The 72089-nt window shown below is 37.3% G+C and overlaps 4 protein-coding genes, 2 long non-coding RNA genes and 1 pseudogene across 10 annotated transcripts in view; 2 read left to right on the top strand and 5 right to left on the bottom strand.

Moving 5' to 3' along the window:
- Nucleotides 1-26238: 26238 nt before the first annotated feature.
- Nucleotides 26239-27130, bottom strand: LOC126627990 (BON1-associated protein 2-like). The gene has a single exon (XM_050297573.1). The coding sequence runs from the start codon at nt 27053-27055 to the stop codon at nt 26516-26518; it is 540 nt and encodes a 179-aa protein (XP_050153530.1). The 5' UTR covers nt 27056-27130; the 3' UTR covers nt 26239-26515.
- A 7886-nt stretch (nt 27131-35016) lies between these two features.
- LOC126629874 (uncharacterized) lies at nt 35017-36650 on the bottom strand. Of its 3 annotated transcripts, XR_007625880.1 has the most exons (4): nt 35965-36650; nt 35798-35860; nt 35231-35639; nt 35017-35145 (listed from the first exon to the last, which is right to left on the bottom strand). It is a non-coding gene; the product is annotated as an uncharacterized LOC126629874 (long non-coding RNA). The 3 variants fall into 3 exon arrangements; XR_007625878.1 differs by having other exon boundaries at nt 35017-35639; XR_007625879.1 differs by having other exon boundaries at nt 35017-35639; nt 35798-35964; nt 36089-36650.
- A 4939-nt stretch (nt 36651-41589) lies between these two features.
- LOC126628096 (cell division protein FtsY homolog, chloroplastic-like) lies at nt 41590-47832 on the top strand (annotated as a pseudogene).
- A 145-nt stretch (nt 47833-47977) lies between these two features.
- Nucleotides 47978-51487, bottom strand: LOC126628094 (uncharacterized). Its single transcript, XM_050297676.1, has 4 exons — nt 51472-51487; nt 49815-50137; nt 49166-49312; nt 47978-48331 (listed from the first exon to the last, which is right to left on the bottom strand). The coding sequence occupies exons 2-4, from the start codon at nt 50061-50063 to the stop codon at nt 48188-48190; spliced, it is 540 nt and encodes a 179-aa protein (XP_050153633.1). The 5' UTR covers nt 50064-50137; nt 51472-51487; the 3' UTR covers nt 47978-48187.
- A 10524-nt stretch (nt 51488-62011) lies between these two features.
- LOC126628097 (uncharacterized) lies at nt 62012-62460 on the top strand. The gene is made up of 2 exons (XR_007625255.1): nt 62012-62119; nt 62232-62460. It is a non-coding gene; the product is annotated as an uncharacterized LOC126628097 (long non-coding RNA).
- Nucleotides 62461-62545: 85 nt separating this feature from the next.
- Nucleotides 62546-66553, bottom strand: LOC126628095 (uncharacterized). Of its 2 annotated transcripts, XM_050297678.1 has the most exons (6): nt 66438-66553; nt 65085-65344; nt 63749-63850; nt 63383-63497; nt 62853-63020; nt 62546-62713 (listed from the first exon to the last, which is right to left on the bottom strand). In XM_050297678.1, exons 2-5 carry the CDS (start codon nt 65154-65156, stop codon nt 62884-62886), a joined length of 426 nt encoding a protein of 141 aa, XP_050153635.1. In that variant the 5' UTR covers nt 65157-65344; nt 66438-66553; the 3' UTR covers nt 62546-62713; nt 62853-62883. The 2 variants fall into 2 exon arrangements, with proteins under 2 accessions (XP_050153635.1, XP_050153634.1); XM_050297677.1 differs by having other exon boundaries at nt 62546-63020.
- Nucleotides 66554-70212: 3659 nt separating this feature from the next.
- Nucleotides 70213-72089, bottom strand: part of LOC126628090 (digalactosyldiacylglycerol synthase 2, chloroplastic-like) — a 5352-nt gene continuing 3475 nt past the window's right edge. For both annotated transcript variants that reach the window (XM_050297672.1, XM_050297673.1), the window contains exons 3-5: nt 71949-72089; nt 71324-71673; nt 70213-71008 (exon numbers count right to left, since the gene is read on the bottom strand). The exon at nt 71949-72089 is cut by the window's right edge and continues 126 nt beyond it. In XM_050297672.1, the coding sequence (XP_050153629.1) occupies nt 70498-71008; nt 71324-71673; nt 71949-72089 (1002 nt within the window). In that variant the 3' untranslated portion in view covers nt 70213-70497. The remainder of the gene's footprint in view (nt 71009-71323; nt 71674-71948) is intronic.

Genomic DNA, 72089 nt, shown 5'->3' with positions numbered 1-72089 from the left:
AAGCATACTCTCTCCAAGCACCTCTTTCACTGTATGTTTCTATCTGCCAAATTAGGATGAATTGATGAGTTAGTGCAGAAGAGTTTCCTCTTCTCGATTTAGTGTTAAAGTCATGTCATTCACTAGAAGGCCTTTCACTGCCAAATTAGGTTAATCGAACATGACTGGGCATAGTTGTTTTGGTATGCTTTAGCTCATATCGAAACATTTGCGTTTCCTTAGCTTAACTTTTCTGGATGATGAGGTCAATTATTCTGTTTGCATATTCTAATGTCACTGAGCATGGATAACTTGATTATGCATTTCTCTTTTCTCTTAAGTTTTTGTTTTCATTTTTTTAATTCTTGTTTCATTTTGTTTCTTTATAACTTTCTTGGTCCTGGGATATATGTTGATTGAGTACAACGAATGTCCAACGTTAGTTAGCTGTCCAGGTATTTGGCATATAGGTTGTGTTGTTCAAGAAATTTAACATTTAGCTATTGGCAGGTAAGATGGAACTTTTGGGTCTTACTATCCTCTGTGTCTGTGTGTGTTTGTGTACTGTGTGTGTGTGTGTGTTTGTGTGTACTCATTAATGTGGGGGGGGGGGTGTATGTGTGTGTGTGTGTTTGTGTACTGTGTGTGTGTGTGTTTAATTTCTATGTGTGCGTGTGTGTGTTTGTGTGTACTCATTAACGTGGAGGGGGGGTGTGTGTGTGTGTGTGTGTGTGTAATTTCTGTATGTGTGTTTGTGTGTACTCATTAACGTGGGGGTGTGTGTGTGTGTGTGTGTGTTTGTGTACTGTGTGTGTAATTTCTCTGTGTGTGTGTGTGTGTGTGTTTGTGTACTGTGTGTGTAATTTCTCTGTGTGTGTGTGTGTGTGTTTGTGTACTGTGTGTGTGTGTGTACTCTATGTGTGTGTGTGTGTGTGTGTAATTTCTGTGTGTGTGTGTGTTTGTGTACTGTGTGTGTAATTTCTGTGTGTGTGTGTGTGTGTTTGTGTACTGTGTGTGTGTGTGTGTGTACTCTATGTGTGTGTGTGTGTGTGTGTGTGTGTGTGTGTTTGTGTGTACTCATTAACGTGGGGGGGGGTGTGTATGTGTGTGTGTGTGTGTGTGTGTGTGTGTGTGTGTTTGTGTACTATGTGTGTGTGTGTAATTTCTGTGTGTGTGTGTGTGTGTTTGTGTGTACTCATTAACGTGGGGGGGGGGCGGGGGGTGTGTGTGTGTGTGTGTGTGTGTTTGTGTACTCTGTGTGTGTGTGTTTGTGTACTCTATGTGTGTGTGTAATTTCTGTGTGTGTGTGTGTGTGTGTGTTTGTGTGTACTCATTAACGTGGGGGGGGGGGGGGGGTGTGTGTGTGTGTGTGTAATTTCTCTGTGTGTGTGTGTGTAATTTCTGTGCGTGTGTGTGTGTGTGTTTGTGTGTACTCATTAACGTGGGGGTGTGTGTGTGTGTACTCATTACTCTGTGTGTGTGTGTTTGTGTACTTTGTGTGTGTGTGTAATTTCTGTGTGTGTGTGTGTGTGTGTGTTTGTGTACTGTGTGTGTGTGTAATTTCTGTGTGTGTGTGTGTGTGTTTGTGTGTACTCTTTACCGTGGGGGTGTGTGTGTGTGTGTGTGTGTGGTTGTGAACTGTCTGTGTGTGTGTGTAATTTCTGTGTGTGTGTGTGTGTGTACTGTGTGTGTGTATGTAATTTCTGTGTGTGTGTGTGTGTGTGTGTTTGTGTGTACTCATTAACGTGGGGTGTGTGTGTGTGTGTGTGTGTACTCATTACTGTGTGTGTGTGTGTGTGTTTGTGTACTGTGTGTGTGTGTGTGTGTATTTGTGTACTGTGTGTGTGTGTGTTTGTGTACTGTGTGTGTGTGTGTAATTTCTGTGTGTACATGTGTGTGTTTGTGTGTACTCATTAACGTGGAGGGGAGGAGCGAGAGAGGGTGAGGCAGGGAAGGGGGTAGGGTTGGTCTAGAATTTTTGTTCCAACTGGAAGTCCTCCCTGCAACAATCTCTCTGCTTTTCTCCTCATGTTGCGATTGAGTTTCATTCAAAAGATTAGTGTCCGGTTTGAACTATTTTTGTCCTTACTTAATTGCTCATCTTTTGATCTTGAACTAGAATGGATGTTTTTTTTGTGGTCTGTGAGTTTAGTTGGTGTGTTTCTGTGTGTGTGTGTGTATCTTTAGTTGGTCTGTATGTGTGTGTGTGTGTGTGTGTGTGTGTGTGTGTGTGTATCTTTAGGTGGTCTGTGAGTGTGAGTGTATGTGTGTGTGTGTGTGTGTGTGTGTGTGTGTGTGTGTGTGTGTGTGTGTGTGTGTGTATTCTGCACTGTAAGTGTGTGTGTGTGTGTGCTCTGTAAGTGTGTGTGTCTGCGTGTGTGTGTATTTAGTTTATAACCATGATATTACAATATGAATGTTTTGTATGCTGAACTGCAATATTCTGTGGTTGTTGGTTGCAGAGAAGAGAAGCATAAACGGAAGGATAAGGCTAAGGCTACTGCATTACAGGTGTCCTTTAATTTCCCTCTTGACATGCAATGCCTAGCAATTGTGACTTGACTGGTTTTTTGTTTTTGTTGATCCAACATTAATTGTGACTTGGCTGGTTATTTTTTGGGCTGTTAATGCAGTTATTTGTTTCAGAATTCTTTGTATACCGTTTATTTTGATCTAGTTCATTTCATATCATAATCACTTCATTTCCATCACCCTTAATAACAGTAAATATTACATATATAATGTCCTTATTTAATTTTCCTTTTTTTTTTGTTTGGATAGATATGGATCGAAGGAAGCTTTTATTGATCTTATTGTTAGAGATGTCTCATTTAGAGACAATTTGCATTTGTACGATTCTTGTGTTGATGATGGTAAGGGCCAAACAGAGACATGTTGAACGACCCACTTTGACTAACCGTTCACTTTTTAGACGAGAGATTAGTTTGTGTTATCTGAATGGTATAATAGGGAATACTGATATTGAATGTGTCAACGAATTGAGAATGGATAGAAGGACTTTTGCCATATTATGTGACTTACTTCGTCAAGATGGGAGGGTAAAAACTAATGGTTTGGTGTCTGTAGAGGAGCAGGTGTGTATGACTTTACAAATACTAGCACATCATACTAAGAATCGTAGTGTTGGCGGTAGATTTTATAGGTTGGGAGAGACTATAAGTAGGTATTTCAATAGCGTATTGCAAGGAATTTTGCGATTACAAGGTATCCTACTAAAAGTCCCTCAGCCTGTGCCTATTGATTCTACAGATCCTAGGTGGCGATGTTTTAAGGTATGATAATTTTTTTTCATTTTCCCTAAGCTTTAACTCTTCATTCCCTTTGTATAAATTAACAAAAGGTTTTTTTTTTTTTTTTTTTTTTTTTTTAGAATTGCTTGGGAGCAATAGATGGAACACACATTGATGTACATGTACATGAAATTGACAAACCAAGATACCGAACAAGAAAGGGTCGAGTCGCAACTAATGTGTTAGGTGTGTGTTCAGGAGATATGCAATTCATATATGTGTTTCCGAGGTGGGAGGGTTCCGCATCAGACTCTAGAGTGCTATATGATGCAATTACTAGGCCTAATGGTTTTAAGGTACCAATGGGTAAGAGTATTAATTAGTCTCAACTGTGTAAGTTAGGTCTAGTTTTGTTTGTCAACTACAAAACACTAATAATGTTTTTTTTATTAGGTTATTATTACCTTGTAGATGGTGGTTATACAAATGGTGAAGGATTCCTTGCACCATATAGTGGAATACCTTATCATTTATCTGAATGGGAGGGACGAACGCCTTCTAATAAGGAAGAGTATTTTAACATGAAGCATTCTAAGGCAAGGAATGTAATTGAACATTGTTTTGGCTTGCTAAAAGGAAGGTGATCGATACTAAGAAGTTCATCTTTCTATTCGATAAGGACACAAGGTCGAATAATTACCGCTTGTTGCCTACTACACAATCTTATTAGGCAAGAGATGTCTGTAGATCCACTGGAAAATTTGCCAATAATACAAGATGGACAAAATACAGAAGAAGGTGAATATGTTGGTAGTGTTGAAACATCTGACCAGTGGACTGCAAAGAGGAATGCCATGGCTCAAGAAATGTATGATGAGTGGAGAGCAATTAGGAACCAGCAACCGAACTAGCTATATGTGTTAATGATAACATTTTATTTTAGTATTCCTTTTTATCATGCATTTGTTGGATATTAGCATAATTATTAGATTGCTCATCAGTGAATGTTAAAACTTTTTTATTGATTGGATGGTATGCAAATTATTTGGATATTATGCAAATTGATTGGATATTATGCAAATTGATTATTTGTATTGTATTTTAGTACATTCAAATATTTTTTGTTTAGGTATGGATAAAGACAATATTTTGAATGCTACTCAAGAGCCAAAAGGAAGAAGGCGTAAATGGGAAGCATTTGAGGAAGAAGTATTATTATCCGTTCTTGAGGATTTTGTTGCTCGGAAGCAACGGTGTGACACCGGTGCTTTCAAACAAGGTACTTTGATTGAAATAGCGAAAGCTGTCAATGTTTTATGTCCTCATTCCAATATAAAAGCAACTCCACATATTGAGTCAAAGTTGAAGAAATGGAAAAAAACATATAGTATGGTCGTTGACATGATAAACACAAGTGGATTTGCATGGAATGATGTCAAAAAGTGCGTTGAAGTTGACAGTGATGACGCATGGCAAACTTATGTGCAAGTTCATATCCTATTTTATTTATACATTAGTTTTGTTCTTGCTGCTATATTTGTTACGCATGCTCAATTTTAGTTTTGCTATGTTGATATAATCTTAGAAAAATAAAGAAGCCGATGGATGGAGAAGCAAACCTTTTCCACTGTATGATAGATTTGCATATATATTTGGAAAAGATCGGGCTACGGGTAATGTAGCCGAAACCCCTACTAAAATGGTGGAGGAACAAAGTCATGATTAGGTTGGTGCAAGTGATATTGGAGGTGAAAATGTTGTTTCTTCAATGAACGAACAAAGCCAACAAAGCATCCCATCTGAAAATAGCCAACGAAAGAGGAAAAGAGGTGTGGGAAGTTCAAGTGATGGAACCGAGGCAATTATCAGTGGACTGAAAGAATTTTATGTTGAAAGTGGGAAGAGGATGCAAATGGTAACTGAAGCTTTAGTTCAAGGTACTGCAGATCATAGTGACATAGCTAACGAACTTGAAGAAATGGGTCTTTCTCCTATGGATCAAATTGATGCATTGTCTCTTATTTTGGATAAACCAAAAAATGTGGGAGTGTTCAGGGCAATCAAACCGGAACTCAAGAAAGTGTTTGTCCAAAGGCTTTTAAGCGACAAAGCAAGCGGATGAGTATATTATGTGGTGCCTTTTGATATGGATGTATTTTATTAATCGTACAATCTTAGGTTATGACTTATAACTTAGCTTTCCACTATAAAGTATTTTGGCTAATGTTAACTAAGAGTTTGTAAATTATGGAGATCTACTTTTGAATGGTATACTATAGTTCACTGGTATTTTGTAAAATATCCTGGATGAAAGTTTAGTGAATGATGTTTTAAGAGTCAATCAATGGCAAAGATTGACTTGTCACAAGTATCTTCTTATGTACTTGCTCTTGCTTGTTAAGCTAGTCAGCTATGAATTATGCCACATGGAAAAAGAGGTGGCCCTTATAGCCTGTTTAATTACCATGCTTTTCTATCTTCTTTTCTTTTGAGCAAGGTTTGTTGGGTACACTTGGAGGATTCTTGAAACCAAAGTATTAGTACTCACGTTTCCCCTTCCTTCAAAACCCTACCACATTGGATCCTAGTCATCTTCACCCAACAGAGAACCAGAACACCATATATCATGCACGTGAAGAACTTAAGTGACATTTTCCATGGCAATTTTACTTGCTTCAGACAAATATCTAATATGAGTTCCGTTTTCTTAAACTCTATAATCCAAGAAAACTATCATTAGTTAATGTTCGATTTTATTGCATAAAGTTTAGGATTACTCTATTACACAAGTATCTTCTCATGACATTTGTAGCATTACTTTATTACACAATGGAAAAAATTTGTAGTCCTAGTGTAAGCAAACACAAATCTGATGAACAGTACTGTTTTTATAATCCTGCTTCTTAGTCTGACACTGCACCAAACGCTTCACTAAGTTAGTCCAGCTTAGTCTAGTCTAAGCCAGTCCAGCTTAGTCCCTGCAACTAGTCTAGTCCGAGACAGTCCGGCGCAACAAACGCCCCCTTAGAGTCCAAGTTTGACCCTGTAGTTCATTACACTTCCACCACTCCTGTAAATGCCCATCACTCGAGCTCTTCCATCCCAAATTGTGAACGACACCTGTCCCAGTAGGTCGTCGACCTAACCAGCGCCCTCGCCACCAGATGACTTTGGTGAATCAGCTCCTTGAGTAGAACAACTTCTCGGAGAATTACATGATTCTTATGGATCAAATAGATTTTCACACTTGAATAGCCGCAGTGGATCAAACTCAAAAAGTTGGATTATGGAGAGAAGGAAGCAGGTTCTTTATTTATGTTCTCGTATCTGATTTTGCGAGGTGCTTACTGATCAACTTCTTCACTCATACGAATTCATTTAGTCATGATTGGATTACATCTAAGAATCGTTCAATTTTTTTTCAAGAAACGTAGATGGGGGTTTACTGCAGTGTAGGAAAACAATCATGTCTATACTTCTTGGTACGGGTTTGATTCCCACCAATTCATCTTACCCTTAGCAACTAACAATTTAAATTACTAACATTATTATTGTCAAAAAAAAAAAAAAAAAAAAGCAAGAACCAAAGTAAATAAAAGTGATAACTACATTCTACACCTCAAGGTTTGAGGTGATTTTTAAAAGGGATATGCTATTCACACACCCTATTTTACTTCTCACACACTCCTTGATAATTTATGTCCGTTAATCTTCTTCAATTCATCCGATCCGACGGTTGAAATTTAAAAAGGTGTGTGAGAAGTAAAATGGGGTGTGTGGATATCACACCCCTTTTTAAAATGGGCCATGAGATATCAATTTTCTCACATTGGCCCCTAAAGTTTTACAATTGTATCAATTTACTCCTTTTGTATATTCGGGTGTCTAATTATTATTTAATCAATGAGTTTTTTAGTCAATGTGGTGTAAATGTGGCTTACATATCAACTCATTTACAGGTTACATGCTCACCATGTCATTAATTTAACGACAATTCAAATAATTCACTAGACAAAAGGTCTAAATTGCTAAACCTTAGAGAGCAATGTGGGAAAATTGAAAATTCGTGACCCATTTTGAAGATCACCCTAAATATGGAGGGTGTCAAATGTAGTTAGCCCTAGATAAAACGAAGACCTTGGATGGTCTTGAAAAACCCTTTGAAAGCTCAACACTCGAGTGACATCATTCAGCTTATAGAGATTTTGACAATAAAATGGATACGCGTTAGCCGGAGAAAGGTAGCTAGAATATATTCATCACCTGAAATCATTAAATACACTAGTATGCTACTCATAAAGATTGTTAAGCCTAATTCGAAGATTAATACTTCTCGCCTTTCTGCTACCTCAGAAGAGGAAATTCCATGTTCAAAATCAAGATGAAGCAGTCCAAACCTCCCGTGTATACTTTTTTTCGCTTCTAGCTCATTCCAAAGCGCAGCAAAGGCTTCTCTTCTGTAACTGTGGAAAAGGCTGTGCCTAAATTCTTTTTTGTAATTGTAATTAAAGCGACTTTCCTTTTTCTGCCTTCTGTTGCCTTAAGACTCATAGCTGTGATCCAAGAAGAAAAGGGGAACGAAGCCCCTGGAGTTGATAGTTTGATCCACCTACCTACGTTACTCGGCTCGCACGCAACCCCTCTTTTTCAATTATATGTTCTGCAGAGTGAGCAAAGCCCTCAAGCGGTAATCGAAATTAACTGTTTTTATTGAAACAGAAGAGTTAATTCATGAAAATTTCTTTCAGCGTCTAGTAATTAAGATAAGATAAGGATGGATCATTTACAAACGTGTCCAAAGGAACAAAAACAGATAAAAGCGTATCAAAACTTAATGCCGCACACAGATTTATGCCTACTATTTTTTCGAAAACGATATTCTAGATCTTTCCTCTTCAATATAAAAGGGACCTAAGGCTAGTTTGTTTTGTACATGATTACAAACACGAATACCATGCTCTATAATTGCTTTAGATTTTGATTTATGTAGAGAAAATGATGAAATTTTTTGAGGCATATGATGACCAAGATGAAGTGGATTATGGTGATAGCTTTGAAAGGCTTGAATCATTTGCAGTTCTAAATAATTGTATCCATGATTTATTGGACGTATACTAATTTTTATCGCTCTTCTATTCACTTTTCGTTTTAATATATTTAATTTTGATTTTTACAGTTACGGTTTATTTATTAACTTTAATAACTCTTCTATTCACTTTTCATTTGTATCTATTTGCTTTTGCTTTCAAGTTTTATCTATCCATAAAACTGGCACACTTGTTGACATATTCACTAATATAAGTGAGTCTTATACACAAACCAATTTTTGGGAAAGCATTTGTAATTTCGAATCAGGTCTATCTTAGGCCCTAAAGGCACCAAAATAATAATTAATTGATGAGTTTGCTTCAGAAAATGCAAGAAGACAATTTCTTAAAGGTTAAATTTTTAAGGAGTTATGCTTGGAATGGTTGTATAGGATTATACTTTTACATCAGGGTTTAGGTACTATGTCCCTTCTTTGTATTTTTTTTTCCTTCAAGTAATATAATATGGGTGTGAAGGCTTAGCGTCCCCCAGCTTTGATTGGGTTCTAGCCCTCTTTAAATATATATATATATATATTCGTGTATTGAAAAAAAAAGGCACATTTTGATTGTTCGCCAGGGCCCCAAAAACGATAGGCAAGCCCTAGTTGTGCAACAAGAGCAAGGGAGAAGACGAAGTGGCCCAAGTTCTTGAGCAGACGCCGATACCGTCCCCTGCTGAACTGCATTGCATTGGTCATGAATGGAGCGAGGAAGGAAATGTAGGACAACGGGGGGAAGATGAGGATGCTCAAGTGCTCAAGCAACAGCCTCCCACGCCCCTGTTAAAGTACATGACATTGGCCTTTCATGGTGAGAGGAAGGGACACGAGGACAGGAAGTTGGAAACGAGAAGAGTGTTAGAAAGAAATCAGAATCCTTTGCAATCAAGGTACAGAATAGGCAATGGCATGTATAATGTATATTTCGATTGTTTGATTGATTTTCTTTCCCTTTATTGTATAGCTGTAGTGAACTTAGTTCCTAGTTTATAGTTTCTTTGCTGTATATAACTATTCTATCATTAACAGAGTAATTATTCTTGGTAAATACTTTCTTTGCCGATCCTAAATTTACATGGTATCAGAGCAGGGTTAATATTTACTCTGCTCTACCTATTTCTTCCGCTGTCGGATTCCCTCGCGCATATACAGCGAACATGCTCTTCTATTCCATTTTGTGTCATTGGTTCCATCAATAGATAATGAACAAACCTCGGATGGAGGCAAGTCAAAAGCCTCTAGTCCTTTTTTTAATCCATACTGAGAATTTCAATTGGGACTCGAACACTTCCTGGAAATTCCTAGGTTTCATAATATATTACTTTGTGGTTGTCTTATTTCTTGGAAGGTACGTTTATTGTCTCTATGGTTTGGTCTATCCTTCATTATAATGTAAGAAGTTGCTTTGTGACTTCGTGTTTTATGGCAAGAAATGTCTGGCTGTCATAACAAATCTGAATCTCTTGCGTTCATGTGAATTCTGATACGCATGAACGATGTGGTTTGATTTTTTTCTTTATTCAGTGGAGGGTTGTGTTTGGTTTCGATTCTAATCGGTTTTAATTAATTTTTCTAAGTTTAAAAGTGGATGTTTGTTTGCTTTTCCTTTTTAATTCTGTCACTCAATCCTTACGTACGACGGATTAAAAGAGATCTACAATATGCATGGGATGAAGTTAAAACTTACTTCTTTCAAAAAATAAACAGGGCTGACATCGATTCGTAGCCTTATGACTTGATAATATGGATTCAGTTAAAGAAAAGGATAACACAATGGCATAAAATAAAATAATATACGTGATATATGGGAGATTCTACTTCTGATATCACGAAGGTTTTTGTAATAAAACTCAACACCTAGTAATAAGTAGTTTAGTTAGGACAATATTGATGATGTTGGTGGAAGACCATCAAATTTCACTTCAATCTTTACGGATTGAAAATAGGGAACTTTAACGAAAAGCACCCGATACTGTTCACTTTAACGAAAAACCACATTTTTACACTAAAAAGTCAATCCTGGTACTATTCACTTTACCCTTTATTTTGTCCTTATCATTAAAACTCAAAGTTTTCAAGCCCTTTTCATTAGTTTTCCTTTGAAAATAAGGAAAACTAATGAAAAGGGCTTGAAAACTTTGAGTTTTAACGATAAGGACAAAATAAAGGGTAAAGTGAATAGTACCAGGATTGACTTTTTAGTGTAAAAATGTGGTTTTTCGTTAAAGTGAACAGTACCGGAAGTTTTTCGTTAAAGTTCCCAAAATAAGGTTTGAGGAGAAACACCATTATTGCAAGTTGAAGGAACTTCTTTCCCACTTTGGAGGGCATCTTCAAAGCTTGGAACATTCTTTCTCCAGGTTAAAACTGTAACAAGTCCTCGGTCAATTAAATGATCCTTACAGATCAAATAGATTTTCACACTTGAACAGCTGCAGCGGGCAGGACTCAAAACGTTAGATTATGGAGAGAAGTAGGTTCTTTATTCATGTTCTTGTGTCTGATTTTGCAAGGTGCTTACTGATCAACTTTTTCGCTCACACAAATACATTTAGTCATGATTGAATTGCATCTAAGAATCGTTCGAAAGATTTTCTAGAAACACAGATGGCGCTTTAATGTAGTGGTAAAAAACAATCATGTTTATACACCCTAGTGCGAGTTTGATCCCACCGATCCCTCTTCCCCTAACAACTAACAACTTAACCCATTAACACTATTGTTTGTCAAAAAAAATTTCTAGAAACAAAGTAAATACAAGGGCTACTACACTTTGCACTCTCAAAGTTTAGAGGTGATTTTTAAAATGGGCCATCAGATATCAATTTTCTCACATCACCCCCTAAGGTTTTAAATTGTATCAATATACTCATTTACGGGTTTTATGCTCACCATGTAATGAATTTAATGAAAATTCAAATGATTCACTAGACAAAAGGTCTAAATTGCTAAAATTTTAAAACCTTAGGAAGCAATGTGAGAAAATTGAAAACTTGTGGCAAGTTTTGAAAATCACCCTAAACATAGAGGGTGTGAAATGTAGTTAACCCTCGATAAGACGAAGACCTAAAAAAAATTAGGAATTTTTTACAAAGATATTACATTACATTTATGTACAGTACGTTACTTTTAAATTATGTCACATTTCATTTTTTTTATTTGTCCTATTTTTTCGTGTACTGAATCTTTTCGCGGAAAATGCATGTAAGATATATTCGTGAAGATTTCTTTCACCATCTAGTAATTAATATAAGATAAGGATGGATCATTTCCAAACGTGTCTAATGGAACAAAACCAGATAAATAAAGCGTAAGAAAACCTAATGTTGAAATATCACATTGACCTCATCTGTGAGACAAGAAGAGTTTAAATGTCTTAACCCACTCTAACTAATACCGGGGTCTTTTGTGATAACACCCCACACCTGTAGTACTGTTCAAGTGGTAATTAACAAGTTGGGGACAAGATATGTGTTGTTGGAAGTGGGTTTTTGGCTCATCTCTTTGATAATTTCACACTTAATACTGCACACAGATTTATGTTGACAGTTTTTTTTTTCTTTCAAAAATGAGATTCTAGATCTTTCCTCTTAACTATAAAGGAGACATAATGCTAGTTTGTTATTACAAACAAGACATATCATGATATAAACTTGCGTTAGATTTTGATTTATGTAGAGAATGATGCAAAGTTCTGAGACATTTGGTGACCAAGATAAAATGGAGTATGGTGATAGCTTTGAAGAGCTTGAGTCATATACAGTTCTAAAGCTTCATATCCATAATCTACCAGAGGTATATACTAACTTTTATCTCTCTTCTATTCACTTTTCATTTTAATCTATTTAATTTTGATTTGCACGGTTATCAATTAACTTTCATAAGTCTTTTATTCACTTTTCATTTGTATCTATTTACTTTTCTTTTTCAAGTTTTATTTGTGGACATATTCATCAATATAAGAGTCTTACATATGCACAACTGTATTTTTCTGATGTTTTGGCTCTTGTGTGTGTGTTGCGAAAATAGGGTCAGAAAATATGTATTTATAGGCTAGGGTTTCGGCACAAAAGTTGTGAAGGAGAAGGATTACACAATCCTAAGGAAAAAGGACTAGGAAATTCGGCACAAACCTTCTAGAAAGGGTGTTCTGGTAGATTTCTAGAAGAAAAGAAATAAAAGATGCGCACCACTTAGTATCAGGAATAGGGCTTCTAGAAAGGGGTATTTAGGTGATTTAATGTGCAATTGATCCCCCCCTTGCAGCTGGAATTAAGTGATAGGAGCATATTTATGCGATTTAGTTAGTTTGTTTTCTTGCATTTTCATGTTTTCTTGCATTTTCATAGCTAATTTCTACTTATTAGAGTGTTTTACGCTATTTTCGTGTGTTTTCAGGTTTAAAATGACAAAGTTGGCAAGAAGGTGCAATTTGGAGCATTTTGGAGCAGTTTTGGGCCAAGAATGGATAACACATGTATGGAGCAAGGTGGATGGACGTTTTTGGAGTTCAAGAGGCTAGGAATATGCTAAGGAGATGAAGAAAATAAAGTCAAGACAAAGAAGATAAGGAATCAGCTAAAAGGAAGGAACATTATCCAAAACATTATCCAACCTTATCTTATTTAAACTAACCTAATATTATCTTATCATAACCTAATCTTTTCCTACGTTAATTCCAACTGCAAGGGGGGATCAATTGCACATTAAATCACCTAAATAGCCCTTTCTAGATGCCCTATTCCTGATCCTAAGTGGTGCTGCACCTTTTATCCCTTTTCTTCTAGAAATCTGCCAAAACACCCTTTCTAGAAGGTTTATGCCGAATTTCCTAGTCCTTTTTTCTTAGGATTATGTAATCCTTCTCCTTCACAACTTTTGTGCCGAAACCCTAGCCTATAAATACATATTTTCTGACCCTATTTTCGCAACACACACACAAGAGCCAAAACATCAGAAAAATACAATTGTGCCACAGCTTTGCAAGGAAGGAAAGAGAGAAGACTCTTGGTGTCGTGCCTGCCATTCAAGGCTTTGGATTGCTGGAACGTTCCTAGGTGTATTCTATCCGTAATTTTAGTTCAATGATTAAATTAGATTGTCTTTGTTTAATTGCAACCACGAGGAACTAATTTCGTTTTAGTTAGAGGTGAATTCAAAGCCATGAACATGTATGTGATATGAATTGATTACACCTAGTTATGATTTCGTAAATCGTGAATGCAATTTACTTATCTGTTTGATTGATAACTTATTCTTGTGTGTTGATTGAGGATGCATACTTAGTTTGCATGTAGGGATTTGATGCTAAAATATAAGGGAATTTCACCTAATAGTTATGAACTTATATTTACAAGTAGTGGAGGTTGCTAGTCACGATCGTGTTAAGTAAATTCCTGGCAGGAGTATCATGCAGTTCATAGTTATGAATGTTTTGTCAATGCTTATGATTTTCATAGAACTTAATGATCTTTGATATGTATCTCTATTATGCAATTAATGTAGGGAACTTGATAAGAATAATTTTGCGTCGCTGAGTCCAATTCAATGAGTTTAGGAAAATTTGAAAGTCAATTTGTGCTTATCACGATTAATTTGGGGCATTGTCATTCATGGTTTATAGGAAGAATAACTGGAAATCGATTTGTATCTATATGTGTCATGTGTAGAGAAGGACCCTCTAGCTAGCTATTCACCCATTAAATCACCAATTTCATTCAAAGTTATTTAGAGTCTTAAATCTGTTTAGTTTTGGTCTTAAATTCATCAAAAACAACCCCCCCTTTATATTTCGTGTTCTTAGGTTAAAATCTATCCAGATTGGTTGTTTTTCATTGTTTTGAGTCTTTTGAGTTCAATTTTCGTCCAAATTACATTCTAGTTCTTGTTTTGAGTCAATTCAATTTAGTTTTGTGTTATTTGAGTAAATTTAGCTTGTTTTGATTTGTTTGAGTCTAGTTTTAGTTTTTAAGTTTAATTTGTGTTGATTAGCATCCCTAACTAATCCCCAGCCTAGAACGATCCCTACTTACGCGTACTACAACTATCTTAATAGGGTTTAATTTGTGTGCTAGTTTATATCACATCATTAAGGTAGGAAAAGATTAGGTTACGATAAGATAATATAAGGTTAGTTTGGATAATATTCCTTCCTTTTAGCTGATTCCTTATCTTCTTTGTCTTGACTTTATTTTCTTCATTTCCTTAGCATATTCCTAGCCTCTTCAACTCCAAAAAGGTCCATCCACCTTGCTCCATACATGTGCTATCCATTCTTGGCCCAAAACTGCTCCAAATTGCACTTTCTTGCAAACTTTATCATTTGAACCCGAAAACACACGAAAATAGCTTAAAACACTCTAATAAGTAGAAACTAGCTATGAAAATGCAAGAAAACAAGCTAACTAAGTCGCATAAATATGCTCCTATCAATGTCATATTTTAATATATGAATTCGTTGCAATGTCAAATATCTATTAATTAATACGTCAATTTGACCATGAAGTGATGACATGGCAAATGCAAAGCCCATATTTGCTGATGTGTCAGTCAACTTGTGCAAATGGTCAAACAACTAATAAAATATTTAATTATTAAAATTATTTTAATTCATTTAAAATAAATTTTTTTAAACAAAATTCAAAAAAATAAAAATAAAAAACCAACCTCACCCATCCGTAGTTTCCTTCGTCCCCTTCACTTTTCTTTCTCGTCGTGCCCAGAACCACCATCCCTCCCCTCTCTCTCCCCTTTCTCCCTTTCACGCTACAACAGCAGCCTCGTCGGCTACGCCATCGTCCGCAAGCTCCAAGCCCTAGGCTTCACAAACCTCATCCTCCACACCCACGCCAAGCTCGACTTCACCTGCAAAGCCAACGTTGAGAAACCCAAAAATGTTCCTGCACCACCGAACCTCACTAGACCCTAAACCAAACCCCAAAAACTCGATCGAACCCGCTCTCCCTTTGACCCCAAAACCCTAGCGTAGCCGTCTCCTATCCTTTGAGCCAAAACCCACAAACCTAGTTGAGCAAAGCCCAAAGCTTTCTTTGATCCCAAATCACCACCACATGTTTGAAACAGAAGAGAAAGAAAAAGATGGATGCACGAGGATTTTCCGTGGCGATGGCAAATGTGTCAAAGTGGTAGCAATAGAGCACACCTAGTTTGCGAAATTCCAATTGGGATTTGATTTGTTTGAGTAAATTAAAAATTAAGGATTGAAATGGGGATGAAGGATGAGGGTGATGAGTTTGGGGGAGACATGTAGGGAAGAAGGGTGAGGGTGATGAGTTTGGGGGTGGGTCTTACATTTTTTTAATAAAAATATTTAAATAATTTTATTTTAATTGTTTAATATTTAATTAATTTTTTAATCCAATTGGGCTAGGGAGTGGGCCCCGTCTCAAGCCACGTCAGCATTTAACAGAGAAATTAACTAAAAATTTGACAGAGGTTTGACATTGCAACAAATTCGTAAGATGAGGTTTGATATTGTAACTTTTAAATATTAGGTATGAGATTGTGGTTCACCCCATAGTTGATGTAGTTTTGTGTAATTTACCCTATTTTTTTTATCACATTAGCATCTTAATTTGAAATTTCTCCCACGGAATGTGACTACAAGTGTTACATGTAGTATACGTATGTTGGCTTAGTGTTTTAAACCAAAGGCTGTGTCTGTGGTCATGGTCAAGGGTGGAGTCACTAAGTGAGTTCTCAGTTTTTCGTTCTAGACCAACCCACATTTTCCTTTTCATCCTTCTTATTGCGGTGCAGTCTTCACTTCCCTTCTGCTCCTTATTCTATCAACTTTTCTTTAGTTTTAATTATATTTTAGAAAATTTCTTGCTTAGTCTTTACCTCATATTTGAGTTTCTAGATTTATACAATGTTTTTAGTTCTCTATATTGAATTTAGGGTCTTATGTAAATTGCTCTAATCTCTCATGCCTTGAGTTCAAATTACTTATGTACGTGAAAGGCTCCTTTATACATGAAATCGTGGCTGTGATTGTGTTTGTTGACTTTTGTTGTAGGGTAGACGTTAGGTATACAACTCTTTGACTATGCCATTGCATAAACTTACTTTCCATGAGCTTTGCCTGTAACTTACAAATTCCCAACTACTTTTGCCATTTGTGTACCGTCATCTTTCATTGTGTAATCACGTTTACGATTCAAGCATTAACCAAATAAAAAATACTCTCTCTCTCATACAACAAAAGCACCCTCACGCTTGTCAACTTAATAACGGTTTGGTTGAGGGTTTTTAGGTCTCATCACATACAAGAATGCATTTTAATCTTATTAAAACAATTTGGTCCTATTACAACTATTGGTCCATGTGATTGATTCAGTAGTATATGACACTCCCACTATGCTTGTAAAATGGTTTTTAAAGCAAGAGTATATGGTACTACTAGCATAAGCTTTGCATTCATTGATGGACTATATAGTTGTCTTAGGGCCTTAGGATGACTATGAACCTTTGATTCAATCCAACACGAGCCTAGTGTTGGATCTCAGTCTAGGGATGGTGATTGATTTTAGTTACACGTTTAATCACATTAAGGCATGTTTTTTTATTGGGCTTTGGACCCTACTACTCCAATTTCATGCATATCAAAGAAAACAAGAAAGGAGTACTTCAAAGTAAAGAAGAGTTTATGCTCTATTACAACATTTGACCAAATCAAATTACTTTAAAGTAAAGAAGAGCTTATGCTCTTTTACAACATTTGATCATATCAAATTACAACCAAAATCTAATCTACGCATTCCCATGGTTCAAACAAATTGGAGAGACGGTCTTTCACATAGCTCAATTATCGTAGGCTTAAGTTCATAATCACCCTTTCTTTAATTAATTAATGCTTTAACTAATTAAACTTGAATGCAACATTGTCATTTGGTTTTTATATCCATAGAATTGATTTAGATGGAGCTAAATGAAATGAAAATCTAGTTCTCATTTAAAGATACAAAACTATTTTGTTCTCAACTAATTTGGGTCAAAATGCAACAACCTTAACTTTTTGGGCTATATTGCAAAACACAAACTTTTAAGGTCACTTCGTGAAAACACAAAAGTCTACTATTCCATGTAATTACAATTAGAACCCAAAAATTTCAACAAATGCAAAAACTTCATTAAAAGAGCAAAACAATTTGTCTTTTAGTGATTTTGGGTCTTTATGTAAAAACGTAAACTTTTAAGTCAAAGTACAAATACACAAAAGTATCAAAACATTATATAATTGTATAAAAACTCCAAAAGTAGCCCCATTATAGGGGTGGCCGGTCATGGTGAGTAGTGATGGTGTGTGTGAGTTGATTTGTGTGTTTGAAAGGTGATTGAAAGTTGTACCATCCATCACTAACAAAAACAAATAAATAACCAAACATCTTTTTGAATCAAAACAACAAATTTTTTTTGTTCTTGGTATGAACAACAAGAACAAAGCAAAAACATTGAAGAACATCCATAAAAACCCATAAAAGCTTCATGAATGTTTTCACTCAATAAAACTCAAATTTTCTCTACTCAATAGAGGGTTAACATCCTAGGGTACTTAGGGGTTCCAAAAGTCACTTTAAAACACTTTTAACAAGACAAACATGAACCCAAAAATCCACCCTTTGGATTTGGCCGAATTTCTCCATAAACATGGCACCAAATTTTAGCTCCAAAATTCATGCTCATATGAACTACATCTACAACATTTGAGATGGTAAATTTTCAAGCAAAATTTATATTCAAAGAAGAAAGAATAAAGCTTGTAACAATTACAACATTCAAATCAAAGACTATGAACTACAAAACCTAAAAGGATTCACCAACTACTAGACCTAGGCTCTGATACCACTTGAAGGAAATATTTGTGAAAACTAGTTCATTTGAGCAACATCTATGCATGCAATTAACAATTAAAAGGCGGAATCATGCTTGTATGCACTCAAAAACAAAACTTTACCCATGAAATTCAAGGCCTAGTAATTGTGGTGAACCAAGACTCAACTCAAGAACAAAGTGAGTTGAGAAATATTATACCTTTGTTGAATCCTCTTTGTATAAGCAAAGGCTAATCACCCATGAGAGAGGGCCTTCATTCCTTACTTCTTAGCTCCATGGATTTCTTGGAAGAGGACGGATGAACGGATTCTCCAAGTTCCCAAAATAAGGAACCTCTAAGTTTCCACACCAATGAGAGCATTGAGGAAGAGATGAGTGACCTAGAGAAAGAAAGATTGCTAGCTATTTTCCGCTAGGGTAGCCGGCCTCCTAAGAGAAAAGAGAGCTTTGTGTTCTCATATTTTCTCTCTAGAAAACCCTAAAGAACTTTTTGGCTATATAGTCACTTCACTTAAGTGACAAAAACAACCAAGACCCATTCATTTACAATATGGCCGACCTTCTAAAGGCTTTGGGTTGTTTGGGCCATTTTGAGTCTTTACTCATTAAGTTTTCGTACAACTTAAGTTAATGGGCTTGACGGCTCTAAGCCCAATGGGCCTTGAGGTCGAATAATTACTCAAAAGCTAAAACGAACTTATTCGTTTGATTAATTAACATATTAATTATTCATAGCCATAAATAATTAAACCATTTAATTATCCTTACTCATCTCCATTGTTTCTTCAATCTCAACCTTACACGGTGTACGATCCATTAGGTTCCTTTTAGCGAGGCAGTGGGCGATTAGAACTCTTCAAATCGATTGTGAATTGAAACATACTTTCAATTTTCCCTTCACCTTTAGGGCTTTCATAAACCATGAGTGACACCTAGCAGTATATCATGGCTACCCAAGCTAATCAGAAGAGGTGGAGAACCTATTCAGTTTAGGATTACAATGCAATACGATCTTTCTCTAATACAATACTCTTGATCACATTGTTTGGTTTGATAGTTTATCCATGTCTACTATCCAATGTGATTCTTTTACTTATATGATTACCTTGAATGTGATTTGGAATGACTTCCTAAATCTCATTCATACTCTGGCCAGAGATTCTTAATCATATCATAAAGTACTCTCCCTCAAAAGGTTTGAAGGTTAAAGATCCATTGTTGTGCATTCACTTGTCTCCATGGCTAAGTGGCTTAACCCTAACTATGTTGTGGGCATCCTTTGATGGAGTGACTTTGACATAGTCAAAGATCAAGGACCTAACCACAAGACAACTATGATGCCTCAAGTCAAAGAACTACTTTGCATTATCTCAACCATGAGTATGAGAACTCCTTGTTGATCGCGTTCAGTTGACTCATTCTCTATTGAGCAACTACATGCTTGTCTTGGTGTTGGTGTCGGTCACACCAATGACTCGAGACCAATCACTCTCCCTAAGAGAAGACATATTATGTACTGATATAACAGACTGTCAATGCCCAATTGGCAATCCTATGATCAGGAACGTTTAGGATATGTATACGAAAGAGAATGGTCTCATGAATCTAACTTCTTTAGATCACATTCTCCCAATTACATATTTCTTGGACTTATCGTTTAAGCATATAACAATTATATGAAACGGCTTTCAACAATATTCTTTGCCCTTTATATTAAACTAGATTAGTTTAACATGTGAAATGTTCGTAAAGTATCATCATATGATAGGCTTTAGGGCACATTTCCAACAGTAAAAACTTGGTTTTGAAAATCAAAAAATTGCATAGAAGAGGTAAAGAGAGTAATTTTTCATGGCATTCATTCATCAAAACCCTAGCATATAGATGGCTCAAAGAGATCTTATTATTCAAGGATCAATCTCAACCATCTAGAGCTTTAGGAGCTAGAATCTTCCACTTGGGAAAGGATCCAGCAACACAGTAGAATCAAAGGATAAGAACAAATACAGTTGTTGAACTTTCTCAAAATAGGAACTAAGTTAGCCCTTGGACATTCAAATATAATGGGTACTCGAGGTCGGAGTTCAGAGCCACCCTCGAATAAGTTCCAGATCATCCTTTTGATTATTCCCTTGAATGGCGTAAAGTATGGGTTGAATGTCATAACCCGCAACCTTGCTAGTTGTATAAACTTTCTGGAGGCCAGATGGTGCATTGGACTTCGGAGTCAAGGCACCATGTGCCCATGCCCATAGCCCACCAATCATTACCACACTTATTACGGTTCAAGTCTCTTAAGCTGCTAACCGTTCCAGACGGATTGGGCTAAAATAGGCTCCTCTGATAGGGTAACTTTGAACTTTTTTAGACTTGTAGTTGTCCAAAGTTTTCAAAGTTTAAGACCTATTTTTGAACGAGTAGGGTACTCCTACATCACCAAAAAAATAAAAGAAAGAATACATAGTTAAGATAAATAGATGCACTTTATTCATGATCAAAGTAAAGGTGATTGACAAGGGGGTGTGATTGAATCCGAAAATGATTGCCTACATATCTCCGAAATGGAGAATCAAATCACTGGTGTAGTTCTAAGGAAAAGATTATATGATACAAAAATTACAGCAGGGATAACTTTTAACTATAAACATATGGTGGGGCGTTGGGAATTGAGTTTTCCATGGACTTGTCTTTGCACAGACGGCGTTGCGATTGAATCTAGAATAGACTACCTACATATCCTAAGGAGGGAATCAAATCGCATGTAGTTTGTGTTACCTTTTCTGTTTACTTGATATGGACGCGACGACGTAGTGTTCATCTTAGGGTAATTGGCACTAGGTTTCTTACTTCATTTGCTACTGCACGCCGTTTGGTTCTCCCCGTCCTACGCGGATGGAATTTATGTTAAGGGTTGGTATCTTTGCTAGTCGTCGATCTTCATCATAGCTATGCTTGTACGATCAATCTATATCTTTGGGTTAAACTAAATTTTCCTTCCTTGCCTTATCCCTGACAAACTCTTAGCAGTGCCTTTGGTCTAATAGTTCTTTAATGTGATCCCTTAGCGCTCAACAACCTCTGGTGGTGTGGCCAGTGCCTTTGTGGAAATAACAATATTCACTTGAATTTTTCTTGGCCAGATGCTCCGGGAGAGGCTTTGGGTGTCGAAGCAATGGTTTGTCTTTTATACTATGGAGAATGTTATTGATGGTAGTGTTTAGAATGGTGTACTTCTTAGGCTTTGGTGGGACTTATTTGTCTCGACGTCCTTTTCTCGCGGCCTGTTGCAAAGAGGGAGGGGAAGTGTCTCTGTCTGTCATTCTTCTATCAGTTTTCCTGGTGTAATCTAATTTGATAGCTGTTTTCCTGCTCTTGTCATCCTAGTCAGTCAGATTGTCTACAATATCGAAGTATTCTGCTAAGGTAACATAGTCATACTTCTCCTTGTTTAGCTTTTCAGAGATAGGTAAGTAATCATAGAGACCCCGCTTGAACACCAAGGTCGCCAGTCTGTCATCTGGTATTCCACCTCTGCTAGCTTCGCTCGGAAGCATTTCAAATAGTCTCTGAGACTTTCATCTCTAGTTTGAATGAGCATTTTGAACATAGCTTTGTGACACTTGCGAACATCGTTGTACACTCATTAAATGTTCGCAAATAAGTAGACCAAAGTTTCGAAACAATCGATGGATCTAACTGGTAGTTCTGAATACCACCTCATGGCGGGTTCGTCTAGAGTGGATGGAAAGAATTTGGACATCCAAACATCGTTGTGGCTGTACAATTCCATGACATTCCTATACTGCATAATGTGGTAGTTAGGGCCGATTGTCGTGAAATGACTTGAACATTGGTTGAGAAAACTTTTCAAACGGGGTACTCCTTCGATTGTTGCTTAAAATGGTGTCCTAATTTGGACTGTCAACCTACTCGACGTATATGGTTAGCTATCCCTAATGAGGCATATGTGGTTAATTGGTTATCTTATTCGTGAAGTACCGTTATTCTCAGTCTTCAGGGGCTTCAGGTTCATTGAACCTCAAACGAGGAAGTTCCGCCCTTAGCACCCCAGTGGTGCCTTGAGGGGGATTATGTGGATTATGCAATCCTTTTCCATGACTGTATTCCTTGTCCATTGCTTATGGAGTTCCTCATAGGGTTTGCAACATTTGCTGACGCGGGGGCGACTGGATATACTATAGGGTCCTCTTATGGAGTTATGGTGCTTATGTTTCCAAATCTGAAGACAGGGATATGGTTATAAGGTGTTGTCCTATTCAAGATCTCCACGTTCTTCATCTGTTTTTCCATGTTTACGAAGTTGGAATAGTTTCTGCTTGAGTGGCAGTTTGGCTACTGATCTTGGTTAGGGTTTCCCAGATCTAGTCCATAGAAAGGGGAAGCCTACCGACTAAATCTCCACTTTCTCTAAGGGCAACCATCGCTCCTTGTGGGGCATTTCTTGCCACAGGTGTTGCCATGCTCTGAGGCAACATATTACTTGCCCCAAGGATAACTGATGCATCAGAAGGTATGTCTCATCCACCGGTGAGGTTAACGTTGGAATTAATTGAGCTTTTTTAAGCTGACATATTTGTTGGTAGGGTGATCTAACCGAGATGAATATGGGTTCGCTCTCAATGAAAGCACCAATTGTTGGAACCAAATTTGTGCACCTCCGTGAGCGGTGGTTGAGCACAAACTCGAGTAACATGCAAAATAGTAAACAATTGTGAGCTCACCTAAGACCCATAGGGGATGATGGGTGCTAGCCCAAGGCTCTCCAATGGTCAAGTTAGTGAATGATTTTACACTCAAGCAGTGGGCAAGAGAATTGAAGTGTATAGATTGAGTTGCCCTAGATGAACCATAGATGGGTGGGTTTATACTGTGGGGGAAAAAGACCTTTTTAGGATAGAGTCCTCGTTCTAGGCCGAGAGAATCCTAGAGGATATCTAGTAATTAGATATTGCATTCTCTTAGAAGTTGTGAGTACTTGCGGAGCAGGTCTATCCCTATATTATAGGGATTCCAAGACTTTTTGGATCTGATTGTGTCCATATCTGGTTCAAATTGCGTGTCTTGTGAAACAAGCATGGTCATCTAGCGGAGTCTCGAAGACTCCGCCTAATGCTCCAGAGTAAAGTGATGGTGGCACCCTTCTTAATCTGATACAACTTGGCCTAGAGCTAGTGAGTCCATGATTGGACTTTTAAGGTAGCAGTATTCGAATCGGCCTTACATCGATCCTAAAAAATCATGGTCCCACACTAAACAAAAGATATAGTCCCACTATTTTTTTCAAAAAAGATATTCTAGATCTTTCCTCTTTACTATAAAGAAAGACCAAAGGCTAGTTTGTTTGCTGATTACAAACAAAACATATCATGATCTATAATTACTTTAGATTTTTAATTATGTAGAGAAAATGATGCAAAGTTTTGAGGCATTTGATGACCAAGATGAACTGGAGTATGATGATAGCTTTGAAGAGCTTGAGTCATATGCAATCTAAAGAATCATATCCATGATTTACTAGAGGTATATACTAACTTTTACCGCTCTTCTATTCACTTTTCATCTTAATCTATTTAATTTTGATTTTCATGGTTTATATATTAACTTTCATAACTCTTTTATTCACTTTTCATTTGTAATTGTTTACTTTTGTTTTTCAAGTTTTATCTATCTAAAAATTCACACTTGTTGACATATTCACTAATATAAGTGAGTCTCACATGCAATAGCACGGCCAACCTATATTAGATCATGTTAGCAAATATGTCTGTTTCATGTACCTATTTACCTATATTAGAGGGTGTGTCAACAAATATGTCAATTTCAAAAGGAAAAGCAATAACTAAACCTTCTTCCTTAAACTAAAAACCAATTTTATAGATACATGAGTAAAAAGTTGATTTGGGAGGTCAAAGACCCTATACAGATTTACATAGTAAAAAAAGGTTGATTATGTTGTGGATCTGATATTTTATTTTATTTTGACATTGACGTTTGATTGTTTCTGAAATTTTAAAGTGCGTTTGTTGTACCGGACTATCTCTGTGGAGCCAAAAATAATCAAGAGGCGACACGTGGATTTTTCGGTTAAAAGGCCAAACTACCCTCGAGGCACACTGAAATTCCTACGCGCAAGCAGTGGACAATCATCCCTCAATCAAGTCAAAAAGGACCAAATAGGTATTTATTTATAACTTATTTCATACATCCCTCATCATATCTTCTCCACAAGGTGACCTCTAAATCATTCCTTTTGTATTATATTAATTATTCAATTAATTGATTAATTATTCAATTAATTAGCTAATTAAACATAAATCATGAACCTAAACCACAAATTCATCCATATGGCCAATTCTTCCTCTCCCAAGGTGACCGGCCACACCCCTATATAAACCCTCTCATTCTCTCCAAAACTAAATTTCAATTCTCTTGCTAAATTCTCTAAATTTTCCCAACACTTTTCCCTCAAAATTCTAACTTTGGCATTGGAGGTTCTTCGGCCAAAGGCCCCCCCTATTCATCGTGGGGGCATGAGGCTCTTGGCCTTGACCTAAGGTGTTATTTGTTTTGTAGGTGTAATTTTGTCCAAGAACAAGGAGGAAGAAATTTGCATCCACAATCTCAAACTGGACTAGCTTCAAGAACTAAGCTAGACTGCTTAGTCTAGACTAAGTTGGACTGACTTAGTGAAGCGTTTGATGCAATGTCGAACTAAGAATCAGAATAATTAATAAATTATAATATTATATTATATAATTTGTAGCAATTAATATTTTATGTATTTTATTATTAATTTATCCTTTTCTTTTTGGATTATCTTCCTCTTTCTGGAAACGTCCACCATTTTTCTACTTCCCACCCCTTTCCCTTGTTTTCTCCCATTTTTTCTCCGAAACAACGTCTCCCTCTCCTCTCTCTTTTTTCTCCTTTTTTCTCCCTGTTTTGAGGAAGCTGTGCATTTTGCACCTAATTTGGATCAAAAGACCAATAGGTCTTTCTTCTTGTTCCTTGAAGCAAAGATAGCTCTTTTTTCACAAAAAATCCCAAATCAAAGTAATAGATTTCTGGGTTTCTGGAGAAGAGCACTACAGATTTATGGAGGTCTTTCATTTTTTTTGGGATTTCTAGAGAAGAGCATAGCAACCCAACGTAATAGATTTTTGGATTTATTGCAGATTTTGATATTTTTGATATTTGGGATTTATAAGTTTTAATCTTCAAATTGAAGTGTTGTTTATGGTGTGGATTAAGCTTATTGGAAGCTTAACTGAATGAATTCATCGCTAAAGCAAGAGGAGGTTGGGTTCGCGGGACAGAGATTGGCGAGAGCCATTTCAAATTTGGAAACTGGAGAAGGGGGTGGAAGGCATGATTTGGTGACTAGGTTCGCGGGAAGAAGGAGATTGGGAACGCATGCTTGCAGATGACGCGGGCAATAGAAACAGGATTAGCAATCCGCTAGTTTTTGGGGGGACTCGCCAAGAACAACTAGTGAAACTTTTAGTCGGAGCGAGTTTGACTTAGTCTTTGTTTGCACCAAACACGGGTTAAGACTCCTATCCAAGGCAGTCCAGTTTAATGAGACTTAAAGAGGCCAAACAAACATGCCCTTAAAGAAATGTAATGAGAATCTTCTAAAACTAAAAGATTTTGAAGCAATTTTTTTGAAATTAAAGGATTGCGTAGGGAACTTGCTATCTCTTTTGGGAAAAATAATTACGTAGCTTGTGTGGTTACTGTATTTAATTTATCTTCTCTTGATAAAGTTTAGTTTGTTTTCTTTACAAAGTGGCTTTATTTATTTGTTTTTTAATTAAATACTTTTTTTTTGGGCAGGCCTACTATGATCCATTCAAAAACCCTGGACCAAAAAGCATGAAGCCATTGATATTTGGAGCCGAATGGATATCATCTTCATCACTTTAATACCAAGTTGAAAATCAGAGTACACCACGAACAAATAAAATAAAAAACTTTATTAATTGAAACAAAGAATTGCCAAGAAGAATTTGCTTGTACGTGGAATCTTGTATCATTATAGTCTTTCTCCAAAGCAATTGCACGCAAGATTTGATAATATAGAATTACAATGACGATAAAATTAACGAAAGACAAATATATTTTGAAATAACCTTACCAACTGAGGCAACCCACTTTTGCCAAATATAAATTTTCTTTACTCATCGTCATGCAAAAATAAAGTTTTGTGACAATCAATTTTTCCTCTCTCAAGAACACAAAAGACGTTGAGTTTGCATTCTCCGTAACCAAAAGTTTAAATCCTCTAATATTTACGCACAAAAAATTGTGATTAGGATCTTCAATAATTTTTCTGATAGCCACCATACCAAACCGGAACTCCGATCGCAATGTTGCCGCCAAAACTATTGTTTCCAGCCGCCGGAAACCCCATCATCGAGGGAGACGACGTCGTTGAACTTGCACAAGAGCTGTACATCTCCGGAACCTTCATCCTCACAGAAATATTAATAATCCCATTCTTCTCCCCCTTGTAATCTCTCAGCCTGTAACTCAAAAAATGCAGGTAACCCTCCGGCACGTACCCGCCAACAAAATCCGATGCCGGAATAGTCGCCGTCGCGAACGTCCTGACGCCGTACGAAGTCTGGCATTGGACCTCCACCGTGATGGACTTGGAGTGCGTTGGCAAGTCGAGCACAAGCTTCTCGTTCCACTGTGGGTAGGCGCCGCCTTCAGTGTCCATGTCCGTGGTGCGAAACTGGCTGTTGGTGTCGGTCCGGACGGTCACGGAGGTGTTTTTGCTGATGGGTTTTCGATTTAATTGCAGGTTCCCAGCGGAGATCACCGTGATTTCCAGCGTCTGGAAATTGGCTGCCATGGTGGATGAAGGGTGCGCGTAAGGTGTTGTGTTAGATTAGGGGAATTGTGAGAGCCGATGGGAGGAAATAGGTGTGAGTGGGGAGGGGTTATATAGGAGTGTTGAGGGAAGGATGTGGGAAAAGAGAGAGAAACAGCCACCAGGTTTCTGTGGATTTCAAATTGGACTAATAAACTAAATATACGCGCCCAAGTAGACTTTGGTTTTCCAAGTTGACTGTGGCCCTTCAAATGGGGTTTTGAGTTATTCAGGGTAGAAACTTTCATGTAATTAACGGATTCACACCTCTTATTGCGGGGCTAATGTTTTGGAAAAAGTTTGTTTTTATTAGCATGCAACATTAAATTACTTACCTACCCTAATTGCAATGACAATTTATATTTTATAAGGTTTTTAAAAAATAAAATAACATTTTAAATAAAACCCAAATCACTTTAACGCGTATATCCCAAAATTATTTGTCTTCCCCAACTCTCTAAATCAATCTCACCCAAGGCTGGCCCTAAGACCATCTCCAACCCTTGGGCTAAAAGCCAAATTTTTTAGCCCCGGAAAATTTAGCTTTTAGCCCAGAAACATCTTTTCTGCTCCAACCCTTCTACCCTAAAATTTTAGCCCGGAATTATTAAAGAATGAAATTAGCCTAAATTTTTTTCTTAAATCAATTTTTTTTTAAAATAAATATGTAGATTATTGTAAATTAATTTTATGAACATTTTGATCTAAAAAAATTTAAATTCCGATAAACATTTCGCATTTAGCCCGGGGGAAAAGCTGGGGGGTATTTGGCCCAGAAATAGCATTTGGCATTTAGCCTAAAATTTTAGCATGGGTTGGAGAGTGTTTGGGGGGGGGGTAATTTGGCTTTTAGCCCAGGGTTGGAGATGGTCTAAGGGTAGTCCATGACCATGTAGGCGCCCTGCCCCTTAGAGCCCCCACTTCAAAGAATGAGGATCCCAATGATCTTTTAATCATGTATGTTTATCGTATATTGTGCTGGTCAGAAATTATTTAAATTTTTTTATTTAAAATTGAACACAAACAGTACCTAACGAAAACTGGTTGCACGATGTACAATAAACGGACACGATCCCGTAAATAAATATAAATACATAAAAGTAAGATATATTATACTTTATTTGTTGGTGCAGTGGAAATGTTTGATTTCTTTTTTCTTTGAGGTGTTGAGTTCGAAACATAGAGGTGCATTTTAAGTCACTAGTTTTTTCTTATTTTTCAAATTTACTCCCAATCCATCTCTCCAAGTGCATATAAAGTTATAACACTCAAGTTCCTTTGCAATTTTGTTTTCTTTCAACTTCTCAATCTCTCAATTTCTATTGAATGTTTAAATCAACTATCACATGTTTTGAAGATTGCATTTAAGGTAATCAAAACTTTGAATTTATATTTTGTTTTTCAATAATTTATTATTCAATGGATTATTTTAATGTTTGATTTGTTAGTGTGATGTTGATTTTAGAAAGAAAAAAAAACACAAGAGAAACAATTGGCGTTGTTGAATTTATTATCCTCGTCAATCAAGTTTTATTATATTTTACTCTCTTGATTATCAAGTTTTATTGTTCTTCACTCACAATCTTAGTTTCTTGACTTCAAGCATTTAGTACATTTGCGTCTAAAAGCATGAGTCGTGTAATATTTAAATAATGTTTGTATATCTACCTTTTTATATATTTAGCAAATTCTTTTGTACATATCACTATACAAAGAATCGAGAGTTAGAGAACTTTAGGGGCCCCTAGTTCTCAGGGCCAGCCTTGCTCACCCTTAATTGTAGAGCAAAATTTTAACCAATACAACTACAAACATGTTAATTTGCCAAAAAAAATTGATGAATGAAATTTGAAATTGACGTTTCAGAAGCTCCACCTTGTTCAAAATGTACCATCACAAGTGGAGGAAGGTTAAACTTGATTGGTGTTAGATTACAATCCTTGTTTTCTTTCAAAGCCATGTATTAACAAATAATAATCTGATGATCATATAATACTAAATTGCATTTGTGCCTTGACAATTTTTGCAAATATAGCCATGCCCTCCAACAGTTCATGTAAACTTAAATGAATTTTTAATACCTTGGTCAATAAAGCGATACCGCTACTGTAATTCTACATGAAAAATGCCATCACAGAAATTTTTTATTTTTTTTATTAGACCAATATATTTTACACCAAGGAGAGGGGGAGCTTGGTTAAATCACACAATAGATAACCTAATTTGGTATCGAATTTGTCATCCACGAGATTCGAACTAAGACCTTTCAATTACAAGTGAAGATGAACACCACCAGATTGTAGTACTAAGTGACATCACAACGTGATGTTTGAGTATGATATGCGATGCATAAAAAAAAAATCATTCCGTGTGCATCCTTGCCAAGGGCAATACTTCATACTGTCGAATTTAATTATTTAACTACCAAAATAATATACCAATCTAAATGATCAAATTGACATATGGAGACTAAGGTCCTCACATCATCATCTTATACTTTCTAAATTGTCATTTTTGAGATACACCCCCTCACTCATTAATGTTCATTTGTTAGAAAAAAGTTGAGCAAATCTTTGAATGACATGAATGATTTTGTATCGAACGGTGCATATCAAAGACAAGGGAAAAAAAAAAAGAAAAAAAGTATTGTGAAGAGTGTGAGGTGTAAGTAAAAAATGTGGGGCATGTGTAAAAAACGTAAGGTGTATATTGGGAGTGTGAAATATAAAGGTATTATAGGAAAGTATGTGGAGTGTAAAGATAAATCGTAAGTGAAAAAACAATTATGAAGTGTATTAAGAATGTAATGTATATTCAACAATATGTAAAACGTTAATGAATGCAGTATATGGCAGATCTCTGACAAGCGACCAAGTTTCATGGTAGGAATACATATCGTACTGTCAAAGACAAATTCACGCATCTCTTGTTTCTTGATTTATTACGCGGTGAATAAAAGTTCGAAACTTGCAATTAATTGTGGAGGAAATTCATTGTGACATGTCGCGTGGTTACAGAATTTTCTCAAGTCATGCATGGAATTGAATTTTCATGATTTGTTTTGTAAAATATTTGAGAAGTAACTCCCTTCTTATGTATGTAAACGTTGACTGGAAATTGGCGGGGAATGACATTGAAGTTTCTATGAGTAAGGTATTATGTTGGGTAATCTAATCTAGCATTCTTGCAACCAAGTATTTGAAAGTGAAATTATCGTCATCTTTTTCACGCTTCTAAGATTATATCTAATGCATGCAAACTACTCTAGGTGAATGTGATATTTAGCACCAAAAGACAAAATTCAATTTTTAAAGAGACATGTCTAGTCTAGGTTAAAATAGTCCACGACTCTTCACGAGCGAGTTTATCTTTGACTATTAAATGGTCAACTTTTAAAAAAAATTACAAAACTTAGCCTCTTGCACTATTAGAATAACAAAACTTTGAGTGGCTAGATTTCATAAATAATGACATTTTGGAAGGCCAAATAAAGCCTCTAGCCCGTAATCCTTGCCTTTTCCATTAGACTTGCTCTAATGCTACACCATATATTTTATTATTTTGCACTCAACCATTATCCAAGACTATAGTATATTTAACTAAATTAGACTATAATCTAAGCTTATGACTTGGGAGAAATTTTTTTACCGATGACCAAAACCATATATATATAGTTAATTTTCGCATCATTTCCTTAGTTCAAATTTTCTTTGAGTTCACCTTATATATATTGTAAACACCTTAATTTTCAAATGTCAATGATGTCTGCATGCATCAATGTCCTTTTCATTAGTTACTTTCTTATTTGTTGACTCAATTATCAGTAAATCAATTGTAAGTCCCAATATATGTTTTGCAATAAAACTTATTTTCAAATTATATCTGCATCATTATTTTGAATTCATTATTTTCATTATGAATATTTTCATAACAAGTGATTTCAATTGGCATAGAATTCTTACTCTTAGTCAATTCATCGAATATCTCAAGTTCAAGGTAAACACATATCAGTCTTTCATATCTTTCTTTTTATTCATTTATCACAATTGGTTTCATGCTTTATTTAATCCCACATATGAGCCTCATTTGCTCCCAGTTCCACCCCATTTGGTATCATAGCCAAGTAATTGGTGATTGAATCAATAATCTTAATAGTTTATTCATTTGCTCACGTATTAGTTTTTGTTAATTCCAGTAGATCCTATCTATTAGCTTTCTAAGTATGATTGTTTGCTCTCAAACCAAACAGTAAGACATGTTCCAAACAATAAGTCCATAGGATTGGCATGAGCGGAGAGAGAGTTTAGCAAATACGCGAAGAAAGTAAAACCAGTAAGATTTCTGTAATTACAAGACTTGATTTTTGAACAACGAGTAGATTATTTAGATCTAATTCAACTACTAGCATTAGCTCCAAATCCACTTTGAGTAGGATTCCAGACATAGTATATGAGGATCAAAAATTAAAATTTCAAACAGATGAAAGCGTTGATTTTGGAGATTGGAACATCCTCAAAATATCCAATAAAAATATTTACAAAAAGAAATGGTCAGTAACTTCTTTCAGAAGTGAACATCATGTTAAAACAGTTGAGAAAACTTATGCTCTCAGTAAAGAACATGATAATTGTCAATTATTCACACCATAACAAATCAAAGCCTATAGAAAAGATGGTCACAATTACATTCACATAGATCTAGTTCATATTGCAATCAAGCTTTTAACAAGAAGATGCCTCAATACCTCTATTTTGTTATATCTCCGAGATGCAAGAGTCACTTACTTCAATGATAGCATTCTTGGAATGATCGAGTCAAACATTTACAATGGGCCAATTCATTCTGATTGCTTATCAGATCTCACAATAAGCCTTTTAGATCCTCATATGTTGAAAGCACTCACATTAAACATCAAAACTTTAGAGTATCAAGTCCTTGAATGATTCCAACCATTAGCCTTAATCTTTAGAGAACCAATCAAGAGAATGCCAACATCAAAATACCCAGAACCATCAAATGGTCAGATATCAGTCTACCTTCAGATTGGTGCTTGATCAATGAAAGTAAACCAATAAGCATACAAAATAGCTTAGTCAACCTAGACAACATAGAACAATAGTTTGACAGAACAGTTAAAATCAACTTCAATCCTTTAGCCAGAAAATTAAGCATCCACCTACATGAGTTAGCCCATTCACGCAAGTTTAGAGAACCAACTAGTAATTCTTTTTCTGGATCCATATCAGCCAATATGGTGGGTCAAGATCAAGATCTAATCAATTCCCTGGTTAATAAGAAATTAAAATCAGTAGAAACTAGCTTAGTAGTCACCCAGCAAGAATTGATTAATGATTTAATCAACATGAAGTTAAAATCAGTAGAAACAACCCCTCAAGTTACACATCCACGATACCAAACTAACACCCAGAACCAAGAAGAACAAACCTCCCCAACAGAATCTGATTTCGAAGCAAATCAAGTCAATCACCAATTGCTAGTCCTGAATAAACAATTCAAAATTCGATGGAAAAAACTCAATGCTAACATCGAAGCAACGGAAAACATTCCCAAACGAAACACCTTTAGGGAAAAATATACAAAAGAACAAAAATTGAGCATTTACAATAAATGGACCAATTTCATAAAAAAACACAGATTTGAAGTATTTTTTTTTTCGATTTTGTTGAAAAAATATTACGATCTGAAAAAAAGTTAGAAGTCATCACCAAAGAAAATTGGCTTAAAGAAGATAAAACCATAGTCTCTTCTAGTCACCCTCCACAAGAAACAATTTTAATTACGACTGCAAACACACATATACTAGCCACTTCTTTCAAACTTCTCAAAGAAGATGCAAGAGTTAAGCCAGTCATTGAACTAAACAATTTCACAAACCAAAGTCTACACACCATCGGAAAATAGCTAGATAAAATAGAAGCCAACATAGATAGACTTTCACATCCCAAACCAACAATTAAAGAAAATGGAGTTTTAACAAAACACTCCCGGTACTGTTCACTTTTAATGAAAAACCACATTTTTACCTTTAATTGGCACTATTCACTAAACCTTTAAAAATGGATTTTCGTTAAAAGAGAAGTTTTTTTGGACTTTTCATTAGTTTTCCTTAAAGAAAAACCCTTAGTCAACTTCCCAGAAGCCTCGTCTAGCACAACAGCTTTAAAGATGATCTCCGCTAGTCAGAAAATAGATCAAATGTTACAAGAGTTGAAACAAGAAAAAATAATCAATGTCTTACAACACCCAGATGAATCTCAACTAGAAACAACTTCTGTAAAATGAAATTCAAATGACGAGAGTGAACAAGTTCAATTAGAAAAGTAGAAGAAGCTTTTCAGAACCTTGAACTAAAACGAATCACAAACAAAAAAAGTAAATCCAACAACTCTTACCCAGAATTAGTATCTAAGGTCAACACCTCCGGATATTCAATTTGAAGAAAGAAACATCCATAACCAATTTTCAGTCTCAGCTGATCAACTCTATGAATGGAACATATATGGGTTATCAAAACAAGAACTTTTAAACAAATTACAACACATCTCCATGGTTACTAATAGTTATGTTACCAACCATAATCTCAATCATGCCCAAGTTGTCGACCTTTTGGTCACTGGATTTACAAGAATGCTCCATTATTGATGGGAGAAACATCTCACTGAACAATCCAAGAATTAAATTAGAAATGCAGTAAAACAAGACGAAGAAGGAACACCTATTTTCGATGAATGAATTGGAATAGGAGTCACAGACGCAGTCAACACGTTACTTTTCATAATCATAGAACATTTCATAGGAACACTTAATAATGTCACCTCAAGAATTTATGACCAACTTAGTAACTTAAGATGTCCAACCCTAAGCGATTTTAGATGGTACAAAGATGTTTTCATGTCTAGAGTCATACTTAGAGAAGACAGTAATCAACCATTTTGGAAAGAAAAATTCATTAATGGCTTGCCAAACTTGTTTACCCATAAAATCAGACAAGTTTTAGTAAATGAAGAAGGTATCATACCCTATAATACCCTTACTTATGGAAATATCATTAATATTATCCAGAAGGAATGATTAAAAATGTGTATTGATATGAAAATCACAAAACAAGTCAACAAAGACAAGTCAATAGTCAAATACGAATTATGAACATTCTGTAAACAATATGGATTACCTCAAATTGCTCCGTCCAACAAAAAGAAGAAATCAAAAACCTACAATAGATACCCAAATAAGAGGAACCCCAAATACAATAAATACAAATTCAAAAATGAGAATTTTGAAACAAACAATTTTTATGAGAAACCCAAGTCCAGCAAAAAGTGGAAGAGGAAGCCCTCAAGAAAATTTCACTCCAAAAACCAAGAACAAAAAGTAAATTGCTACAATTGTGGCAAATTCGGTCACTATGCAAATAAATGTAGAGTCAAGAAAACAATCAACTAGTTTAAGATCTCTGAAGAAGAGAAAGTCCAGTTAATCCAAGTCTTAGAATTAAGAGACACATACCATAATCAATCTAAAGATGATTTAGAGTTTAATTCATCTTCTTCCAGTCACTCCTCCAGTAGCCTTTCATCCCCTGACATCAAGGAAGAAAATGCCGATAATATCAGCGATATTTCGCCGATATTATCGGTTTTTCACGGTAACGATATTTTAATAGGTATCCAATTGGTTTTCATCTAAATATCGCGATATTATCGATAATATCGCGATATTTTCGATAATATCGCGAGATCAAAACCCAAAAATATTTAAAAATTGCTGAGAAGCCTCAACAGATAACTACACTTGATCTTACCCAAAAGGGCCGAGCAAGGCATGCTTTTCTCAGCTTGGGAATGTGGCTTTTATAGTCATGTGTGCTTGCTCGCTGCCTTTGCGTGGGCGATGTGGGATTACAGAAACCAAGCTTGGGAATATGGCTTTTATAGGCCTGTTTGCTTGCTCACTACCCTTGCGTGGACGATGTGGGATTACAGAAACCAAAACGTTTGATGCTTGTCCAGGAATTGTGAAGAAGTACCAACATTTTGAGGATTTTCATTGGGCTATGAGAGAAAGATTGAAAACAATCAGCAACTTAGAAAGAGTTGCTTACCAAAATCTGAATGAAAAGTTAAACATCAAAATCACCTTCCCAATTCGATCCCAAAAGGAAAATCACTATTGACTAACCACGACTGGCTTGCTTCTTTTTGTCCAATAATAAAAAATTTCAAGAAATATCAGGAGGAAAATTTGAGATATATTTGTAGGAATTACCCATTGCAATTCTTTGAATTCTATCTTCTCCTGGCAAAACTGCTCATTTCTTTTCTGATGTTGTGTTTGAGAACAGTATGAATATCAAAAGTACATAAAACATAGAGAAATAATACATGTAAACAATTAGCTATAAAAAATAGAGAGAAATAATATCTCTAAACACAATTAGCTAAATCATTTAAAACACAAAATTAGCCAAAAGCAATAAAGAATTAAATCATAATCAAAACCTATCGATGATTGTCCATGCATGCTTGCTTTGCGTTCCAACCAAAATCTGCATTGAACAACAATAAAAAAATTAAAAAAAATAAAAGAACATAGAGAGTAGCATTATGATTGATTATGCCAACATCAAAGCCAAACAATGAAGGAGTGGGAAAGAGAGAGAAATATTAAAATAAAAATCCAAAATAAATAACTTAAGAAACCAACCATATGGATTTAGAAATTTAAAGCCCTTGTACTCTTCATGAGTTCTTATTCCTATGTGGTAGCCTGGTAGATGAATATGAGGGGCAGTTATGAGAAACCAAACTTATGCAATATTGCTTTGCAAAGAGATAAACATGGAGTTTATTTGTTTACATATGAATACTAACCTGCAATTTTGAGTGTGACAAACCTTGTTATGCTGGATCCGGTGACAACATACAAAATATTCCAAAATAATCACACAAAAGAATATATGATAAAAATAGACAGAGACAATAGAAACGAAAATACCACTCAAACACCCAATGGCATTAGGATCCTTTGTAAATGGGTTGAAAGCCTCATCACCTCTTTATGATGCGATTCAAAAAAGCATGATCAAATCTCGGAATTGAGTAGCAATAGAAGAATCTAGTGGACTAAAAAAAATCCCAAATAAATTAAAACAGCAAAAAAAAAAAAAAGGAAACAAAAATGGGGCCTTCTATCCTATATTTGTGGACAACGATCAAATGCTAAAGATTAAACAAACATAATATGTTCTACTGCTTAGCAAAAAAAGCTACAAACCCTTTGCTTATCAACAAAAAAAGACAAGTCCTTGCACTAGATATACTTTCAAATTACGTTGAGTAGCAACCTGATATATGTATTCGGACAAATTATAAAACAATTGACACACTCCTGGCTTCCAAAATTCAATTCTTTTACTTTATATAAACTTGAAAAAACATAATCGGCATCCAAATTAAAGTTTAGTCTTATTCAACGTATTGATTTTCAATCGTTAATTGATATACTATAATTTGGAACTTCAACGCCTAGACGCATGCTTATGTGTAAGAAATTTAAAGTGTCAAACTCGGCACATTATTCTTCATCATTTTATTCACTTCTTTTTTTTTTTTTTTAATATCCTAAATAAAACCTCCCAATATTGTACTAATTAATTATATATAAATGATTATGGTGTGTTTAAACTTCTTTCATTAATTACTACATATTTTCTACACTCACAATGTTTGCCAACTCGCTATATAATCAACTTAAATCAGTTAAATCCATCATGCAATGCATTTCCTTCCATTTTTTTGTGATAAACTAATAGATAATTGACTAAATAAACATCCTGCAAAGTTTCAATAAAAATTTCCAAGTTTTTCTTACAATTTCCGTGGTTTCCATGTAATTTTTATCGATATCGATATTATCCCGATATTTCCATCGATATTTCCGTGTTTTCGGACTACCGATATTTCCGATATTACCGATATTTTCTTCCTTGCTTGACATCAAGATAAGATGCAGGGATACTTGCTGTAAGAGAATTTCAGTCCTCAATAAACAAGAATATCTTCTTATCAAGTTAATCAGTCAAATAGATGACCCTGAGTTAAAATCATTTTACTTAAAAAAACTTTAGAAATTAGTTTCCCAAGGAGAGGTCAGTAGTAGTCAACCACATATAACTCCAAAAATCTGTCTTAGTACAACCCTGGAAAGGTTTAATAAAACTAAGAAAGAAGTTACAATCAAGGATTTACAAAGAGAAGTCAATAACATCAAAGAAGAAATTAAGTTTCTAAAATCATAAAACCTAAAAATTTGTTCACATCTCTGTAACATTCAAACACAAGATTTTTTTGGGAACAATGAAATCCAATCCCCAACAGATGAAGAACAAAATAATTCTTCATCCGATCAAGAATTAGAATCCAAGTCCGTAAATAATCCAACACAGAACTTAGTATTAGGATTACTGCAAAAGATTAGAATCCAGAAATGGTATTCTAAAGTAAAAATAATAATTGAAGATTTCCAATTAGAAACAATTGCCTTAATTGATTTAGGTGCAGATTTAAATTGTATTCATGAAGATTTAATTCCTACTAAATATTTTCATAAATCAACAGAAATCCTTAATGCAGCAAACCAATCACCAATGTAGTTAAAATATGAAATTTCGAAAGCACATGTTTGTCAAAACAATGTTTGCTTTAAAACACCATTCGTTCTGATAAAAAATAATTCAGATCTAGTCATCTTAGGGCTACCCTTCATAGCTCTATTATATCCTTTCAAAGTACACCACATCGCATAACCACGAAAATGCTAGGACAACAAAAATCACATTTGAGTTCTGCACGGAAACAGATCTCAAGAAATTAAGACAAATGCAAAAAGATAGTATTTCAAAAACCATCAATCTAGTTACCGAAAAATCACAACAAATTAATTTCTTAAAAGAAGAAATTAATTACAAAAGAATTGAAGAACAATTAACAAACAAATCTTTATTACAAAACATTGACAACTTCCAAAAGAAACTTGTTAATGAAATTTGTTCTGACATTCCCAACGGTTTCTGGCACAGAAAGAAGAAAATACCAACAAAAGCCAGGCCAATTCAAACGAGTCAAGAAGTTATGGAATTCTGCAAAATAGAAATTCAAGAACTTCTCAATAAAGGAATAATCAAAAAGAGTAAATCACCATGGTCTTGCCCTGCTTTCTATGTCCAGAAAAATGTTGAATTAGAAAGAGGAATGCCTAGGTTAGTCATTAATTACAAACCTCTTAATGAAGTCTTGGAATGGATACGGTATCCAATTCCTAACAAAAGAGATTTAATTAAGAGACTCAATTAAGCAGTAATCTTCTCAAAGTTTGACTTGAAGTCTGGATTTTGGCAAATTCAAATTCATGAGGATGATAAATATAAAACAGCATTTGTCACTCCTTTTGGTGGTTATGAATGGAATGTAATGTCATTTTGTCTTAAGAATGCACCCAGTGAGTTTTAGAATATCATGGATGAAATATTTAATCAATACAGTCATTTCTCAATCGTTTACATTGACGATGTTCTCATTTATTCCAAATCGATAAATGAGCATTGGAAACACTTAAATATGTTTGCTAGGATAATTAAGTCAAATGGATTAGTTGTCTCAGCAACCAAAATTAAGTTATTCCAGACCAAAATTAGGTTTTTAGGATACAATATCCACTAGCCAACCATTCAGCCAATAGATAGAGTAATTCAATTTATGGATAAGTTCCCAGATGAAATCACTAACAAAACCCAATTACAAAAATTTCTAGGATCTTTAAATTATGTTGCAGATTTTTATCCACACCTTAGGCAGCAATGCAAACCTTTGTTTGATCATCTAAAGAAAATCATTCACCATGGTCCAATACTCATACTTTCATAATCAAACAGATTAAGTCACATGTTAAGACATTGACTTGTCTTGGCATTTCAACTCCTATTCATTCAAAATTGTTGAATCTGATGTGTCTGAAATTGGTTATAGAGGTATTCTCAAACAATCAACTTCTTCTAGAACTTCTGCACAAATTGTTCGTTTCCATTCAAGAGTATGAAATTCAGCACAAAGTAATTATAGTACTATTAAAAAAAAATATTATCTATAGTATTATGCATTAGTAAATTCAAGATGATTTATTATACCAAAAGTTTTTAGTCAAAGTCGATTGCAAATCTGCAAAGTATATGTTCAAAACATTGCATCAAAACATATTTTTGCATGATGGCAAACTATATTAAGTATTTTTTTATTTTGAAATTGAATACATCTAAGGTAGCCAAAATTGCTTTCCTAATTTCCTAACCAAAGAATTTCTGCCGGGAAATAATAGTAGATCAAAAACCTGATCGAAGAAGGCTTTCAGCCTCTCTACCACTACCACCAGTAAAACAAGAATCAAACCCAAATTCTTCATCAGCCCTAGCCATAACCAACCGTTTCACTCCCTTAGGTTCCACAATAGGAAACCCCCAGCCAAACTACCACTCACCACGTCCCAATTACCAGTCAGCCATAGTCAATCAATATGACCCATATTCAACTCCAACAAACCCATCATTATCTTCATCCCAACCAATCAGCTATACCAAAACATCACCATATGTCAAAAAAAATCCTAGTGAATACCTTTTCAGTGTTCTTTTTAATCTCAGTAGTGAACAAACTCCAGAAAAACAGGTCAAAAATGTCTTTCCACCCAACTTCCATTATCGACCCACAGAGTCATACAAAACATTGAAATTCTATCAAGCTATTCTTAGGGAAACCGAATCAATTTCCATCAAACCACTTTACAGTAAAACCCATGAAAACAAAATCCTATACCATTCCCCTTGCATTGTTAGATTTTGAAGTGAGTCAGATTGAAGAATACTTCTTTACAAAAGTAAAACCCTTCACACCCAATACATCCAGTTACCCAATATTCACTACAATTATTTTAATTACATTGATGCCTAGACTAATATCTTTCTTCACCAGACGGAAGATTTCAATCATTCATGATTCATTAATTTTGACAAAAATTTTAAGCTAAAGTTTCATGCATGGTTCCTAAAATGGTGGTCAATCCATAACTCAACAATCAGTCTTTTACCAGAAGAACTTATGTAGAAAATCTCCGCCAATTTCTAGTCAAAATTCGACAGAAGAAAAATCAGCTACAGTATTACACTTCTACCAATATTCATGGCTAAGTACAAAGTCACATGGATCTTAAAGTGGAATTATGAAGTTGTTATTGGTGAAGTCTATAGGGTGAGATCAATCAAGTGGTAGGATAAATTCAATCAACAAAGGGTCATCAGTCAGGTCCTCTCTGAATTTCCAACTACTTCATTTCCAGTAATGCCAACCCAGCCATTGTTGCTAGTCATTCCGGCATAATCATTATCGGACATTAGTCCATCCCCATCCCTAAAAAGAACAGTCAAGTCATCCAAGTCAACAAGCACAAAGAGCAAGGACAAAGCTGCCCAGCTCCAAGGCCTAGCTCATCAATTACTTGCCGAATTAGCGATACTCCACACTGGAGATGATAAGGCTTCAGATTCAAAGTTTTCAGATTCATCATCTCAACAACCAGCCAATCGAAACAACCAAATAGTCAAATGGGCTGACTACCAGGATTCTCAAGACCCATTTGCATAAAGTCATGTGAACTCCATGATAATCACCATGTGAAAATTTTAGTCATCATTTCAAGGCACCATGTGAAACAACAAGTAAAGCCATGTGGATGCATTAAGTCACCATGTCAATCATCGTGTGAAGCATTCAGTCATTATTCGCATCCAATATTCCGACAAAGCAAGGAATCAATCTATTAGCATAAATCACTCAGCACGCTCCACAGTAAAAGCAACAATTATTCTGACAAATTCACTATTCATCAATAGTAAAAGCAAGTCATCTTCCATCTCGTGCTTCAAGAGTGAAGAAATCAATCATTCAAGTCTCATTTTCCTTGTCTATAAAAGGAAGACTCCGAAGAAAGAAAAAACAAGTTAATTTTCACAACATTTCCTCAGTTCAAATTTTCTTTGAGTTCACATCGTATTCCAAGAAATCAAAAATTGTAAACACCTTAATTTTCAAATGTTAAGGATGCCTGCGTGCACCAATATCCTTTTCATTAGTCACTTTCTTATTTGCTGACTCAATCGTTAGTAAATCAATTGTAAGTTCCAATATACATTTTGAAATAAAACTTATTTTCAAATTATATCTGCATCATTATTTTGAATTCATTATTTTCATTATGAATATTTTCATAACAACTTATTTTAATTGGCATAGAATTCTTACTCTCAGTCAAATCATTGAACATCTCAAGTTCAAAGTTAACATAGATCGGTCTTTCATATCTTTCTTTTTATTCATTTACCACAATTGGTTTCATGCTTTATTTAATTTGATATATTTTAAAATTATTTCCCGCCTAACATGACGCCGTTTCCGGAAGCGCCAACTCAGAAGAGAAGACCCACTGCAAAATTTACCACATTATCTGAGATCCGAAAAACAATCCAACCTCAGCTCCGAGAGCTCAACAGCAATGGCGTCGCCTTTGCCGTGCTCTCTCCCTCCTCGTCTCTCGCTCATCTCCAAAACTTCACCACCTCAGCACCACCGCCTTCTCCTTTGCCCGACCGGACCGGACCATTTCCGGTTCAAATGCCGGGGGGGCAGACCGGGTTCTTCACCCGGCTCGGCAGGCTTATCAATGAGAAGGCCAACAGCGACGTGGAGAAACTCTTCTCGGGATTTTCAAAGACTCGCGATAATCTCGCCGTCGTCGACAAGCTCTTGCTCTACTGGAACCTCGCCGACACCGATCGAGTCCTCGACGAACTCGAAGAGGTTTTCTTTTTATCCCTGTTTATTTCTCGGGAAAAAGTTACCCTCAATTTTCCGGGGAAAATGTATTAAGTATGTTCTTTTCGGTTTCAGGCTCTGCTGGTATCCGATTTCGGGCCGAAAATCACGGTCAAAATTGTGGAGAGTTTGAGGGAGGATATAGTTGCTGGAAAGCTGAAATCTGGAAGCGAAATTAAGGGAAATCCTAACAGCTGGCAAGAACATTAACATTGTCTCTCCGAAAAGTACCGAAATTCTTCCGATTATATAGGAATAGGAGTTAGGTATATAAATTTGGTTGAGCAATCGAAAGGAGCGCTTGTTAAACTTAAGTTAATTGGTATGCAGGTAAAATGTAATAATGTGGTATCGAAAGAAGAGTGTGCTTGATTTGTTAACTATTAAAGGGAAAACCGAACTTCAACTCGGATACAGGTGATGAGCTTTCTCGAGTTTTAGATGTTGTGTCCAGCTTTAGAGTTTAATTGTGGTTATTATTTGTTGTGTTATCAGGAAACCAGCTGTGGTTATGATTGTTGGCGTTAATGGAGGCGGGAAAACAACATCTCTTGGTAAGAATAGAACTCCGCTCGTATCATGTGCTCTCTGCTCATGTCTTAAGACACATTTTGATTTCCAGCCTATTTACTCTGACGGCATGCATATTTGGGAAAACTTAGTGGAGATGAACTCAAGTTTAAGAAACCTTTAATCCGAACTTCATAGTGACACATCATTACAAAATCCAACATTTGGGGACTGTTTTCTTTAATATACTTTCAGCTATCTGTGGTTTAAGCAATCGAGGACCCATTAAGATTGATAATGATCTGATCAACTCTCCTCATGCAGGAAAGCTCGCTTATAGATTGAAGAATGGAGGGGCAAAGGTGTGACATTTTCATCTGTTGATTGTCCTGGCTGCAATGAGTTGGCTTCGTCCTTTGCGAGTAAATATGCCTATTTCAGTGGCTTTGCGGTCTAAATCCCTTTGTGGTTTCAAATTGGCCAGGTATTAATGGCTGCAGGGGATACCTTTCGAGCAGCTGCATGTGACCAGCTGGAGATATGGGCCAAGAGGACTGTGTGTGAGATTGTTGTGGCTGAGAGAGAGAAGGCCCAAGCATCATCAGGTAGGTAGAGAACTTGGATTGAACAGACAGATGAAATTATATTTTCTTTTTCAGTTGACATGGTATAACTACTGACATATAGTCTTAAAGTGCTTTCTGAATAGTTATTTCTCAGGCTGTGAAGAGAGGGAAAGGACAAGGGTATGATATTGTCTTATGCGACACCTCTAGATGTAAGTTTGTTCGAGAACCTTTCATACGTCTGTTGAACTGTTTATGTAAATTTGTGAGCTTAGCTGATTCATCTGCACTTCATGTATATAACTTCAGGTCTGCACACTAATTACAGCTTGATGGAAGAGTTGATTGCATGCAAGAAAGCTGTGACCAAAGTCATGCCTGGTGCTCCTAATGTAAGCTCTGTCGTTGAACACTTTTATCATCTTTCTATTATCCAGTTCAAAAATCTAGGCATGTGAGTGCATATACTTCCCCTTGAACAGAATAATTCTGAGTATAGTATGTTCTTTGATAATGTATCATGTCGAAAAATAGTTCTTGCAAGATGATGCAGTTGCATCCTTGGAACCAATATGGATCCATGAATAGGATACTGTGAAAGGTAAAATCAAGTCTGGTAAAGTGATAGCTGAGGAAAATGTTAGAGATATTGTATTTACCAGAGACCTTCTATTGGATTAAAACAAGGAACATCTTTTAACTACTTTGTCATGCTCTCAAACCTTTTGCGTAGTGTTTATTGGTGATATGTAACTGTACCTCTGAAAATCTTACATGCTTATGCCATATTTCAAATAACCCGCTTGTGCTATTATTAACACTTTATACTTTCATTTCTTTGATTTGTGAATCTATCTATTCATGCCTGCCACTACCATATCCATCCGTGTATTCTTTGATTTGTATGTGCCCAGTTTATTATGTGAGATATCTAGTAACTTCTCCAAATCCATACAATCTGTCTTGTGACACCTTTTTCTATATGTGCCTATCTATATTTCTTTTAATACATGCAGGAGATCCTACAAGTTCTGGATGGGACCACAGGCTTAGACATGCTTCCGCAAGCAAGAGAATTCAATGAAGTAATGTTCTTATCGTTTACCTTCTGAATTAAGATGGTTGATTATTCTTCGCATGATCTAGTTTGTCACAAGAGTGTTTAAGTTTGTTCCCTTTCGTGTTTTGGGTGCAGCATGTTATATTCCAGTTTTGTCAGTTAGAATAGAACTTAGATATTTGATGTGAAAATTACTTGACACACAAATTAAACCCTATTGATGACAGCACAATACTAACAATTAGACTAAAACAGACTCTAGGGAGTAAATTGGACGAATTTAAGACTAAATTGAGACTCAAACAATGTTTATGGACTAACTCTAACCTATATTGACTCAAAACGCTCTAAAGAACCTAAATTGAACAGATTCTGACCTAAAAACACTAAATAGAAAGAGGGGATTGTTTTTGACGAAATTAAAGTAAAACTAAACAAATTGCAAAGCAAAGTAAGTTAAAACGAAATTGAGATGAATTCAAGGGTGAAAGGCTAGTTAGAGGATCCTTCTTCACACATGAAAATATGCAACATAAATCGATTTCCAGTATTGTTTCTTTAAACCATGAATGACAATGCTCCAAATTAATCGTGAATGCACAAATTAACTCTCAGATTTCCCTAAATTCATTGAATTGAATAGACAACGCATCGCAATCAAATTATTCTCATCAAGTTCCCTATATGAACAGCATGATAGAGATACATTCAAAGATTATTAAGTTCCATGGAAATCATAAGCAATGACAAGGCAATTATAACTATGAAATGCATGATACTCTTGCCAAGAATCTACTTAACACGATTGTGACTAACAATCTCCACTACTTGTAATTATAAGTTTCTAACGATTAGGTGAAAGTCCCTTATAATTTAGCATCAAATTCACGCATGCAAACTTAGTAGGCCTCCTTAATCAACACACAAGAATAGGTTATCAATCAAATAGATAAGTAAATCACATTCATGTTTTACGAAACAATAACTGAAAGGAATAAATTCATATTAAACATATGTCCATGGCTTCGAATTCACCACTAACTAATAAGAATTTAGTTACACATGTTCATAGCAATTGAAAAGCAAATTGAAATAAACAATGAAACTAAAACGAGGGAAGAAAGAACTCTTAGAACTCCCAATGATGCAAATGGCTTGTGCACAAGGTCCTCCTTCATCAATGGAATGCACGGCAAGGATCTTCTTCCTCTCCAAAGGTGCGCCAGAGATGTATGTTGGTGTAGAATGGTGTATATGGTTGCAGCAAAAGTGTTTCTGAATGGTATGAGGGGTGGTGAAGAATTTTGGCGTAAAACACATATATATAGGCACAGCAAGGCTAGGGTTAATCAGATTAGGGTTACAACTTAGCAGATTTTAAGGATTAGGGCTCTAGGGTTCAGCACAATTAATGAAATCCACTAAGGAAAGGGTTTCGCCCAATTAATTTCTGAAAAGGATTTGTATAACCCAAATCCACAAGGAATAAGGCTAATATAATCAGAATCCAAGGGGAATTGGGTGAGGAAAGGTGCGGCACACATTGGAGGGAAAGGAGAGTGGATTGCAAGGCAAGGCAAAAGCCTTCTAGAAGGAAATAGGCGCCACTTTTGTAAGGATTCTAGAAACAATGTGTTTTGTAGCTGATTTAGGACTTCTAAAAGAGAATTCTTCTAGAAATAGGTTCTAGAAATATATATTTAGGTCCCCTTGCAGCTAGGATTAAGGCATGATAAGATTAGGATAGGATAAGATAAGATAAGGTTAGTTTGGATAAGATAAGGTTGGATAAGGTTTTGGATAATGTTTCCTCTTTTGAGCTGATTCCTTATCTTCTTTGTCTTGAATTTAATTTCTTCATCTCCTTATCAGATTCCTAGCCTTTTGAACTCCAAAAACGTCCATCCACCTTGGCCCATACATGTACTATCCATTTAGTGCCCAAAACTGCTCCAAAATGCACCAAAATGCATTTTCTTGCTAACTTTGTCATTAGGACCTACAAAAACACGAAAATAGCTTAAAACACTATAATAACCACAAACTAACTATAAAAGTGCAAGAAAACAAGCTAACTAAGTCGCATAAATATGCTCCTATCAATATTTGATTGAATATCTTGCCCTTAATCTGTACTATAATTCTTTGTGCCACCTCATTTGTGTTTTGATTGTTTGCCTTGTACATATTGTGACAGATTGTTGGTATAACTGGTATGATTTTGACAAAACTTGACGGTTCTGCTAGAGGAGGCTGTGTGGTATGTTCAAATCTTCTGTCCCATATAGTTTTCAATTTTGAATTGAGTTATTGACGTAGCTTCTGTTATTTTCAAGGCTTAATTCTTAAGTCTCTTTTTCGGCCCTCACTAATTATAAGGTTGTATCTTATTTTAGGTCAGTGTGGTGAATGAGCTCGGCATCCCTGTAAAGTTTGTGGGTGTTGGTGAAGGCGTAGAAGACCTCCAACCGTTTGATCCAGAGGCCTTTGTTAATGCCATATTTTCATAGTCCGAATGTAGGTGAGTGTGCAAGTCTCATACATCAAGTGACTATAATCTCCTGATCTCAGATGTTATGTTTCTTTTTCAAGGCAAGTAGACGTGAGGGATTTTTAATCAGATGTTTTTTCTCGCATTGTAGAGAATTACCGGATCCCCATATATATGTGTGCTGGAGGGTCGGTGTTTTGTCCGTGTACTGAGATCGGTGCTTAGGATGAAACTTCCAAGTTGAAAATCACACATTAGGTTTTTCAGACAATCACGATTATTATTGGTCATGAAGTAGTGCTATTTTCCGCCATATTGGTGCTGTAGGCTGGAAGTTAAGGCTTAGAGTTGATGCAAAATTGCCAAGCCTTAGGCCGCTGGGCGGTTTCCGCCATGATTTCTCTTGCAATGTTTTGTCAGTACTCAGTGTACATTATTTTGGTGCAAAAAGTTCAAAGACCCTCTATGCTTGTCCAGGGACTTTAACTACTAAGGAATTGGCCTCCCGCATTCAACCTTTCACTTCTCTCCAAAGCAGCAGCAGCATTAAACATAAAAAGCTCCAATCAAGTCAGCAAAGTATCCCCGATTAGCATCGTATTCCATTATCACAGGAGGAAGCAACTCTTTGAATACTAATTTGAAGACTAAGCCGTCTCAACTTCAATGTACAAATTGTACGATAACCACTTTCATCTTCTCCAAGTCGTCTTCAGACTCATCGTATAGATGATATAGCCCGTCGATCAGGAGGTAAGTGATTACATGGCAGCCTCCAAGGTGCAATAGGTGACAAATATTTAGTCTTTGGACATGACATACACCGGTATACACCCCTGCAAGTGCTCCCCATTCCGTTCCAAATTCAAACTACGGAATGTCAAAATTGCCCATGCATTGTCTTCTTCCGGTTCTGCTGCTGCTTACCTACGTGAGGACGATTTCTTGAGCTTCACGCGTTGAAATAAACGTCGATTGATGGACCTGGCCTGCAAGCCCGTGGCAGAAATAACAAAGACCGGCAGCTGAAGAGGTTCGTAAAGGAAGAAGCTCTCCCTCGTAGGATTTGTGGTTTTGTACAAGTGTTACTTGGTTACAGAGATGTTGAGGAACGTCCTCAGGAATTGTTGGTTGCATTAGTTTTGTACTTTGTTTCAAGGGAATGCAGAATTAAGATCCATAAGCTTGAAATGACAGATACATTGTTTACATACCAGTAAACTGTAGTGTCTCCGCTGCACGTCCCACGTCTCCCAACCTTTCCTTGCGCGAGGGGAGAGAGATACAAAGTTGGGGGATATGAAACTCGTGTAGAGAACGTTATTTTCGTATGCATAAACGTACATATAATTAGCTCCAATGTTATTAAATGATAACCTATTTCGCAGTTAAAATCACATATAAGAAGATTCTCCACGGATCTTATGTCCATATTATCACAATACATTGTGACATGGGAGGCAGTCATAAAAATTGACAAGATATGCAATAGAAATGTGCCAACGAGGTACAAATTTGGGTAAACAAATAGAGAGATATTTGACATGCGAATCATAATTTTGCAACAGGCGTATGGTAGAACGTAGCACGAGCAGTGTAAACCAAGCGCCCGGTTTTCTTGAGTTTCAATTCAAGAGCTATCACGCTCAGATTTCTTCCACTCCGAACAACAGATGAGTCAACTATCACCTCTTCCTGTAAAAGTCCCGTCAGGTAAAGTAAAAATCGAAACAGAAAGAAATGAACAGCATGAATAACGCAAACTATAATCAAAACAGAAAGAAATGAACAGCAAGAATAACAGCATGAATGTCGTGGTTAGCTGATTGCACCTTAACCGATGTCCAAAAACAAATTGAATACCTACTTAATTTTTTAATAGTTTCATCAAAATCTGGGAGCATTGTGTGCAACTTGGGCAGTTATTCTTGGAACCTATACCTAAACAGAGTTTGGGGGGGTTTCAAAGCCACTATCAGCCTGAGTCAATCAAGTATGATACAGCCACGTTATGTCGTTTAAGGTTTGGAAACTTAGCACCGTCTGTATATCCCAATTTTTGGCCCATTTCAGTTGGTATCACAATCTGTGATAACACAATTCCACATTGGCATCTTCAGAAAGTGGATTCAAAGTACAGCGAGCAACCTCTTTTTTAATTAGTAAGAGATTTTATTAACAAAAAGAAGAAACGACTCAAGAATGACAGAAGTATAAGTTCTCTGCATCAAGATGCACAAAAGGCAGACCCTTGACATTCAAGGAATTGCACACAGAAGGTACAAATCCTCCTCACAATTTACAAGTTTTAAGCGCCAACAAGATCCTAAATCCTAGTTTCTTCCTTTGACATTCTATACCAATACAATTACCATTTGAAATGCCTCAGAAGACCATTCGATCTCCAACGAAGACAGCTAAATAATCTATAGTAAAGTTTGAATTCATTTCCACTCTATTTTGGCATGTGCATCAAACTTTATATAGCGCCATTTATATAAAAACAAATGTAAATTCTACGGGACTTACATTCTTTGTTGCACTAGAGAGGTAAGAAATGCTCAGTTCCCCCAGAAAAAGCTCCTTATCATTAGCCACGACGGTTCTTGCACAAGCTACAGACACAGCCTCAGCAACAGCAGCAATTGCTCCTCCATGAAATCCGGAATAGAAATTCTGCATATTCATCAATAAAACATCATTACGTTTGTTAGGTTTCAAAGACAACAAACGAAAAGAGAAGAAAATTAACCCGAAATACAAGAACAATTGAAACAGACGTCAAATTGAAATACAAGTGCACATTAGTGAGCAAAATGGCGGACTTCAACAAAGTATCTTTGCTTTGCTTTAGATCAAAGTCTCAATCAGGCAAGCTAATAGAATGGATCTAAGCCGATCATTAGTTTGGTTACACAAACACCCTTTTAAATCAAGCAACAATTTTCTCAGCAACCAAACAAGCACACAGCTCCATTCAGTCAAACCCAGATACCAAAAACAATCAAACCCAATTCAAATCAAACAAATCCCAAAAGGGTCCAATCCTATCCCTCAAATATTCCCACTTTTGGGAATAAATAACCCATTTCTAGAATTTTCTGAGCAACCAAACAGAACCACTGAAAACTAAAAATTGAAACAAAAAATAGAAACAAAAGAGGGGAAGATAGATTACAGTGACAGCAGGCTTCACAGATACGAGGCAGGTGACACGACCACGGGATATGTGAAGGGGCTTCAGGAGGTCACGAATGATGTCGGAGTATGTATCCTTTCTAGCATCGAACTCATCTGGGACGGGGTCCGAGATCCCAACTCCTTGTAGAAAATTCAGAACTCTGATCACGTCTTCCCGAGGAATGTCGTCTGCAATTTTTGCTGCGGAAGCGAAGTCCTCCGTGATTTCAATGGAGGGTTTCACCATTTTTGTCCTATTGCTCCTGTCTATCTGTAACTATTGAACCAACTGCATCTTAACAATTGGAGAAACGTTCACACCTAGGGCTGGAAAAAAATACCGAAAATCCCGAACCATACCGAAACCATACCGAAACCAAACCGAAAAAATACCGAACCAAAAATCCCGAAAATTTTAGTACCGAAACCGAACCGATCCCGAATTGTTCGGTATGTGATTCGGTCTTACAATTTGAAATATTCGGTATTCCCGATCCCGAACCGAACTTTATTAATATTATATTAGGTATATTATATATATATGTGTGTGTGCATGTGTCTGTGTGCGTCTGTGTGTGTGTTGGAATGTGTGTGTGTGTGTATATATGTATATGTGTCGGTGTGTGTGTGTGTATATATGTATATGTGTCGGTGTGTGTGTGTATATATATATGTATATGTGTCAGTGTGTGTGTGGTGTGGTGCTGACAAACGTTGCATCAAGCACATGGGAAGGGATGGGTCACGCAAGGCAAGGGTGCTTGCTTTCTGAAGACAGAGCCGTCTCTCTCTCTTCCCTATTTTCTGTCTCATCAGTCATCTCTCTTCTTGATTATCTCCCAGACTCCCTCTCTCTACAACCCATAACCTAACCCTTCATCTCTCTCTTATTTTCTGTCTCGTCTCTCTCCACAACTCATAACCTACCTAATCCTTTATCCCTCTCATTTTTTCTGTCTCATCTCTCTCGTATTCTCTCTCTCTCTCTCTCTCTCTCTCTCTACAACCCAGAAACCACCTAACCTTTCCTTCCACCCAATCCAAAACCAAGCCAAACATCCCTACTCACTCTCTCTCATTTCATTTCGCCTCTCATCTGCCTTCACTCAGTCTCAGACTCTCCCTCTCTTTCTCAGATTTGAAGCTTAGCAGCCACCCACCGTCTAGCAATCTGACTCCGACGAACTATCTCCACTCCGGCCACCACCACACCTCATGGCTTCATCCCCACCTCCGGTTCTCTCCAGTGATTCTCTGTGTGTGTGGGATTTCGAATTGAGGTTAGGGTTTTGAATTGGGGCTTAGGGTTTCGAATTGGGGGCTCGGGTCAGGAGGAGGTCCCTCTCTTCACTCTGCTTCTTTCTCGACCATAAATCTTTCACTGGTTCACTATCACTATGTCTCTGATTTCAATTTGGATTTTTAATGCAGGTTCGGATGATTTCAATATTAATCTAAGACGATTTGGATTCTGATGATGTTCGGTTTCGGGAAATTCTGAAATACCGAAAATATTTCGGGAATCCCGAAATTTGGGAATCCCTAAATTTCGGTTCGGGATCGGTCATGAGATTTACGTCCCTAAAATTTTCGGTTCGGGATTTGATATGCCATTTTTGGTTCGGTATCCCATACCGAACCAGCCCTATTCACACCAACACCAAATGGATAGTTAAGACTGAAAATTAAGGGTGCGTTTGGTACGTGGGACGGGACGGGACGAGGCGTTCCGTCCCGCGTTTGGTGCGCCAAAAATGGGTGGAACGGGTTGTTCCACGGGACAGATTTTGGTTGTTTTTGCGTCCCACCTCCCCCCTGGAACGGGTTTGTTCCACGTCTGTGGAACACAATGTTTTACCATTTTAAGACAAATATACCCCATGTCTTTTTCAAAAATTACACCCTCGTTCCGTCCCGTCTCTTCCAAGCTTCTTCAATTATTGGGCTAATAAAACAATTTGGTTTAAACTTATTTTTTGTCAAATTTAGCAATCCCGTCAAGGACCCATAAGAGTTTCCCTCCAACCAGGAGGCCAATAATAGCGCTACACGTGTCGACATCAGAAGCCAATTATAGTGCGACACGTGTCAACATCAGAAGTCAATCACAACACGACACGTGTCAATGTCAAAACAAAGATAGAAACTTTCTTCTATGAAAGGAGATCATTCTCTCACAATATTTTTGAATGTCATTGGTACTAAATCATTCACTCGTACTCACAAAAGGAGAGCTTGAACCTATGTACTTGTGTAAACCCTTTGCAATTAATGAAAACTCCTCTATTCTGTGGACGTAGCCAATCTTGGTGAACCCACGTACATCTTATGTTTGCTTCCCTGTCTCTATCCATTTACATACTTATCCACACTAGTGACCGGAGCAATCTAACGAAGGTCACAAACTTAACACTTTTTGTTGTACCAAAGTCCCCACTGATTTTGTGCAACAACATTTGGCGCCGTCTATGGGAATTCCCACTCTCTTCAGCTTTGTTAAGCTGGTTTCCACCATTCGTACACTCTCTTTTGACCAGGCATTTTTCTCCAACAAGTGGAGTGAAGGAAGCCACAACACACAGAACGACACCCCCTCGCACCTGGTGCGAAGCAACGAAATAAAGAACAAAAGAAGTTTGCTATTCAGGCTAAAGTCGATGAGCTGGAGGCTCAAAACAACAAAATAACGATGAAGAATGAGATCCTCCAAGAGCAGTATGAGAAGGTCTTCGAGATGCTCCACGAGACTAGATATACTAAAACACATGAGCTCACCACCCTTGTAGAAGTCAACCATCAACTGGGTGCCCCTCAACACGGAGGGTTATTTGCCCTCGACATGGGTATTCCTGTTGAGGAGTGAGCTACTCATTGAAATGGCGACCAACATGAAACTTCTCTCAACACAGCTGTTTCGACCCGAAACAGGAAGAGTGGAGGAAAACACCTCCTTACAAAAGGAGTGAAAGGATCGAAAGCCGTCTTTCGCGACTGTCGAGACTTCCTAAAGCAACGTCGAGACAATCCCATCCATGTAAGCTCAAAGATCAATGACCTAAGGGTGTCTGAAAGACTCGGTCCCCTCCCATGTACTAGGCTTACTATCAATTTGGGGAAGGGGCAACAAGCCTAGAGAAACACGAAGGTATAGAGGACTCAGAGATGTTCCGACAAACATACCTTGGAAGTCAATACGGCGAGTCCAGGGAAAAATCACATGCTCTTGATCAAACCTTCCTACTTCCAAGAGGACATGGAGATTTACGAAAGAAAGCTCAAATGGTACATGACTCCACTCAGGACCCTCTTGTCCTACAACTCCTTAAGGAAGTAAACAAATTGAAAGCCAAATAACAAGCTGAGATACTTGATTGGAACCAACCTAGGCCTGGCCCTCTTACAAGGAGGATCCTCGACACCCCCCTCCAAGCAAAGACAAAGCAGCAGCTTGGCTTGCAACTCTATATTGGAAAATTGAACACCTTAACCTCTTTGAGTCCACCATGGCATACCGGATGCACACAGACAAAGAGCGATGTCTTCTCTTCCCGAAGCTCTAAACTGGTATTGCCGTCTTCCACATGAGACAGTAGACTCATTTGAGGAATTGAGGAAACTATTTGTTTCTCAACACATTTTCTAGACCAATCGCTTGCATTATGCGGATGACTTATGCACTATTCGCCAGAAGCCAGACGAGTCATTACATATATACTAACCACTTCAGCCATGAGTATTCTCGTTATGCCAAGGCAGACGACAAGACTGCCCTCAAAGCGTTCACGGCAGGCCTACGTGACTGTTTCTTTAAGTACATGATCAATGCCAACACTTGGAATACTTACTCTGAGGTGATGGCGTAGGCTTATAACCATGACTCCGTCGAGGCAAGGACATACCAAGAGAAACCCCCAACAACCATCCCTTATCAGCAAGTGGAGAGTGAAAGCCAGACCCACCCAAATGAGAAGACCTCAACCTTTCAAACTGCAGCGGTGCCTCCCTTGCCTTAATACTTTGCCAAGTCAACAAACATACCAATCTCAAGGCAAAAGGAAAGATTTTCATCCTCACCAGTCTCATTTTAGTAAAAGGAGTAAGGGACACTATCGCAATAACTAAGGGTATCACCATGATAAGCCCATCCCCAAGCAGTTAACACAGTGGGCCAAGTACGTGTCAAGACAGGCCCTACCCCGAGGTATGAGACATACACACATTTGAACGCCACATGCGTGGCCATTTACCCTAGTATAGCACACCTAATACCAAAGCCAATGCCAAGGCAGTCAGGCTACAAGTGCACGAAGAACACGAGCACGTTTTGCTGTTACCACGAGCATAACAGCCATGATGGCGAGAAGTGTATCACCATTCGTGATCATATTGAAGCTTTGGCGCGTGAAGGAAAAATTGATGAATTCTTCTTTCACCCTTCAAGGGATAACCGTAACCAACACCAAGTGAATGTGATATATTCCATAAGCGGCAACACACCCATATCTGAATCTTCCAACAGAGCCATGAAAAAAATCGAACGAGCTTTAAGGTCTGGTCACCAAGTGTTTCACGTAGAAGACATCAGGGGAGGTAAGTGTCAAAAGCCCAACTGGGATCCAATATGTTTCTACCCTGAGAAAGAAAAAGGTATCATTTACCCTTACAATGACCCATTGATCGTGGAAGCTCACATAGCCAACTTTGAAGTACGACTAATCCTAGTAGACACGGGGGCTTCGGTCAAAATCATGTTTGTTAAAGCTTTCAAGGCACTTAATGTAGCTAAACGCTTGCTCGATCACTCGATTTCTCCTCTGATAAGCTTCTCCGGTGATATCGTGCAACTTTTAGGGAGCATACACTTACCTTTCACCATTGGTACAGGCCCTTACACAACTACCATTAACACTAACTTCCTGGTGGTTGATTGCCCAACAACATACAATATCATCTTTGGATGCACAGGTATCAATGATATTAAGGCCATGGTATCCACAAATATGTTGTTGATGAAATTTCCAACCCCCTATGGCAATGGTCACATCAGAGGAGATCAACTTAGTGCACGGTCATGTTACAACACTTCAATCAAGCAACAACACCTATCTGTGCCCAAGGAAACCCTTTCTATACATGACCAAGTCATAAAGACCAACCCTGACGAAGCTAACTTGGATCTTCACGGTGGCAACAGTCAACTTGATGATCCTTGAGACAACTCTTTCACCCAGCAAGCATAGCCCATTGAAGAGTTGGAGAAGGTTTCTATCTCAAAAGATTATCCAGATCGCATGGTGAAGATTGGCACCACCTTGTCACCACCCATTTGGTTGTCATTGATCTCTTTTTTTGCAAGAGAACACTGAGGTCTTCGCTTGGTCATACGAGGACATGTTAGGCATCTCTCCCGATATTATATGTCATCGCTTGAGTATTAACCCTAAGACCAAGTCGGCGAGACAGAAGTAAAGATCTTATGACGTTGAACGATATGAAGCAATGAAGGCAGAAGTTGAAAAACTCAAAGGTATAGGCTTCATCCGCGAAGTCAATTACCCAACATGTGTAGCAAATGTGGTCCTTGTTAAGAAAAATCCAACCAAAAAAAGTCTCATGCTCCAAAAGGTCTTGTGGAGAATGTGTGTCAACTACACCGACCTAAATAAAGGATGCCCGAAGAATAGCTTTCCTCTTCCCCTCATTGATAGACTTATAGACTTTATGGCAGGGTGTGAACGTCTGAGCTTCATGGATGTTTACTCAGGATACAACCAAATCCTCATGAACCCTCCAGACCAAGAACACATAGCCTTCATTACTGACAAATGACTATATTGCTATAAAGTCATGCCCTTCGGCCTAAAGAATGCATGAGTGACTTATCAGAGACTAGTTAATTCAATGTTCGCCGAACAGATTGGGAAGAGCATGGAAGTTTACATTGATGATATGCTAGTTAAGAGCAAACATGTTGACCAACACATCACCAACCTATCTGAAACTTTCACAATTCTAAAGAGGTATCGAATAAGGTTGAACCCTAACAAATGTGCCTTCAGTATAGGCTCTAGCAAATTCTTAGGCTTCATGATAAACCAACGAGGCATTGAGGCTAATCTCGAGAAGATCAAAGCAATCCTCGACATGAAGAAACCGGTAACTTCAAAAGACATTCAGAGCCTTATTGGTAAGGTGGCAGCCTTAACTAGGTTCATCTCTAAGGCCATAGACAGATGTGCTCCTTTCTTCAAAGCACTTAAGGGAAGTAAGAAGTACATTACATGGACTGATGAATGTGTTGAGGTATTCAAGAACCTCAAAGACTACATGAGTAAAGCCCCTATGCTCTCCAAACCTGAGGTTGGTGACACTCTCATGATCTATCTGTCGGTATCGGCTTCAGCTGTAAGTTTCGTTCTCATTCGAAATGATGGTAATGTCGAATGGCATGTCTACTACACTAACAAGGCCTTACAAGATGCAGAGACACGATACTCCAACATTGAGAAATTGACTTTAGCATTGGTCATGTCTGCTAAAAAACTTTGCCCTTACTTCCAAGCACACTCCATCATCATACTTACCAATCATCCTCTTCGACAGATACTCAAAAGCCCTGACACTTTAGGGCGAATGATAAAATAGGTGATAACATTGGGTGAGTTTGACATCTTCTACCAACCAAAGTCAGCTGAGAAGGGCCAAGCAGTGGCAAACTTCATCGCTGACTTCACATATCCTGTGACATTGTTTCTACGTCTAAAGAAGTGGTTTCATTACCCTTGGAAGCTCAAAAAATAGAACCAACATCCCTAGCATGGAGTCTATATGTTGATGGCTCGTCCAACCAATAGGGTTGTAGAGCAGGGCTAGTCTTTACGACCCTTGACAAAGTGGCGATGAAGTATGCTCTTCGTTTCAAATTCAAGGCATCGAAAATGAGGTTGAATATGAAGCCCTCCTAGTAGGCTTACGTTTGGCCAAACACCTTGGGGTTAAACGAATTGATATCTTTAGTGACTCCCAATTGGTGGTTAACCAGGTCACCAACAACTTTGACGCTAAGGATAGCTCCATAGCAGCATATCTGGCACAAACACAATTGTTGCTCAAACATTTCCACTACCAGATCACCCAAATTCCTCGAGCGGAAAACAATCATGCAAATGCTTTGGCTCGCGTCGCCTCAGCAGTAGAAGACAAGATTGGGAGAAAAATTCAGGTCGAATTGTTGGCAACACCAAGCACCATGGCTGCGAAAGTGTGCAACTTACAACAGGGGGATAGTTGGATTACCTCGATTTATAGATTCCTTGCTTATGGCACCCTTCCAAATGATGAAGTCCAAGCTAAGCAGATTCGATACAAGGTTACCCGTTACTTGATCATTAATGACCAACTCTACAAACGGGATTTTAACATACCATACCTAAGATGCCTTACACCCATAGAGGTGGAAATTGTCCTGTAACCACTTTCGGGGTAACTATCAAGGTTCTCGTGGTCCTAATTCTGGTTATCGCGGCACTCTTTGTCAAATATGTGGCTCAACCAGTCATGAGGCCATTGACTGTTTTGATCGAATGAATCTGGACATCTTTGGCAAAGTTCCTCCTGCGAAATTAGCAGCTATGTGTGCTCATTTCTCATCTAAGCCCTATCCTTCTTAGCTAATTGATTCGGGTGCAACTTCACACATCACCAACGATATCTCTAACATTTCCTCTCCTACTCCTTATCAGGGTGAAGACAAAGTCTACATTGGTGATGGTAAAGGTTTGACAATTACTAATATTGGTTCTTCCTGTTTACATACTCATTCTGCTACATTTAAGCTGCAAAATGTTCTTCATGTACCACACATGCAGCATAATTTACTCTCTGCATATCAATTCCTCAAGGATAATTACTGTTCTTTGACACTTAATTCTGATGGATCCTTTGTCAAGGATCGTTCTACGGGGAAGATGCTTTTGCGGGGATCGGTTAAGGATGGGTTTTATCCTCTGCAGTGTTCTTCTACGGCATCTCCTTGTTCTGCCTCCTCCCCTACTGCTCTAATAAGTGTCAAAGCACCAGTTCAAGTGTGGCACAGTAGACTTGGTCATCCTTCTTCCTTTATCTTCAAACGTGTTATCTCCAACCATCAACTTGCTCTTCAAGGACGCCCTTCTGTGGACTTTTTTTGTTCCAACTGTGCACTTGCCAAGAGTCACAAGCAACCCTTTAGTACTATTCATTCTAGTTCTTCTTCTTGTTTAGAACTTTTACATTGTGATCTTTGGGGACCAGCTCCTGTTCAGTCTGTGAGTGGTTCTAGGTACTATATGTTGCTTGTTGATAACTATAGTAAATACAGTTGGTTCTTTCCTTTACAGTCCAGATTTGAGGTGTATTCTGTTTTTGTTGAGTTCAAGACTTATGTAGAAAATCTTCTTGGCAATAAAATCAAAATTGTTCGCTCCGATTCAGGGGGTGAATTTACTAGCACTGCTTTACAGTCTTTTCTCAAAACTCATGGTATTGTTCATCAATATAGCTATCCACACACCTGAGCAGAACGGTTGTGCCGAAAGGAAACATCGTCATCTTGTTGAGACTGTTCGCACACTCTTGGTTGCTTCTAATGTTCCTCATGTTTTCTAGGTAGAGGCATTCTCCACTGCTATGTACTTGATCAACCGCCTCCCTATATCTGGAAAATTACATTCTCCATGGGAATTATTGTTTCATACTTCACCTGATTATAGTCGACTGAAGATATTTGGTTGCAGCTGTTTTCCTTGGCTTAAGCCTTATGCTTTTTCAAAATTGGACAGCAAGAGTAAGTCATGTGTGTTCTTGGGCTATAGTATTCAACACAATGGGTATCGGTGCTTGGATCCATTAACTCAAATGGTTTATATATCTCAACATGTGGTTTTTGATGAATCAACATTTCCTTTTCATCGTTCTCAAGTACCTTCCACAAGTGGTGCCTCTCTGCCAACTGCTTCTGATTCACCTGCTTCTTCCGTTGATTTGCTCTTCACTGTTCATCATGCTTCTAGCTCTTGTGGATTCCCTACTGTTCAAGCTGTTACTCAACCTGTGCCTTCTTCTAGTGCTTTTCACTCACTGTCCCCTATTCCTAGTGTCCCGAACTCCACTTTTTGTGCAGAACCTGTTGATCCTGCTATTGCCGTCACTCTCCCTTCTCCTACTGCACCTAGTATTCCGTCCTCTACATCCAACATTCACCCTATGCTCACACATTCCAAAGCAGGGATATTCAAGCCAAAAGCCTTTTCAGCAACCAAGCATCATCTTCCTTCTTCTATAGATTTTGTTCCCACCACTTATCTGCAAGATTCAAAGTATGCTCACTGGAGAAAAACCATACAAGATGAATTTAATGCTTTGCAATCTACTAGAACTTGGGTTCTTGTTCCCCCTTCTTCTACTTCTAATGTTGTTGGTTGTAAGTGGGTGTTTCGCATCAAGAAACATCCTGATGGTTCCATCGATCGCTACAAGGCTCGCCTTGTTGCCAAAGGCTTTCATCAACAAGCCAGCCTGGACTATCAAGAGACATTCAGCCCTGTCGCCAAACCTGTCACCATTCGTCTTCTATTGTCTCTTGCAGCTCAGTTTAATTGGTTTTTAAACCAATTAGACATCAGTAATGCTTTCTTGCATGGGGATTTACAAGATGATGTCTTTATGCAGCAGCCTCCGGGGTTTAGTGATCCATCATTTCCCAATCATGTGTGTCACCTTAAAAAGTCCCTCTATGGTCTTAAACAGGCTCCACGGGCTTGGTTTGACAAATTATTTCAAGTGTTGCAGTCTTTTGGTTTTCAACAGTTTTCTTCATATGCTTCTCTCTTTATTAAAAAAGCTCCAACCTTGGTTATCATTCTTGTCTATGTGGATGATATTCTGGTCACGGGTCCTAATGCTACTCTCTGTCAACATTATATTCAGAAGCTGAGCACTGTTTTTCCAGTCAAGGATCTTGGTTCCCTGCATTATTTTTTGGTTCTCGAGGTGCACCGGTCTTCTGATGGTATTTTTCTACATCAAGGCAAATATTTGCTTGATCTTCTACAGAAAACCAAGATGGAGGGTGCTAAACCCTGTTCTACTCCTTTAGGCATAGCCAAGCTTGATCATACTGGTGCCCTTTTGTCTAATCCTACAGAGTACAGATCTCTTGTTGGTGGCTTGCAGTATCTCACTTGGACAAGACCCGACATCTCGTTTGCAGTAAATCAAGTTTGTCAATTCATGCATGCTCCATGGGATTCTCATCTTCAAGCTGCCAAAAGGATTCTTCGGTTCTTAAAAGGTACTCTCACACATGGCCTTTGGTTTAAACCCGGCAATTTGAATCTTACTACTTATTCCGATGCTGATTGGGCAGGGTGTACTTTTGACCGGCGATCCACTGGTGGTTATTGTATATTTCTTGGTTCTAACTTGATTAGTTGGAGTGCTAAGAAATAGTCTACGGTTGCCCGATCCTCTACTGAGGCCGAGTATCGGTCCTTAGCTCATACATCGGCAGAAATTACATGGATATGTAAAGTGTTCAGGGACATTGGCTTTTCCCTACCACAGATTCCTCATCTCTGGTGTGATAATATTTCTGCCATCTCTTTAGCTTTTAATCCTATTTTTCATGCCTGGACTAAACACATTGAAATTGACTATCATTACATTCGTGAACTTGTTCTTGCTCGTCTTATCAAAATTCAGTATGTTTGTAGTCAAGATCAGTTGGCCGACATTCACACCAAGTCTTTGTCCAGGCATCGATTCTTATACCTATAGTCCAAGCTTTCTCTTGGTCCCTTTGATGCTTCCAAGTTCAGCTTGAGAGGGTGTAAAGAAGCTAAAGTTTAGTCATTAAGTTTGTTGTTAAATAGTTTTGTATATTGTTAGATTGGTTAAGGGCATTAGTGTAATCCGTTAGAAGGTACACAAGTATATATATTAACATTGTTGTAATTATATGTGATATTGAATGAAAGAGGAAAGTTCAGTTTCTATAATCATTTTTCTGTATGTCTGTAGAAACACATATACATGAGAAAATAATTTCTGGGTTCCTTTCTGATGCAGCTGTGGATCTCTACTTTTTCCCAGTTTTGCACTTCTGGATGAATGCTTTTGCTTGATTTTTCCACATGTGTGTGTATTTCAGTATACATATGTATGTATATTAGTGAAATCTTTGATGCAGTAACACAAAAGAAAGAATTACTGAAAGTTTCTGGATCATGTTCTCATTGTGTGTGCCTATATATATACATGTGTGTGTCAGTGTGTGTGCGCCTATATATATACATATGTATATTTGTTAAATCTTTGATGTAGTACCACAAAACAAAGAATTACTGAAAGTTCTTAATCCATTTTCTTAGATCCATCGTAATTTTTGAAGTGAAGCAGAAAATATCTATCTATTTTTTACGGTTTTTCTTTCTCGACAGTAATATTTATGTCTACTTGATTTACTTTTCTCTTTGACATGTGGGTGATTTAGATTTACTTGTCCTATAATTCATCAACTGTTAGCACAACAAAACCATGATTTGTATCATCCTTGAGGTTGTTTACGAGTGCTCTTCTAGCTAGCCAATTTCCATATCAGTAGACATGTATCCGGTTAAAGCCAATTAACTGTCTTAAGTTGGATTGATATTTTTGTATGCGATTTTGGAATGTTTAGAATCCGTCTGCATTGAATTTCTGAACCTGGTTGTTATGTATATACTCATGGGTTGAAGCTTTATGATGAGCAGCTGACATGGATCCCTATGTCCTTTTAACTGTAAAGACCCAAGAGAAGCAAAGCACTGTGGCCTCAGGTAAAGTTCTATTCTTCATCACCCTTTCAGTGTATTCCTTGCAGTAAAGATTGTGTTATTAAAAACTTGTGCATGCTGCAGGGCAAGGATCTGTACCAGAGTGGAATGAGACATTTCTATTCACCGTCTCAGATGATGTTTCCGAACTTCATTTGAAAATCATGAAGAAGGATAACTTCAGCGCGGATGATTTTGTCGAAGCAACGTGAGTGTTTCCCTTTTTTTCATCCTTTAGTTTGTATACCGTCACTCGAAAGAAGATTGCACCCTGTTCTGTCTAGTGCTGGCTAAGTCTGGTTAACGTACGTGTGGCGTATATGCAGCATTTGTTTTGGAGCCAGTGTTCAGTGAAGGAAGCCTTCCTCCCGCTGCATACAATGTTGTCAACAAGGACAAAGAATTTTGTGTAGAGATCAAAATCAGACTCACATTCACTCCTGAGCCCGAGGTATAACTACTGCTCAGTCTGCTCATTTCGTCTATTTGTTTCGTTTCTGCATTCGCGTTTAGTTTTTTCAGACACTGGAGTGTGTTTTACTTCACTGTACTCCTGGTTGCAGAGAAGCAACAACGTTCCTTCTGGAGGGTATGGTGAATCCGAGGAGAGCTATGGCAGATGGAAACAGTCGTCTTACGGGGAAGAGTAGAGCTGTATCGGATGAGGAAGGAGAAGCTTCAGTGATGTTGGAGGTTTATGTTTTTTGGTGTGTTTCGGTGTTTAAACCTACATATTTATGTGCCTCAACTTGTTTGATGGACTGTAATCATCCATCGAGTTGGTTTTGATTTCGATTGTTTTTGTAGTTTCGTTTGATTGCTTTTGAATTTTATCTTTCGTTTTCAATCCGACATTCTTACTCAGCACTGCACAAAATTCTGAACAAATAAGTTGTCACACACTTTGGATCATCCTTTAATACCTTAATGTTATCATACAACAAAACTAGTTTGAATGCTAATCCAAAAGCACTTTGGATCGAATCAGATTGAAACAATCTGTCCATTTTATTCATTTTTTTAACGGCATAGTCGGCCTCTCATGCTGTAATGCATACAAGACTCAAATTAGAATACCAAACCAAAGTAAACTCAGGATTAACCAAACTGGAAAAATGCATTATTCTGAAGAGACCAGAGAAAATAGCAATCCGACAATCAACAGAAAAGTTAATACTCCGCACCTCGCAGACACGAATGAATAGCCTCGGAGGCTTATTCTTTCATAGCTTCTGATGCTTCAAGGTCACTAGCTTCAATGCTTTTCCCAGCCTCACCAAGTTCGATGTCCTCCCCGGTATCATTGCTTTCCATAGGCTCGGCGGTTTCCTCTAAACCATTCCTTTCTTTACCTGAAGGAGAAGGTGCAATTAACAAATCATAAGGAAGAAACGCGATACATTACTAAGCGAACTAACGGTCCAGCAACAATGTATTCTAGATAAAATATTTTATTTTCTGTAGAAATTAAAAGACACCGATGTAATGAGTAATGTACAAGCGAAAGCATTTATTTTTTAATGTTATCACATGCTCTTTAACTAATATATATCTTCAAGTTTCTGTGCAAGAGCAAGACAACTTTGACGATACGTGCAAAACTTAGGAACAAATTAAAGGGTCCTTGCAGTTCAATCCTATTAAAGTTAAACAATTTCTTACAACATACTACAGAGAGAGGAGGTTTCAAACATTGTGTAGTTCAGAAATTTACCTGGATTCAGAGGCGGTGGCCTTGAGCTCTGACCGCCAAAGTTCCCCCTAGCTGCAGAGCTAGGTTTGTTCCTCATCCTCATGCGTTTCCTCTTTAGTTTGTTGATCTTAAAATCCTACAAGAGGATATATGACTAAGTCGACATCCGACAGTATAGGGCTTCTACATAATTTCATGCAGTACAATTGGAGGAAGGTTCCCGTAAGTAAAAAAAGAAAAGCAATCCCATCAAGTCCCACAGATATATTATGAACAGTACAATGAAGATTCTCAAGGTAGCAATCATTACAATATATGAAAGACGTGAAAATATAAACAAAGAAGACTAATTGGTTATAGAAGCAAAGCAACAATGATAAAACTCACTAGCGCATATATTGAAAGCTTGTTTTCCTTCGCATAGTTCACATATCTCATAAGATCTTCATATGTTGAAAAATGCTGACCAGTTGTAGGACACAAGTAGTGCTATAACATCCAAACATTAAAACAAGCAATCACTCAGTTCTGAAACCAGTTGAAACACCAGGGCAGACACAAACATTAAGAAAAATAGCATGCCATTCTAAGTAAAATAACTTTTATATTTTAAGCCAAGAACGCAGAACGTTGTCTACTGCCATTTCATCTGATGTAGAAAGGCTAACTATGCCACATCAATTACTGACTACATAAACTGGTAAAGATAACCCAAAACCTTGACAAACAATATTTATTTGTAACATCAATGTTAAGAAATGGGCCCCAAGCTAAATAAGTGTTCATCAATTCACAAGCACAAGGACACAAGATGACGCAGAAAGAAATATCAAAACAATTATGCGCAGTTATGGAAAATGCCTGACTAAAGACTCCTTCAATATGGATAAAAGATCTTGTGATATTTATATGAAAACAGTAACATAAAGCTTCTGTTCAAACTGTAAAAAATTGATGGCTTAGAAGCCTAGCGCCATATGACTAAGGATACGTTACTTGAAACTCCACAACTTTGCAGAGTGATATTAGTGCACAACGGCAAGACTTCCATCAAAGAAAAAACAACCAAATACAACGCCATCAAACATTCAAGAAGCAATCCAACATGCATGTTTTAATTAACCCATGAAGTATTGTGCAGTAAGATTTAAACCAATTAGCTAAGTCAATTTAACACCAAATACAAAATTCACTTCCAAATTTACTAATCTTATGAAGATGAAATTCTATGCTAAATCACAACTAGAATATTAGAGATATAAACGAGATTTTTGTTCAGTAAAAAAAACAAATGCATTTTTGGTTAAATAGAAAATTAAATTGGATTTCAACTACTAGGAGTTCATAGATCTATTGTGCAAAAGTTGAATTACATCAGCTGTCAACCCACTACCAAAAATGAAACCTATTGCAACTGTAAAGGAACTAGTGCAGGTAATAGAGATATTGATTCTTATTAAAGGTCGTACCCAGTGCACAAGGCTCCTACTTTACGCAGGGTCTGGGAGAGGTGAATGTCGGCTAGCCTTACCCCCATTTATGGAGAGGCTGCTCCCAAGTCTCGAACCCGAGACCTACCGCTCATGGGCAAAGGCACTTGCCATCGTACCAAGTACGACCTCTTTAGATATTGATTCTTATTACAGGTAAAATATTCAGATCTAAAACCGAATAAGATAATCAGCAACGTAAATGAGAGCCTGGGAATCAGGTGTTTAATTACCGAGGTTTTGGAGCCTTCATCCTTCAACTCCCATCCTTCAGGGACTGGCTCTTCCAAATTCTTATCTTCCATTGATGTCTCCGCTCACCAGTGCTCTGAATAAACTCCCTTCTACTTCCACTCCGCTCAAGGGTCCTTTTAAACCTAGATTTCGTTAACAACGAGGCATTGCGATAGGCAATTTGATAAACAGAAAAGATGCCTTCGAGTCCACGTGTTCCCATCGTCTCAGTGTGTTTGGACGAGGGTCCAAAACGTAACTGAAAATAGAAAGAATTAATTTTTCTGTAAGAATATAGCAGAACAACTAGAAATGACAAACTAAAATGCATACCATTCACAAGAAAATTCAAACATTTAAAAGGGGGGGGGGGGGTGAATGCAAGATAACAGTGAAAGTAATACCAAAAACGAATAACCATTTTGAAACATCCACACTTTTTCCCTTGTGACATTTGATTTCAGAAATCTGACAACTTATGTGCTGTGTACCAAATAAGCATATAAACAAAACAATGCACATTTCTGACCTTAAACTGGTTATCAACAACGAAAAGAATCAAATTCCGACACTTTAAGCCTAGTACAAAATTAGAAGATATGAGTAGCTCAATTGGTGCACAAAAACAATAGAATCCATCGATGTCAAAACACATTTGATTTCTTATAAGAAACTTTCTTTTCAATAGCAATTCTTACATGCGCCCACGCACACATGAACTCACACCTTCGGATCTCTGCTCTCAAGAGAGCTATAACCTACTGGGAGAGATACAAAACCCCTTAATATGAAGTAGTTCTGAATGCTATAGGCCATTAGTCTTAGCAGCTCAATTTCATTGAAAAACAATACGAAACGAAACAATCACTCCATAATAGCTGCATTGTTTTGAACTTCCACTACATAAATGCACAAACTAAAATTCCTTGTCCCGAGAAATAACGACGTATCGAACAACACCAGAAGAAGATACATCATCATAAAGAAGATAAGAATTGTGAACTAAAGTCCGGAATCCGGATTAACAACCTAAATTCAAACACCTTTGCCTCCAATTGGAATAATATAAAAAACCCTACCAATAATGGCAACAAACAGACCCAACTTGAAAAATAAAAACGTATACATCATGCAATCAAACAGAATGAAAAATACATCAAACTTCCATATATGTAAATATGTTCTAACAATACAATACACACCAAAACTAGAAAATAGTAACTAAGATTTTTCCCCTACACAATTTTTCCTCTCTTTCTAGATCAATTAGAAACCGTTGGCCACCATTTTCTCGGCAACCAAACAGAAAAATAACAACTAATACAAATTAAATCGAAAGGGTTCGATTCTACCTTCGGACTTCTTCTTCTTCGTCTTCCTTACAGAGATTGCTCCGCAGCTTTGCTTTGTTGCCAGTTGAACGACAACGCTCAAGTATTGGGCCGGCGTTGTATCAAAACAAATGAAAAAAACGACACCGTCAGGTCGGACTGGCATCAGGGAAGGTGCTTGGGGCCACGCGTTGTAAAACGGTGTCGTTTTTAAGCTTCAGTCATTGGATGTACAGGTGTTAAACGGACCGGCCCAACCCAGCCTTACCCATTTAAAGCACGAGTGTTGGGCTAACCAACTTAATAAGTGGGCTATCACATTTCTTTTCTTCTAAACAAATCATATTTTTTACACTAAATGGAAGGTGAATGGGCTAGTAATAATATGGTTCAAATTCTCCTTTGACGAGAATCGAACATAAATCCTCTCACTTGCAAGTTGTTGAGGCCTATAAATGTCACACGCAAGCCCAATTGTCATGCAAGCCTATATTAAAGCTCAAATACATGCAAAAATGCAGAATTGAGGAAGAAATATATTTACAAACGTGTCATGCTATGGTAATTAGACCAAATCACACATGCCTATTTATCATGCTAATCACTGTTCATGTTGAGATAAGCCCAAGTCACATGATCGGGGCTTGTCAAGTAAATCGTGGTGTGGATGGTTACGGAAGTTTATTGGGCCTACGTTGAGTCAAGATTGTGGAAGACTTTGGGTTGCTTGGGAGCTCAAAGTCCAAGCCCATAACCTTTGTATTCCACATGGGTAGGTTTGAGAGAGAACTAGCCTAGTTTGCCTCTTTCCCTAGCAAGCCAACCCTTTTAGTTAGGACTAAACTAGATTCCAACATTAAATGCACTCTAAGCCTATCAAGTTAGGCATTTAATGCAGACTTTCTCTTCCTAGCTTGCACAGAGAACCAACGTGCGAAAGCCATGAGGCGCACTACCTGAAGTAGCGTATGTGGAATGCTGGCCTGGGAAAGTCGCGCCTCCGAAAGAAGCAGAATGCAAGTTTCAACAGTATAGCTAACTTACACCAAAAGGAAAATAGTAGGAAAGCTAAGGAGAAAGGAAGGGGAAGACTATGCCAGAAAAGGAGATCCATTTGAAGCCTAAGAAAAAACCTTCACTTACAAAAGGAGGGATGAGCCATTAAGCAGAAGGAGGGAGAATAGAGACATAACCAAGAAGCACCACCCAGGAAACATATCCGAGAACCCCATTAGCCTAAAAATATCCTTTAAGCCTTAAGAATCATCATCCATGCAACCTTAGTATTTCCCACAACATTCCACTAAAAATCCCAGCCATCTTAAACTTTGTTATCACCCTAGGAAACCCAGAGTATCTACCAGAAAACACCACGCAAGCATGCCAACTCTTCTCTCTCTCTCAACATGCTAAACTGATGAACTTCTACCTTTCACACCATGCCTCACTTGAGAAAGTCATTATTTGCTTAATCATGTTATCTTTGAGTCATTGATCTAACCGGAATATTTCCTAAGACAAGCTAACTCTTTTGAGATATTCTGGGACTTGGTACGAAATCGAATCAAAGGAGACAAGAGGACATTCTCAAAGCCCAAGTTCACCTTGACCTAAAAATTCCTTAACATAAGTAAAGATGAATACCACGAAACCGTAGTAGACAAATTATTAAGTGTAACACAGCCCACAACTCTAGCACATTTAGGGGTCGTGTCACTAATCGGGCAAGTCGCCCTAAGCCCAACACGAAGCAAGATTTATTTAAAAAAAGCACGGTACAATCTAATCCCATAATAGCACGACATGGCCCGTAAAACAAGATTTGTGCCTTAATATTTATGATGTTGGAATATCCAACATCCTTCCAAGTTGGTATTGAAGTTTCACTCATAAAACAACATTTACCAGTCTCTCTCACAACAAAATTTGGAGAAATATTAACAAATTTGACAGAGTAGTTTGCATATTTCTTTAAAGTACATTTGATCTCGAACCAAATTGAAGGTCTGATTCCCATAATTCCACGACTAAACATGACCAAGTGAAGTTAATACATTTCCACTTGCATTGTGGAAATTTTCGTTTTGTTGGTCATCTGTTGCCTCAGCTTGTAATTTACTTATTAGCATACATTTTTGTTAGCCTAATTGAGATGAACTGAGAAAGCATAATTCATATTCGATTGAAACAAAAACAGTGAAAATGCATCAAATACAATGTAGTTAATAGTGTAATACATTTTGATTTAGTTTTTTAATTAACCAAACACATTAGTTAAGATGCAGGGTGATGGAAGGTGTTTGAAGAAACTCTTTCACGCTTTTAATTGAGCTAAGAATGGCCCACAAGAACGGAAATTCTTAGGGTAATGCTAGGGAGATTAAATTTGCAAACTAAATGATGTGTCAGCAGTAAGAATGAGCACGTTTATCAATACTCAAGTAATAAATCAATTATCAACTTCCATGTCCTTTGGTTTCCATTTTGTCTACAAATTTAATCTCCCTAGCATTACCCAAATTGTTAATGCACATTGTTGGTTGTGGGAGAGATTTTTTAGTTTGCTGAGACATAGTCTGGTATACAATGTGTCATAATACAAGTGGTTAGATATTTGAAAAATAAAAAATTTCAATAATTTGTATTATGATATTTGGTGTATCTACCGTGTTTCCGGCTCACTGAATTTTTTTTCCATAGTGGAGCTAAAGTTGTAGTTTTATAACTGGGGTCATAATAAATAAGCTTCCAAAAATTGATTCTAGGCTAAGTTAAATCATAAAGGATTAGCTCGGGCACTGTGTTTTTATTTTTAGTTCAAAAGGAAGAAGAATAAAAATATAAGAGGTGTTGTGCTGCAGTGAGGAGAGGAGACCGCCTCCTCAATTCTTCACATCTCCATTCATTTTCATGATAAGTAAATATGCCCCAAGTTGTTGCATGAAAACAAATCATGTCAACTAAGGTCCCTACTAAACTCGACCGTTGCTAATTACAGGCAACTCAATCCACTCCTCCCTCCTAGAAACACTCTAGCTCGCTCGGGCAATTGGGCTCAAGAGGAGTCCAATGGAGAAGTCAAGCAATAATCCACTAATCGAGGAGGGCTTGGGCTATGTGATGCAAAGGTGACATCATCAACAATTTATATTATAAAAAACTTTAAAAAATTAATTAAAAATATAAAAAAAAAATCTATAAATACCTAATCACGTTCTTCCACTTTACACTACATTTCAATATTTTCAAAAACTTTAAGCCAATCTTTTATTATTATCCGAAATTAAAAATAAAGTTATCATTTATTATTTTATAAAATAAAAAATACTAATATTTTAATACGAAATGTGTGAGCTATTCAATTTAGGAGTGAAGATGCACTTGAGCTGTTAATGTTTATTGCAGACAGTTACTGTTCATTTAAGGGGATTAAGTTGCCTATTGACCAATGTGGCCTAGCAACGGTGGAACTGCTCAAGTTCCACTGTTGAAGCATTTTGTACTGTCAAGCAGCTGCTACAAACATTGTGAGCAGCTGCCTCAAACACATAAAAACCCAAGTGTAAGCCCGTGTAACATCGACGTTTTAAATTGTGAGGCTTGGCTTGAGACATGCTTAATTTAGGCGGTGCGTGGTTTGTAGTTATTTATGCGATTTTTGTGCATTTTAGTTTTGTATCTTGAGTAAAACCCGCCAGTTTAAACGAATTGAAACGTTCAGACGTTGCTTTTCATTCAAGCACTAGTACATACCTGCATTTATTTTGATGCATAAACAGTTGAGCGCGGTGGAAAATACAAAGTAATCACATGTATTAAATGTAAATGGTAATCCACAACAATGTATATGTACATTGCGGTTTTAATTACAAATGCAAATTTACCCTCCCTCGTAGAACACATTGTTACAGGCAACAATGTATATGAACATTATTCGACTCGTGTCTTTCGTATAAATTATTCCTTCATTCCCACCCAATTCTCAACTTCAGGCAGCAGGAAAAATGGAGCAATTTACACATTTTGATTTGGATACCTCAATAGCCAAGCAAGCATGTTATCATACAAACAAGGGACGACATTATTTTTGTGAACCTCGTTTACCTGCAGGTATGGCCAGCCCAAGCTCCTTACATTGTTCCTCATCTGGTTGCAAACTCTTCGGGATTGCACCGAATATCTTTCTTGTTGTTTCAAAACCAGAAGCCACATGATGCACATATGCGGATGCATCCTCCACACTACTCCAAAGGCCTAATGAGGTGGACATAAATCTTTTCGAAATACTTTCTGACGGTTTCCATGTAAATGCCTGGTCTAGCTCAGCAACCCGTAGAAATCTTTCCGTGGCAGCTTCCCATGAAAGCTCATGCCTCTGTGCATCAGTCAGCTGGACAGGCTCTTCAGCAAGCGCCTGCTGTGTGACCTTAACAAACCCATCAGCATTGTCATATGTGCGGCAATTCGGGAACTGCTTGAAGAATTCATTTGAGGGGTGATTGGCACATACAACGATTTTACCCATTGCCAATGCTTCTGCCGTTGTTGTGCAAAGCACATCCGTTGTGCTTGGATTGAGGAATACTTTATAACTGAGAGATTACCAGGATAATATGTCAATATCCAACCAGGCCGATCATCTCTATGAAAGAAAATCTCAAATGACAGAGGTATATTTGGAAGGAGAAACGTTCAAATTGGTAATAAAACTGCCCTTGATCAGCCCATGATAGAGACTAATTGAATTTTCAACACCCGGAAAACTAGAGTACTTGTATAAACAGAAATCAGTGTATCATCAAAAGATTGGTGAAATGCGATGTTGGACAATTAGTGAATGTCATTAAAAATTTGGACAAAATGAATTTGATCTTATGATGAAGCTGGACAGATAGGTAGAAGCTTACTCGTGAAATTGAAATTCAGCATGGTCACGACCAGGGTGGACTCGAACGGCCAGTTCCAATCTTTTGGCAGCTTCCTGAACCTGATCAGAGTCCTCCCCGCTTCCATATAAATCAACTTCAAGTCCAGTTAATTCCTTTTGATGATCCTGAAGAAGCTTGAGTAGCTCCTTGTAGCCTTTGCTCCATACCATCTTCCCAATGTAATAGGCACCTTTGGTGAAGGCCTGGACTCCATTTCGTTGTTGCTCTAGCTTTTTGTTGCCTATCACCAGAAATTTTGGGTTGACTCCGTGAACATTGCAAACAATGGATTTAGGATAATCCTGGGTGGCAGCAGATAACCGGATTACCTACAATACGTCATAGTTGAGATCTGGTTAGCATGTATAGCAAGATGATGACAATGATATCTGCATTCATCTCTCTCAAACTTCATCATCGTCAATCCTAAGAAGAGTTATCAAAAGTATCCAACAAACTACCAGTACAGCTTTGTTGTCATACAGTAACAACTCGAAGAGCATATTTCACCAAGTCTAATGCAAAAGCTAGAAGAGGCTAGATAAAATAAGTGATGGAAAGCAAAAGATATATTACTAGAAAACTAATATTTATCAAGATGTACCTTATGACAATATATTCCGACAACCCAATTATTTAGATATTTAAGAAGAAATGCTTGCATTCTTCCATTCCTCTCCCTTCTCACATATTCCAAATAATTGGTGTGGATGATTCCCACAACCAGCCGGAATTTAATCTTCCA

Source organism: Malus sylvestris, chromosome 7 (assembly GCF_916048215.2).
Source record: "Malus sylvestris chromosome 7, drMalSylv7.2, whole genome shotgun sequence".
Classification (NCBI taxonomy): domain Eukaryota; kingdom Viridiplantae; phylum Streptophyta; class Magnoliopsida; order Rosales; family Rosaceae; genus Malus; species Malus sylvestris.
The sequence above is the reverse complement of the archived record's forward strand: the minus strand, read 5'-3'. Positions and strand labels throughout refer to the sequence as shown.

Bases quoted from the DNA above. Each gene is read 5' to 3' on its own strand.
- LOC126628095 (XM_050297677.1), bottom strand. From the start codon at position 65,156: ATGGAAGATAAGAATTTGGAAGAGCCAGTCCCTGAAGGATGGGAGTTG. The intron at 63,851-65,084 runs GTAATTAAACAC...TGGATGTTATAG, and splicing joins ATGAAGGCTCCAAAACCTCG to CACTACTTGTGTCCTACAAC. The intron at 63,498-63,748 runs GTGAGTTTTATC...ATCCTCTTGTAG, and splicing joins AGCTTTCAATATATGCGCTA to GATTTTAAGATCAACAAACT.
- LOC126628094 (XM_050297676.1), bottom strand. From the start codon at position 50,063: ATGGTGAAACCCTCCATTGAAATCACGGAGGACTTCGCTTCCGCAGCA. The intron at 49,313-49,814 runs GTAATCTATCTT...ATGAATATGCAG, and splicing joins CTGTGAAGCCTGCTGTCACT to AATTTCTATTCCGGATTTCA. The intron at 48,332-49,165 runs GTAAGTCCCGTA...GGACTTTTACAG, and splicing joins TCTCTAGTGCAACAAAGAAT to GAAGAGGTGATAGTTGACTC.
- LOC126627990 (XM_050297573.1), bottom strand. From the start codon at position 27,055: ATGGCAGCCAATTTCCAGACGCTGGAAATCACGGTGATCTCCGCTGGG.